This window comes from Cyprinus carpio, chromosome A5, assembly GCF_018340385.1.
Source record: "Cyprinus carpio isolate SPL01 chromosome A5, ASM1834038v1, whole genome shotgun sequence".
NCBI lineage: Eukaryota > Metazoa > Chordata > Actinopteri > Cypriniformes > Cyprinidae > Cyprinus > Cyprinus carpio.
In genome coordinates, this window is record NC_056576.1 from 33651361 (window position 1) to 33723449 (window position 72089).

At 35.3% G+C, this 72089-nt stretch overlaps 1 protein-coding gene across 1 annotated transcript; it reads left to right on the forward strand.

The window, feature by feature from the left end:
* The first annotated feature begins 5306 nt into the window (after nt 1-5306).
* On the forward strand, nt 5307-56728 carry LOC109101262 (D(2)-like dopamine receptor). Its single transcript, XM_042756988.1, has 8 exons — nt 5307-5607; nt 35121-35427; nt 46591-46700; nt 48136-48272; nt 49463-49662; nt 50479-50565; nt 55299-55641; nt 55768-56728. The coding sequence occupies exons 2-8, from the start codon at nt 35149-35151 to the stop codon at nt 55962-55964; spliced, it is 1353 nt and encodes a 450-aa protein (XP_042612922.1). The 5' UTR covers nt 5307-5607; nt 35121-35148; the 3' UTR covers nt 55965-56728.
* The last annotated feature ends 15361 nt before the right edge of the window (nt 56729-72089 follow it).

Sequence of the window (72089 nt, forward strand, 5' to 3'; positions counted from 1 at the left end):
CTAGTCTCAGACGTCATACTAATGGGCTGACCATGCTCCATTTGATGAGCATCTGATGCATATGGAAAACTAATATGGAAACAAATCTAATTTTTTACAGGTTTTCAGGGAGACTGTTGTGCAGCGATCTTTAACAGTCCACCAGGAAACAAAAGCAAGTTCCAGGACTGCATCAGTGAGTGCTTTAGAGGAGCAACTAAATGCTGGATAAAAAAAAAAAAAAAAAAAAAAAAAAAAGTTCACAACTTTTAAAAGACATTCAAGCGTTTTGTATGTAGTTGAATTTAAAAGAGATGTGTTAATATGTTTAGTGGCAAAAGAACCCAGACCTTTTTTGTTGTCAGGTAAAGGTCTGGCTATGCAAGACTAGGTAGTTCCTAGTCTTGTGGTCCCGGAGATCCCTAGCTTGGTGGTTACTGCTTTGGTGGTCCCGAGAGTTCTTAGGCCAGTGAAAGTCCTTACCTGTCTTTGGTGCTCCCTCTGATAGCTACACACATTTCTGCGATGGACTCCTCTGGCTCCGGACCTTCCCCTGAGGTGGCAGCATCTGCTCCAGCTTTCCCTGAGTTGGTGGAGTCCACATCCAAGACACGACTGAAGTGGTCGTAACCGAGTTCTGTGACATGACCAAGGTGTTCGTCCCTGAGTTCCCTGTCACAGCCAGAAAGATTGTCTCTGAGTTCCCTGTGCTTCCTATCATAGCTCTGATGTGGCCTCCACTTCATGACCCTGGTCTGTCTTTCCACTTTCTAATTCTCTCTACCACCTTCTCCTTCCTGAACATTACTATTTTTCTGTTGTTCTTTATGGGATCATGAGCATTATGAGCCACCTTTTAAACAGGGGAGGATTATGCCAGTTTGTGGGTCTTTTTGTTGCACTTGGACTTTTAGTTTGTAGCTTTGTCTTGTTTCTTTCTTGAGGAACAAACCGACTTGCAATTGGAAAATTTTGCAATTTACTTATTTTGAATAATTGAAAAGTGACTTGTATAATCAAGTATAACAAATTAATTTATCTCTATCATTCTCATTTGTTTTAACCTCCTTAGGATGGTGCTAAGCAAGGACATGTCCAGTTGTGAAGATGCAGAACATGGTGTCCCATGAGAAGCATTAATGGTCTCTAAATTAGAGTGACACATTAAATGACATTGACTCATCCAAAATTACCATGAACTTGTTTTCATCTCTCAATGCCGAACAACCTTGAACGGTTTTAGCATCTGACAGGAGTCTCATTCATCTTTTAATTTGTTACTATACAAGGTTAATTTTGAAGCTATTTTTCTACATACAAAATTGCTCTCTGGGGATTTTCAAGCACTAGACAAAGAGGAAATGGTGAAAGGATGTCCACTCAAGCCAATATTCCAGCTGCGGCAAACTGTTACTAGTAGAAAGGTTTGACCCTGAAGCCTGTTTTTTGTAACATGAATATCATGGATGTCATGCTGTGAATCTTATTATAGTGGTCTATTCTCAGCTGGCTTAATGAATAAATCAAAATTGCCTTTGTGCGTTTGTACTTTTAAATGCCATAGTCTCAGTATAATCTTCATTCAAATGAAGTAGCCTTATCTTAAAATGTAAGTGAGGATTAAAATGTAATGATTAATTCAGTTTGATCCAGTATTTGCACAGTGGTTTTCAAAATACATATTGTTCCAAAGCAGCTTTAAAAAGAATAGTGCTTGACTCCCGAGTCAGAAAATAAAAGTATAAAAACTTTCTGAGATGTTAAGTAGATGAGCAAGAAAAAATGTGAGGATCCAAGACAATTTATCAGCCTATTTACAGTAAAAAAAAGACACTGTAATTCAATATTAACTTCTGACAGTATTGCATTATGTGATACTGAATTATATTTTTTTCTGATAAAAGGTTATCAGATATAGCAAGAATGAAGAATAACAATTTCACTAATCTATACAGTGTTTCAGGGGAAGCTACATAGCTTGGATACACAATACCCGCATACTATGAATTTTGCATGATGGATGGGAGCACTGCATGAGCCCTGATTACATTCCGGACATGCTGTGGATGAATACAATCAAAATGAATTCAGCAATCATCTTACACAATAACGCAATTCATGAATGCAAAGTTTGCTCTCTAGAAGTGACGGAAACACCAGTACATATTTGTCAAAGGAGACACAGGGCTGTGTTTATGGTGTTGTCTTCGAAAATGTTGTATTATGCATTTCAGGCCAGTAGTTGGCAATGTCACTTTGTAAAAAAAAAAAAAAACACTACACTACTGTATACACTAGGGCTGTCACAATATTAGATTTTTCATATCACGGTTATTGTGGCCATAAGAATTCATGATATAAATATATCATGATATCTATAGAAATCTTGGGGGGAAAAAGTTATCAGTCAAATTATTTTTTACTTGGTTTATTGAGTTTTCTTTTTCACCCAATGAACATAAGGATACTGATAAACGCAGGGCACAAGACTCTGGCTTTTTTCATCTTCTTTGAAACTCCTATTTAATAACAAGAGAGAAAATACTGTCAAGTTCAACAGTATGATGAATAAATATAAATGGTAACACTTTACAATAAGATGTCATTTGTTAACATTAATGTATTAACTAACATGAATGAACAATGAACAATACATTTATTACACAATTTATTAATCTTGGTTAATGTTAATAAAAATTGAGTCATTCATTGTTCATGTTAATTCACAGTGCATTAATGTTTACAAACACAACTTGTGATTTTAATAATGCATTAGTAAATGCTGAAATTAACATGAACTAAGATTAATAAATGCTGTGGAAATATTGTTCATTATTATTTGTTATTTATATATGTTAAATAATGTAATTAACTAATGTTAACTAATGATCCTTATTGTAGAATAACCGCAGATGAGGCATTAAGTCCACTGTGACCAACTTAACATTTTACAGAGTTTAATGTAACAATGTGGTCGCTCAGTTTTTCAATATCAGTTTTAATCGTGTAATTGTTAATAGATTTGAACAAAGAAATAAAGTGTTACTACGCTAATACCGGTATATCATCACACACTAAATTAACACGACATCGATAATTGTTACTTTGAATATCTTCTGGTATATTATTTGTTTATAGTTTATACCAGTATATCGTGACACCCCTAGTACACACGTACACAAACACATTCCTATAGAGCAAACACATAATAGCCTACGCATGCACATTACATCCTAATTCTCACAAATTCTTGTTTTCGTAGTTTATACAGAGACAATAACGTTATTGTTTTCAAACACTTGCACTTTGAAACCCATTTTCAAAAGTTTGCATTTTCAGGCCCCCTGAATATTTTTCTGTTTTTAGTTGAAAATGTTGTTGTGTAAACATCCCCAAAATAAATGATGGCATTAATGGGAAGACTAATTAAACATTAAGTCAACAACATACTCATGCTCATATATCACCACTTTGTCACTTTAAAATAATTGTTTTTTTTGTTTGTTTTTTTTGTTTTTAAAGTGCACAGTCAGCTCACTCAAATAAAGGTAGCTACATCTCCATGTCTGTGATAGGCTAAGTATTTCATGAGTTTTCATGACTGATGATCTGACAATAAGTTGACTGTCAAAAATAACAGATGAATATCAGTTCATAAATAAATTGTTTAAATTAATGTTAAAATTTTAATAAACATGACATTAATTATATAAGTAAGTAAAATAAGTAAGTCTCTCTCTTAATTGATGTTTATATATTATATACTTGTTATTTACCTTATTTGCATATGCCTATTAATACCTAAATTGTACATTTAAGCCCCAGCGACAGCTTTTGTACCTTTATTTCTGAGGGTGTAGAAGTGTTTCTGTACTATTACAATAGCAGTCACTTGGTTTGATTTTACCAAATGGTAAATGTGAAGTATATTTTAGGTGTCAAACAATTTTGAGCGGTCAAGGGTATTTGTTTTTATGGATTTAAATGGATTTATATATATATATATATATATATATTATATATATATATTTCATATATACAGTACAGGTCAAAAGTTTGGAAACATTACTATTTTTAATGTTTTTGAAAGAAGTTTCTTCTGCTCATCAAGCCTGCATTTATTTGATCAAAAAAAAAAAAAAAAAAAACAGTAATATTGTGAAATGTTATTACAACTTAAAATAATAGTTTTCTATTTGAATATACAATTATAAAAAAATAATTTATTCCTGTGATGCAAAGCTGAATTTTCAGCATCATTACTCCAGCCTTCAGTGTCACATGTAACATCCAGTCTATCACATGATCATTTATAAATCATTCTAATATTCTGATTTATTATGAGTGTTGGAAACAGTTCTGCTGTCTAATATATTTGATGAATAAAAGGTTAAAAAGAACTGCATTTATTAAAAAGAAATTTGTCTGTTTTTAAAAAAAATCTAATAATATATATTCTAATAATATATTTTCTTTTACTATCACTTTTTTTTATCAATTTAACACATCCTTGCTGAATAAAAGTATTGATTTTATTTAAAACAAAAAGAAAAAAAATTACTGACCCCAAATTACTGACCAGTAGTGTATATTGTTATTACAAAATATTTATATTTTAAAAACATAGTTTTTTTTTTTTTTTTTTTTTTTTAATTTTTTTCATCAAAGTATCCTAAAAAATTATCACATGTTCTGAAAAAAATATTAAGCAGCAGAACTGTTTCCAACTTTGATAATGAATCATCATATTAGAATGATTTCTAAAGGATCATGTGATGATGATCCTAAAAATTCGGCTTTGCATCACAGAAATAAATGATGATTTAAAGTATAATAAATTTTAAAACAATTATTTTAAATTGTAATAATATATCACAATATTACTGTTTTTTTTTCTGTATTTTTGATCAAATAAATGCAGGCTTGATGAGCAGAAGAAACTTCTTTCAAAAACATTAAAAATAGTAATGTTTCCAACCTGTACTGTATATATATATATATATATATATATATATATATGTGTGTATGTATATATAAATATACATACACACACACACACACACACACACAAAACACATATATATATATATATATATATATATATATATATATATATGTATATATATATATATATATATATATATATATATATAATATATATAAATTGGTTTTTTTTTTTTTTTTTTTTTTCGGAACTGGGTTGGTATTGTACTTTGTGTTCGTCTGTCATTGGATCCTCTGGGCACTGAACACGCACTCGTGTTGAGATCAGTCAACTCCGCCTCCTACCTGCCACGCGCTCATATTGCTGGATGTGAGAGCGGCGCTGCGCCCGGCATTCACACTCTGCTGCTGACAGCACGCACATGATGTAACTATTTTAAACTGGCTTTTAAAGTTAGATGTAAGACTAGAATACATTTTGGCCGGTATAAAGAAACATTCACGTTTGATTCAGTGAAGTGAAATTATTTAGCATCGTGAATAATTCGAGAAAACTGAATGCTTTGGCACAAACGAGTATGGACCGTTTCAGACTGTGCGGGGAAAAGATGCTAAACATCAAGAAGTTGTGGATATAAACGGACAGAAGAACTGTGCTCATTCGTAATATCCTATGGCTTGAAGGTGAGGTGCATGTTACAAAGCTATTAAATTCAATCTTCTTTTCCCCGCCTCTAAAAACAAATACTAGCCTACTTGATTGAAATGATCAGTGAATGAAATGAATTAGATTTTTAGGCAGGTGTTTGCTATTGCTTCTGTACGTAATAAATAAATAAATAAATAAGTTAGTATAGCTTAACTTTTTGGTTGCAATACATAAAAATGCGTTTTCTGATTACTTAAGCAACTGAAGTAGACTGCGCGAATGCACTAATGTAAAATTTACAGGGAAAAACAGCTGTGGTTGCCAGAAATTCACAAATTATAATTTGGCATTTGCTGCCTGTATATTTTAAAGTTCACATATGTACATATAACATATGTTTATATTCCAACCTATACTAAAATATCTTTGTATCTTAAAATATATTGCTGTGGTTGCCAGTACACCTTTGTATCTTTAAATTTATTTAATAAATACCAATTATTAACTGATTTAAAATAACGTAATATATACAATTTATAGCATAATTATTATTATGTAAATAAATATAGTAATTATTATTTTTTGTGTTTTGCTATAGATTATAAGATTACTCATATTTTTACTAAAAATAAATAAATAAACAAATAAATACATTTTAGCAATGCTTTACAATAATAAATGCTTGTTTTTTTTTTTTTTTTGTTGTATTGTTTTTTTTGAGTGTATTTTATATTTTTTATTGTTGTGTAAAGATTGATTGTTATTGATTTATTTCATACAAAATAAAAGTTTGTTTGCATAATATGTGTGTGTTCTGTGTATATTTATTATGTATATATAAACACACACATATACAGTATATATTTTGAAAATATTTACATGTATTTACATGTTTATATTTGTATTCATATAATTTATATTACAAATAAATGTATTTAATATATGAACATAACCTTTTTTTTAAATAAATATATACATGCACGTATTATTATGTATATATACATACTAAATATACGCAGCACAAATACAGGTGCATCTCAATAAATTAGAATGTCGTGGAAAAGTTCATTTGTTTCAGTAATTCAACTCAAATTGTGAAACTTGTGTATTAAATAAATTCAGTGCACACAGACTGAAGTAGTTTAAGTCTTTGGTTCTTTTTATTGTGATGATTTTGGCTCACATTTAACAAAAATCCACCAATTCAATATCTCAACAAATTAGATTACTTCATAAGACCAATTAAAAAAAAAAACATTTTTAGTGAATTGTTGGCTTTCTGGAAAGTATGTTAATTTACTGTACATGCACTAAATACTTGGTAGGGGCTCCTTTTGCTTTAATTACTGCCTCAATTCGGCGTGGCATGGAGGTGATCAGTTTGTGGCACTGCTGAGGTGGTATGGAAGCCCAGGTTTCTTTAACAGTGACCTTCAGCTCATCTGCATTTTTAGGTCTCTTGTTTCTCATTTTCCTCTTGACAATACCCCATAGATTCTCTCTGGGGTTCAGGTCTGGTGAGTTTGCTGGCCAGTCAAGCACACCAACACCATGGTCATTTAACCAACTTTTGGTGCTTTTGGCAGTGTGGGCAGGTGCCAAATCCTGCTGGAAAATTAAATCAGCATCTTCAGAAAGCTGGTCAGCAGAAGGAAGCATGAAGTGCTCCAAAATTTCTTGGTAAATGGGTGCAGTGACTTTGGTTTTCAAAAAACACAATGGACCAACACCAACATCATCACAGACTGTGGTAACTTAACACTGGACTTCAAGCAACTTGGGCTATGAGCTTCTCCACCCTTCCTCCAGACTGTAGGATATTGGTTTCCAAATTAAATACAAAACTTGCTCTCATCTAAAAAGAGGACTTTGGACCACTGGGCAACAGTCCAGTTCTTCTTATCCTTAGCCCAGATAAGACGCCTCTGATGCTGTCTGTGGTTCAGGAGTGGCTTAACAAGAGGAATATGACAACTGTAGCCAAATTCCTTGACACGTCTGTGTGTGGTGGCTCTTGATGCCTTGACCCCAGCCTCAGTCCATTCCTTGTGAAGTTCACTTAAAATCTTGAATTGATTTTGCTAGACAATCCTCATAAGGCTGCGGTTCTCTCAGTTGGTTTTGCATCTTTCTCTTCCACACTTTTTTCTTCCACTCAACTTTCTGTTAACATGCTTGGATACAGCACTCTGTGAACAGCCAGCTTTTTTGGCAATGAATTTTTGTGGTTTACCCTCCTTGTGAAGGGTGTCAATGATTGTCTTCTGAACAATTGTCAGATCAGCAGTCTTCCCTATGATTGTGTAGCCTAGTGAACCAAACTGAGAGACCATTTTGAAGCCTCAGGAAACCTTTGCAGGTGTTTTGAGTTGATTAGCTGATTGGCATGTCACCATATTCTAATTTGTTAAGATATTGAATTGGTGGGTTTTTGTTAAATGTGAGCCAAAATCATCACAATTAAAAGAACCAAAGACTTAAACTACTTCAGTCTGTGTGCATTGAATTTAATACACGAGTTTCACAATTTGAGTTGAATTACTGAAATGAACTTTTCCACGACATTCTAATTGATTGAGATGCACCTGTACATATATTATGTAAACAAAAACTTTTATTTTGGATGTGATTAATCGTGATTAATCCTTTGACAGCACTAATAATTCATACTTTATACTTAAAAATTCACAATTCTTGATTGTATTTTACAGCAAAAAAAGAAAAGAAAAAAAACAACAACTGGTTTTCAGCCTGCTGTTTATTGATTTATTCAATTGCATAGCCACTTCTTAATTATCGTTCTAGATTAGCCACAAACATGTTCTGGCACCATTTTAGTTTGTGCTTTTTCACATTTTGGACCCTTTACTAGAATACATGAAAAACGCTTGTTATCCTCCTTTTACTAATCTGCCAAGTTGCCTAATCTTAGACAGTTGGCAAAGTAGGTCTGTTTACTGACAAGAATAATCTGTGCTAAATAATTTACATCCAGTCAAGTAGGAGAGATGGTGTTTATATGTTAATGGAGTGCTGGTCTGTGTACAGAACATACTAGTATTCTGTAGTACCTAATGATTTTCTGTAATATTCATTTCTGCAAAAGTGGAATGTGTGAGTCAGTTTGACATGAGGAAGAAAATATGATGAATGCCTCTGCTACAAAATTGATCTCTTGGTTAGAACAACCATGCATTGAAGAATTCAAAGAATGGCAGTAAGCATAAAGCACATGAGAAATACTTTTATGTGGAAAAATAAAAGTAACCGAAAATGTCTATGGGAGATTTTTCTCCCCCTGGGGCGTCTTGCGTGGAGAGGCGTGGCCCTGAGAGCAATTTCTTGACATTTCCATGGAGGAAGAGGCAGACACTACAGACTGCCCTTTTGTTATTAAACAGAGCCTGTTTTTAGGGGCTTGTAGAACAGGGGGCAGTGTTTCACAACAGCTTTCAACAAGAACATGTTAAACCATTGAGAACAAGTAGAATAGATAATAAGACGTATTAATGTGACAGATAGTTATATTGATCAAAAATGTTTCTGCCATTGATGCAAGGTTTAGCTAGAATTAAAAATATGGTAACAGATAGCAGAGTCTGTCAGCTGTGTTGTGTATCTCTATACCAGATGCTAGGCTCTGACAGCAAAATTTAATGTCTGTTTTTAATGCACAGACTGAAAATATACCCATGCATTTCTCAGATTTTATGAGAGACAAGAAAATAAAAGTCTATCATTTTATGTTTTTTCTTTGGAGGTAGTGAACTCAGCCTATCGTTAAAAAAAAGGCAGCAGATTTTAATATAGCACATTATGGTCTAAATATATTTGGTAGCAGATGGTGGAAAAGCCATTAGTAATGTTGAACACAAGTTGTCTCAGAAATGTCTCGTAAATGTCACCACAGTGATCTGGTTATAACTGTACAGTTCACAATAGATTACCATTTAAGCACTACAGTGAAAGCATAACAAGGGTCACAGTGTTATGTAAGACTTTATACATTTATACCTCTGTATATCGGACATGACATCTAACTCATAGGAAGACCAATTTTAACAGTCATTTTTGAATCTTTCAAGACATTTCTAGTTTTCTGTTTACCTTGCTGTCCACTATGTGATTCTGTTTAATTTAGAGGACAGGGCAGAGGCATAAGGGGCTTTAGACCATGACTAATGCTATGGATCATAACCATGGGCAAACTTAAATAAATGCTGTCTCAAAAATGTGCATGCTTCAGCAAGTGCAGGCCCAGCTGGAGAGTCGTTCAGACATTTTACAACCATGTTAAACCCAAAACTAAGATGCACATTTCTCAAGTTGCATTGGAGGAAATTTTGAATACAAAAAAAAAAGTATAATTATTATTTTAATTAAAACGTCTCGGTTACGTATGCTAACTCTCGTTCCCTGAAGGAGGGGAATGAAGACGTCACGTCGGTGACTGACAAATTGGGATATCACTTCGATAGACCAATCTACATCGAGCGTAAACTAAACGAACCAATGCACATTGGCATGCAATTATTGCATCCAGTGAGTATAATAAGGCAGCAGGTGCAATTCATACCAGGTTTTCGCTGAGGAGCCGAGCCGGTGACCCGGCCGCTCAGCGGTGATACAGCAAACGTGGCAATGGGACGTGCTGAGTGTGATGGAGTATCTCAACAGAGTCTACAGTATTGAAACTCTGGAGCAGTTTTACCAAGCCGACACTAACCGGGGGCCTCTCGTGCCACTACACATTGAGGTGAGAACACAGGAGGATACCAGCTCTACACGAAGGCTATAGGATCTAGAGAACATGTTTGGGGTCGCCCAGCCCGCAGCTCTACAAATATCTGTCAGCGAGGTGCCATGAGCCAGCGCCCAGGAGGATGCAACACTCCTAGTTGAGTGAGCTCGCAACCTGAATGGCAGGGCACACCCTATGTCTGATAAGCCAGGGTGATGGCATCCAGAATCCAGTGGGCCATCCTCTGCTTAGAGACGGCATTCCCCTTCTGCCGGCCTCCGTAACAGACAAAGAGCTGGTCTGAGGTCCTGAAGCTTTGTGTCCGGTCTACGTAGCATCTTAATGCTCGGACGGGACAGAGCAAAGCCAGGGCTGAGTCTGCCTCCTCCAGGGGGAGCACTTGCAGGTTCACCACTTGGTCTTTGAATGGTGTAGTGAGCGGCTCTGAAACGTCTCCAAATCAGCTGGACCATCTGGGGATGGAGTCACCATTCTCCCATGAGCATTGCTCGAGACAGCTCGTCATCTGTACGGTTGAGAAGGCCTGGAATGTGAACAGCTCGAAGTGACCTCAGAACCTTCTGCGATTCTGCGAGAACAGGGGCATTGGCCGATTTCACTGTAGTGAAGCAGATACCGCTGAACTTGGGGGGATGCCGGGTGAACTGAATCGCATAGCCGAGGCTGATGGTCCACAGAAGCCAGCGAGACGGGCTGGGTAGCGCTGTCCAGGCACCTAGAAACCGTACAAGCAGGACCAGCGGAACCACAGCCATACCTGCAGTGGGGCAGCGAGGTGGAACACAGGGACCCAACTCAGGCGGATTGTGAGCGGGCCAGAGAGGGGTGTGAGTGTGGGATGCAAAGCTCACCTGGTTCCACAGGTTGGCAGAGGGTGTGTGAGTAGGGCCTTTGTTAACGCTCTCGAAATACCCACTGCTGCCATTTGGCAAAGGAGGAGGGGGTGGACGCAGGGGGCCACCGTCAGGTTTGAGGAGGGTGTGGATTTGTGGTTTGGAGTTGGTTTGAGGCGGTAGATGTCGGCGATTGATAGGGTCTGATGAAGTCAGTCTGCTCCTGTGCAGCCGAGAACTGCTGGGCCAGACATATAGCGATTGCGCCAGGCAGCAATCATGACCATCATCCGGTGGAAGGTAACAGCAACACCCAGAAACACACGGGTGAAATGGCATCCTTATAAGGACGATCCGTCGTCTTTACAAAGATGCACCCGTGGAGCTCCTTTAGAGAAATTTGCTCTTTAGGAAATGGTCTTTTAGTGCTGAGGTGCACAGGGGAATTGGCCGCTTGCAACACGACAGGGGGTAGTGCACAACCCACTCGACTCGGGAACGACCACTGCTGAAGCGCCGTCTTGCCAACACACGAAACTTCAGAGAGCATGCTGAACTCGTAGTTCACGAATAGACACAGTTGAGCAAAAACGATACTGTCGCTCGGCTCCGAAGTGAAAAGCTGATCTGCATTGCACCTGCTGCCTTATTATACTCACGCTGTGATCAGTGGCAGCTGGATGCAATAATTGCCTGCCAATGTGCATTGGCTCATTTAGTTTACACTCAAAGCGATATCCCAATTCGTCGGTCACCGACGTGATGTCGAGAGTGACCGACTGAAAGGGAACTATATTTAAAAAAAAATATATATATATATATATATTTAATAGCATAATGATAACGACAAATATATGTCATTTAAGAAAAAATGCAATATGATGGTTTTAAATGTTATTTACTTAAGTGACATTTGACATCAGTGCAGATTTTCAGTAAACAACTACTGAAATTTCACATTGTTTCTCACAAAAATCCTCAGATGACCTCAGATGACTTGAAACGCAGTCTACTAATCATATTGACTACTTCAGTGGTGCTTTCGTGTCCTTTTTGGAGCTTGACAGGTATAGTCACTATAAGATAAAACTACATAAATGTCTTTTAAAAACCTTTCACACTGTTTAAAAAAGAGCTTGTTTTAATTTATTCTTATTTTACCGTAGTAACTTTTGGGTGGTTGGTAAACATAGCAATTTTTTTTTACATTTTATTAAATTCAAAATTTGCAAGTGTCTTGCAGTATTTAAACATGCATTTATATACTGGGATGTTCATATTTCTGACATTCTACATTGCATCTGCTTTGCTCTATTTGTGAATAGAGAAAAAAGATTTCTATCATGCAACTGTACTTAACTTTAGGCTGAATCTGACTTTGAACTAATTTTATGGAGTGTGCAGAGAGATTTGACAGATGTAGAAAAATCTAAAGAAAAATAAATTCCTTAATTAATCTTTGAGGGTTCATATTTAATGGGTATTTTGGATGACTATTCCTTATTGGGTTAGTTCATAAAAAAAAAATGAAAATTCTATTATAATTTATTCACTCTCATGTCATTCTAAACTCAAAAGACTTCATTCATCTTGCTAATATAAATTAAGATATTTTTAATATTCTCTCATCCCCTCTACTGTATGTAATCAACATTTTCAAACTTCCAAATGTACATAAAGGTATCGTAAAAGCAATCCATTGAGTGGTTTTATCTAGTTGTTCCTAGGAAACATGATAACTTTATATAATTTTAAACATTTTAATTAGGATTTTATTCACATAAATACTGATCAACATACTTACATAGAGCATATTAAATATGGTAAACTGAAGCAAAAACATACCTAACATGGAAGAACAAACCTCACTGGTTTTCACAAAACAAGTCTTTGGAACGACATGAGGGTGAGTAAATGAAATTTTAATTTGTTTGGTGAACTATACCTTTAAGGTTAAAAAAATCTGTTATCAGTATTACTCACTGGATTTATCCATCAGGAAGTGGATGCAAATAAATGACTTATTTGGTTTTCTGATAAGTTGTTAGGAAAAGCACTGATCAGATTTGAATATGTCCTTTATCCAACAAACTTGACACACAGAAAAATGCTTCATGCATATGTGTCCACTAAATACTTGATTAATGTGTCACATCTGTTATATGTTATGGCTTGTAACTAATTACCTTAGGACACATTCATCATCATGTCCTAATGTTTTTAATATGGATGAACTTTACACACTGCCTGCCCTGGATGAATAAATGCTGCCTTTGGCCTTGATAATTTAACATGCTGTACAAAAATTATTTTTATAAATAGATCAAGTTGCTTTACCATGAAAAATCTCCCTAAAACACTGGCCAGGAAGTTGTCAGGGGCATTTCAGCCCCACATCATCATTTGTTTCATGCCGTTTCCCATACTACTGTAACAGGAGAGGTCTTGCTTGACCCTTGAGGCTAGAAGACACCCTCCTATATGGGAAACAGGCAGGGGCTGCTCGAGACATGGTTGTTAGGATACAGCATGGGCACAGAGTCCTAATGAGCTCATCTGAGGCTTGTTATAGTGCTTCTCCGCTGCTGCTCTCCAAGAAGCATACGTATCTGCAGTTTCCCAAATGATTGCTTCAGAATGAGTGAGTGCTGGAACAGACAGAACTGGAACACTGGAATAATGTGGGTTTGACACACGGCGATACTTACATTGATGTTATCTAACAAACACAGTATTGCTCTGTGTGTTTATTTTATTCAGATTATCTAGAGAAGCACCTTCCTTTATTCCATTAAACCTTTGATTACCTGAGGGTGAAGCAGACACTGTGGCCTTTGGGTGGATTTTTTCATCATGAAATACCAAAGTATTAATTGTAGCCCAAAGCATAAAAATTAAATCACAAAACCTTGAAAGTTAACTTCCAATTATGTCCAAAAATAATGCATTTTTTATTGGCATTTTATTGCTTTTTACAAAAGCTCTGAATATTATTGTTGATGAGTTTTTGTGTCACTGTAAAGTAAACTGCAAATGTTTCTTTAAATATGATTCCTTAAAGATTAAAGTAATTTATATGATTTTTTTCCTGTGAAAATCTGTTTTTTGATTTTATAATTTGTTGCTGATTTCTTAATGTAAATTTCAACTTTATGTTTACAGTTTGTATATTTATCTGTAGTAACTATAATAGATTATTAAATTATGGTTATCGTAGTACATTTCTTTAAACAGTGTGGCCCAGCATTTTTAGGAACATTTATATGACCCTGTGTTTGAGATGTTTGTCTATAATTTCCATTCATAGGAGATATCCTGAAATATAAATGGGTTTAAAAATTCAATATTTCCCTGTGGCTCAACTTATGTATCTTACCCTGTTCTACAGTCTAACTGTACCTTACCTTAATTTTCTGTAAAGCTGTTTTGCAGATGTTTGTGTTGTGTAAAGCTTTATACAAATAAACTTAAATTGAATTGAAAAGACACTGAACTATCATTAAAGTATCATTTAAAAATCTTTTCAGGTCAATATATTAGATCAAAATCTGTGTTTTTAATTAATGGTGCCCTGCTATTGTATTTGAAAAAATTCATGATAATATTACTGCACAATGACCATTATCATAACTTATGCTTCCAATAGTTAGTTCATTGAAAAGCCATTTATTTTAACCTCCATATCAAGGTTGCTTGAAACCAGCAAAGCACTGTATTTTCTTTGCTAGTAACTTAATCCAGCTAGGACATACAGGGGAAATGGTGTGGTCAGTGTTGTTAACAGAGGGATTAAATGGAGACTGAATTATTATTTGCACTGAAAATAGCAACATCTAAATTAACTAGTTTTAGTCAAGTCAAAAGTGTTATTTATCATCTTTGAACCAATTTATATATATATCAATGTATACCTATATATATATATATATATATATATATATATATGTGTATATATATATATATGTGTGTGTATATGTGTGTGTGTGTGTGTGTGTGTATCATGTATGCAGAGTGTGTGTGTGTGTGCATATGTGTGTGTGTATACTGTAAATACATATATATATATATAAATGTTTAAAAAAAAATGCATTTACAAATTGTAGCATGACGATCATTATTATAATCTTATACTTCCAACAGCTTGTTAAATGAAAAATCCATTTACATTAACCTTCTGTGTCGAGGTTGTTGGGGCGTATCTGGAAATTTCTCAACCATTTCAGAAAACATTTCACTTTAAGATGAAAGCATGAAAGCAGAAAAATAGAGAACCATTATGTCTCAGTTTAACGTGGAGGGTCAGCAGAGGTGACGTCTCTTATATTGAATCAAACTGACTTGTTGTGTTTAAATGTTAAGAGATTTCCACCTTTTCACACAGGTCACTGTGCTTCTTTGTAGATTCAGCTACAGCTTCTGGTTCAAAAGTAGCAGTGAAAGGAGATATTCGGTGTCTATAGAATGAATTTGATAATTTAGACATCATTTAGTCATACCTCTTGTACAGATACCCATAGGTGTGATTTTATGTCAGAGGTGCAGGTGGTTTTTCAAATGTAATTTCAATATAAGTGGACCCATTTTCAATATCCATTTCTCTTGTAGTGTGTATCATCATATATTGTTAGTGATATGAGTGCAATTTTTTTGTATCTTTTTCTCATTTTCTAGGTTGATTTTTAAGTTTGTATGCTTTTTTTTGGAGCTTTACCACATTCATATGTATGTTTATTTTGTGTACACACAGTTTTGGAGCAAATTCATCCATCTGTGTACAGACATTTTCATGTTTCTCTGTGTGTTTGAGGTACAAAGTGTATCAGCTAAACGCAGGGTTTAGCACCTGCAGATTTGTCTGGGCATCTCGATACGGTGAATTTTGCCTTGTCATTTCAATGGGAAAGACTGTCAGTCAAGAGCCTTAAATATTGAATGGACTGGTAATTTAATCCACCTAGGACATACGGGGGAAATGGTGTGGTCAGTTTCAGAAACTCTTTGCTTACTGTACAGAATTTATAAGGACGTTTTTATACTCAAAGATTAAGAAAATTGCTTATTGATTTTTGAAAAAAAAAAAAAAAACCTGACCTACAGAACCTGACAATGTCCACACTGGTGTAACCTAAGGAACTATGAAATGTCTAGAGTCAAGGTTAATCTGTTCAGTGACCTTCTATATGAGGATATCTTCTTGTTGCGGTAAAAGGTTGTGTGTGGGACAAGGTGACACATTTCATACTACAGACTACTTTTATGTACGCATACTGTATGTAAACATACTGGGGGTAGATAAAATACATTGCTTCAGCTACAAATTGCTGCAGTTTCCATATAAAATGGCCACTAGTGGTGCTGAAAACTGCGGTATCTGACTGAGATGATCAAGATTAGAGGAAGATTTTTTGTTAATAGCAACTTTGTATAATAATAATAGAAAAATATGGAGTAAATAGGTACTCAACATAAAGTAACATGAATCCAGAAGTCCTGGAAATACCATGCAAGTTAAATGAAAAAGAGCTGCCTGAGGGTGAGCAGATGATCGTGTGAACTATCCCCGTATATATATGTTGTTGTGAACTTTTTTTAAGGGCATCCTGTAGCTGTGCTAATGGAGCATAGCACTACCAACAAGAAGGCCATGACTTTGACTCCCAGATCACAGAACGAACCTTAAATGCTCTGTAAGTGACTTAACCTAAATGCATCAGAAAATGCTGTGCTCTCCTCTGAGGTTGAATTTTAGATCTAAAATTAGATTTGAATCCGTGTAGGGATAGGATAAGGGTTAGGGGTCCAGACCTAGATAAAAATCCATTTCTGTTGGTTGATTTAAAAGTTGATAGAACATTATTAAAACGTCAAATATATTGCAGAAAATAAAACTGCAGTGATTTTTAATGGCAACATTTTCAGGTTTTGCAAAAATATGTGCATCGTCATATTTTACCATGAGATTAGGTTGGGAAAAGTGCAGTAATCTAAGATTAGTTTACAGGATTCACAGCTAGTTTCACTTTACAGCTACCTCTTTTTTTCTGACAGCTTCCTACCTTTTTCTGAGTAACAGTTTTTCTGGCTGTTAGAGAGAAAATTAAATACAGTCTGCAGAGATCGGTTGAATGGAGTTGTTATATTATTGGATGGTTATGATTTCCAGCATGTCAATCTAAACCCAATTTACAACTGAAGATTAGTTGTTTATGCATCCCTTGAGTATTTCTCATCTGGGTTTGAACATTTTGGTGCACCTCCTGTGAAACAGCCATTGTCAGTGAATTGCCTACCTGAATATATTTTTGCTAAATTACCTGGCTAGCTTTTAAAGGGAAAATTGCCCCTTGGTTGAACACATAAAGTGTGATGCTTGAAGGTGCTTCATTATTTAGGTTGATATAAGACAAGCCTGCTCTGGCCTTTTGAATCCAGGCTTTATAAAAGTAATTTATCAGGCCACCAGAGGATGTATCTTGTGAATCATCCACCAGGAAGGGCAGCAAACTCTCATTTTATACCATTTATTAACTGGCCTTAGTCGTGGAGAAAAAAAACACCTTAAAAGGGGATTTTGGAGTTGAGCAGCCAACCATTAGGCCTAGATAAGAAATCTGACAGGCTTCTCTTCTCTTCTTCTCTTCTCTTCTCTTCTCTTCTCTTCTCTTCTCTTCTCTTCTCTTCTCTTCTCTCGAATCCAATTTTAAACATACATAAATTTGAGACCATTTTTCTAAGCCTAGTTGTTACGGCCCACAAACAAAAATAACAGCTCATTAAATAAACACAGATAATGGGCACAGACCGAACACATAAATATGTCACAGACACTTGTTGCTATTTTCAAGATCCCAATCGCCTTTGTTTACTTCAATAATGAAAGATAACTCGAACAATCAATAAACAATGCATAACAATCCCCAACACAAAATATTTACAGACATATTTTAATGAATAATAGCAAAGGAAATATCAGTAAACAGGTAGGGCAGCTAGGGAAACAAAGAACGCCTGCCTACAGCTGTTCTCACAAATAGTTCTTACCTGACTCATGACAAAATTCAACAGGTGAGTCTTCCGGGCCTCTGCTTCCCTTGCTAAGCTTACAAAATAAACAAAGCATGAACTAACAATTAAATCCACTACCTGTTACCGATTAAAGAATAAAAAAGAAAAATTACAAATTAAACTATAACAACAACAAAAAAAAACAGCTCCAGAGAAGCAATGAGAGCGGTGGGCGGGCGTGAGAACAATGGGAAACAGAGAGAGAGTACCATTGTCGCTGCCAACGCCTATTTATCAGGAATCCCTGATGACTTCACACTGCTCACACATATTGAAGATTCTCTCAACACCACCTAGAGACTTCCAAAATAAATGTTACACAGATATACATAACGCTAGCAAAAATGCAACGCTGGACATTAGTGGTCAGACCTTCTCGTGTTGTTCTCACAAACAGTAGACTGATCATTGAATGGTACAGAAAGTTATTTTTAGGTGTTTTTGGAGCGGTTTCATTATTATTTTCTTATTACTGTAATAGAAAAAAAAAATGTTGTGATTCATCATGAATCACATCATGAATATTACTGCTAAGTCTTGAGGGTTAAGTGGAACTAGATAGAGAACTGAATTAACCAATTACAAACTGGTGAAAGATGTAAATTTGGTGAAAGATGGTGAAAGATTTGAAACTGGTGAAAGATTTAAATTTGTCCGTTTTTATTTGTTTTAAATTTCATTTGAATCAGTCTATGTGAAAGATATTTATGTATCCCATCTCTCCTTTCTTTTCCTATCCTCATCGCTCCTCTCTTCTCCTCTCATTCTCCCCTGTCCTCCTCTCCCTCTTTCCTTCCTTTCGTATGTACCCCAGCTAACTAATGAGATGAGACAGAGCAGGGGCGTTAGTGGGGCAAAGCCAGAGCTCCAGTGGCCTGGGGCACTAGAATATTCCAACATACTGCTCAGAGAGACAGAGAGAGACAGTGAGCGATTCCATGGCTAGACTCTGTGATGTGACCCCAGACACACAACATGCGCACAGAACTTAGAGGAGGTGCATTATCACGTTTGGATGCAGGATGCCTGCCATGAGGTCTCAGATGGGTTGTTTTTGAAGCCAACACACAGTAAGACATAAGTACTCAAATTTACTCTTTGCTGCTCAATATCATATATTTAGGTTTCTGTAACACAGATTTTGAAATAATCTAAATTGTACAGCACCTTTGAATGACCATGCATTACATAAGGTGAGAACACTGTTTAATTGCAGTAAACATTATGCAGAGGGATTGTATATGTCTAGGAAACTTTTTCTGGTTAGTAATAATTGTGTTTTATAATAAAGTGCTGTCTTTCATCATATGATCTTAAGAGTCACATAATGTTTCCTTATATAAAAAAAAAATTTTGGTCTGAGATGAGAAATGAATTGTCATTAGTGTTGTTTCCATGGCAACCAAGTTACTCACAAATAAGCTGCATCCTAGTAGCCAGTCATTGACAGAAACACTAGATGCACACCAAGTCATGTAAAGGCTGGAATACATTACTCAACTATTTAAATCTGTACCCTTGGTAGTTATCATACACTTGTTGGCTTTGTAAAGAGTACAGAGAAAAACTGGGCATCAAACACTGAACAACTGAGAATCAAACACCACCAGACTTTCATCCTCTTAGGAGAGGCATGACAAATGAAAACAATTTCTAAATTTGGCCCAAAATAAAAAAGTGTGCCCATCACACACAGTGTGATTTTCTGTGATATCTGTCCACTGCGCCTGCTTAAAATCTGAAGACTGGATCTGACTTCAGAAACTAGCGCCAGCTCCTTTAGGGCAAAAATCTAGGCCAAAGTAATGTAGTGTATTTCAGACTTAAGTTGTCAAGTAATATCTAAATAGGTTTATTTTAGTGTCCTTGTAATACATGCTACATGTATTTACTATATAATAATTGTGTAATTACAAGCAACTAAACCAAACCCTAAAACTAAACTTTTAGTAAGTACACGTTGTTAATTAATATTACTCATTACCTATTTGTGTAATTATGCTTTAACAAGGACACATTAACATAAAGTGTGACCCATATAGCTTTTTCAGCTTTATTGATTGGTATCTTTTTTGAGTACATTAAGACAGGCAGTCAGCACACAGTAACAACATCTGTCCGGAGGTGTGTTTGCCAAAAGCATCGTTAAACAACTATGGTAGAAAATTCCATTGTTACTGACATACTTTAACAATTCGGTGTTTCCCGAAACCAAATTTGTGTGACTGGAACTACCTGTATTTAAAAGCATAGTTTATTTTTTTATATGACAACAGATTATGCTCTTTGGCACAATTAACAAGCTAACATTCAGTACATATCTTTTATTCCATTTAATTATACATACATTTTAATCTTTATATTTTACTTGTATTTACAGTGTCTTGCGAAAGTATTCATACCCCTTCATTTTTTTCACATTTTGTTATGATGCTGCCTTATGTCAAACTGTTTTATATTACTATCTTTCCACACCAATCTACAATCTATACACCATAATGGTAAAGCAAAAAAAAAACAGGTTTGCGTTAAGCCACACATCTGGGAAAGAGTTAAGAAAAAAAATCTGCTTCACTGAAGGGCCACAGAAGCATGTAGTCTCTGTTTCCCTTAATGGAAGAAGTTTGAAACAACCTGGACTCTTCCTAGAGCTGGCCTCCTGGCCAGACTGATTAATTGATGGAGAAGGGCTTTTGTTAGAGTGGGGAAGAAGAAGCTGATGGTCACTCTAGTTACAACTCCATGATCATATGTGGAGGTAGGAGAAATCTAAAGAAGGACAAACATCACTGCAACACTCCACCGATCTGGGCTTTATGACGGTGTGGCCAGATTCAATCCTCTCCTCACTGAACACATGAAAGCAGACTTGGAATTTGCAAAAAAGCACCTAAAGGACCCTCAGACTGTGAGAAACAATATTATCTGGTCTGATGAACCTCAATTTTAAGCATGATGTTTGAAGGAAACCAGCTCTGCTCATCACCTGCAGAGCACCATCCCAAAAGTAAAGTGTGCTGGTAGCAGCCTCATGCTGTGGGGCTGTTTTTCAGATACTCGTCAGAGTAGAAGAAAAGCTCAATGCACCAAAATATTGAGATAGCCTTAATGAAAACCCAGTCCAGAGCATTCAGAACTGGGCAGAAGGTTTACCTTCCATCAGGACAATGAACCTAAACACGCAGCAAGAGTGGCTTATAGACAACTCTGTGAATGTCCTTGAGTGGCCCAGCCACAGCCTGAGCTTGAACCCCATCAAATATTTCTGGAGAAACTTGTAAATGTGCATCTGCCCCCATCCAACATGACAGTGCTTGAGAGGTGAGGAGAAGAATAGCAAATAATTGCCAAATGCTGATGAGAAAAGCTTGTAGCATCAAACAAAAAAGACTTGAGGCTACAAAGATGCTTCAGCTAAATATTTAGTTAAGGGTATGGATATTTATGCACTTATTTCAGTTTTTTTTTTTTTTTTAATAAATTCATGAAGTTGTGACAATTCTGTTTTTGCTTTGTCAATATGGTGTATGGAGTGTAGATTGATATGGAAAACAAGTAATTTAAAGCAGTTTAACATAAGGCAGGAACATTAAAAAAAAAAAAAACATGAAAAAAATAAAGGGGTATGAATACTTTCACAAAAATCCCAGAGTTTGATGTAAGAGGGAAGTCACAATTAATCAAACATCAAATAAATTAAAACAATGGGGTCAATTCAATTCAATTAAATAAATTAAAACGATGGGATCAAATCAGTTCAAAGAATTTTATTAATCCCAGGGGGAAATTGCTTAAAAATAGTTACAATATGTTGTCCTCAGATGCCATGTTTGTTACAGTTACAGCAGCATTTTAGAGAAACTACACTGTGGGGAAATCTGCTGACTGAATGAACCACATGTATTTGGGAATAAAGTGTATGCCAGTTACATAGTGCATGTTAGCATGATAAAAAAAAAAAAAAACGTTGTTTTTTTGTACAAATTAATAATAATAATCTGACATTAATTGCAATGTTGAATTGATTAATAATCGGAATTTATTACTCCATCACCTGTGTCACGTCATTAACAACAGTCCTAGATTGTTGAACCAACAGGGTTCAAAAGATGGTGATGTGATCATGTTACTATGGTTTTGGGAAACAGTTGCAACTAGCTAGTTCATTTCTCCAGTAACTCATTTGATAGAGGTGTGTTATTACTTTTCTGACTTTACCCAGCCTTAACAAGCTTAGCAATCCACAACATCCTTGCACATGTCACCATGACCCAACAAACTGGCATGTTTACGTGGTACATTGAGTGATACGCTGTGTGTCATTACTGCAAACAGACTGTCAGCTGTTTCACTCAAATATTAAGTGTGATTTTCCCCTCATAATATGGCAGACGAGATAAGATACAAATGCGGGACAACATTCTCCAGGTCTAAGTGCCATTTTGTAGTTATCTAATACAGTAACTACCTTCCTTCTTTTGACCTTAACTGTTCTGAGAGAAATATGAAAATTGCTCTCCACAGAGGATTGCACATCTTCATGTACTTCTGGCACACTATAGGACCAAAAATGAGCAAAGGTCACTGCATCATTATACAAATTTGCCCTTTAAACAGCAAGAACAGCACTTAAATTGTGCTGTGAGCTTGGTTTACCATTTAAAAGAAATTTGTGATATCATTTTTATACTATTTATAACGTGCTCCCAATACAAAATCAGAATTTTTGTATTCGCTGTACTGACTGCAGAAATGACTGTGGGTTTTGATTTTTTTTTTTTTTTTTGTGCATAACAGAAAATATGATGTATATATTAAGAAGACATCAAAGCAAACATTAAGATCTTTTGAAGTTGTCCTTATTTATAGTAAGTCCACTAAATTAAACATTGACTAACAAAATGTTTTTAGTTTTATCTTAAATCAAAATTCTACTTTCATATTATAGCTAACTGGCTATAATTGGCTTTAGCTTTTAGCTATGTCTATGGTATATAGTTATTATAATAAATAATAATTTTATTTTGTACTTTGTATGTTTTATTTGTGGGAAAATAAATATTTTGATTAATACCAAAATGTAAGGTTTGAACCAAATAATATTTTTTTTTTTTAAGTTGATGCAATGTATGTGTTTTTTTTTTTTTAACCTAATGAATTTAGGTACCTTTTGCTGTCTAGCTAATTGCATTCAATCCAATTTAAATTTACAGTAACAAAAACTACCCTAACTCCTTGGTCCTCCTCTGAATTCATACTTAAGCAGCATAATTTATTGTGAAGTTCCACATAGACTGTCAAGTAGTAGTCCACTGTAGAGTCTGTATCTGTGCAGGTTTGGAAAATGATGTATCGAGGATGCTAGCAGTCACAAAAGAGCTTTTGAGCACCCTTCTGAAACCAGAAAGCATGACAGTGGGACGCCCTATGGTCATGTGGGCTTCACAGGCACACTCAGACAATATCCATAACCAGTCTTCGAATAGTGTCAAAGGTCTTGGGAGGTCCTCCTAACCAGACCCCCCTCCCTTAATAAATATAAACAAATAAATAAATAAACTAACTATATATTTCTCCAATACGCAGAGTGTGAGCCAACTGCAGGGTAAGGCTAAAAGTAGCCTAATGTTAGTGTTATGTAAACTACACACATCATAAATCCGCCTCTTTAGACAAGTACCTGATATGATGTCAGGAAATATTGTAATATGACTGAATTTGTATTTAAATTGATCACAACTCACTAAAAACATTCTAAATTATAAATTATAATGCTTTAATTTACATAGTTATTCAAACAGCGAGTAAATTATGGCGAAAGTGAGCAAATAACATTCACATTAAAGAATATTATTACTGACAGAGATTAAGCACACACAATTCCTGTTATAATCAATTAAGCTGTCCATACACTGTATGATAAACGAATCTCTTACTTGCGTATGTAATTCATACATCTACACTTTGTTGCTGATGATGAGAAAATTTGCAAGATTAATTTAGTACGCACACACAAAAAATCAGAGGTTTCATCGATGATTAATGTGGATGCCTCTGATTGGCCATCGTGTTCATAAACTCAACAGAATCATGTGTGATTGGTTATAATGTGCAACGCTGTCAAATGTAAATGTAATGCTGTGATGTAACATGAGCAGGTCTAAATTTGTTACAGCAATCAACACTTTTCATTTAATTTTCATTAGTTTCATGTTTCAAGTATTATAGGTTTTTTTTTTTTTGTTTTTTGTTTTTTTTCATGACCACAATAAATATCTTTTTGGCTGCACGTTATGAGCAGGGCTCCCAAAATCAGTCCAAAATGTAATTTATATTCATTTTTAGCTTCAAAATCAAAATCAGTGTGTCTTTGTCTAGGTAATCTGTGTCTCAGGTGCAGTACGTTTCTTTGTAGGACCTCAGAGAACAGACACTGATTTGCAAAATGCTCTGTCAGGCTTGTGGTACCAGTGCTCGTGTTTTAAAATCATTTTTGCTATGAGCTACAAAATATGTGGAAGCCTGAATCAGTGCAGGAATTATATGCCTGATATTCCTTATATTGTAGAATAGTGACAGTAAATGTGTTAATAATGTATGTTTCTGGTTTCAATCATAATTTAAAATTATATAATTGGATCTGAAGACATTGCAGTAATTATTTAAGTGAAAACTTACATGAGGTTTTATTAAAAAAAATTATATTATTTAGAATAATCTTTATTATAGAGTTATATGCCATATACCAAACAAGCCAGCAAGGTAAATTATAATGTTGCAAATTTTGATTTGAAGCAAAGAAGTGAACACACACACACCGTGAACACACACCCGGAGCAGTGGGCAGCCATTTATGCTGCGGCGCCTGGGGAGCAGTGGGGGGTTCGGTGCCTTGCTCAAGGGCACCTCAGTCATGGTATTGCTGGTCCAAGAATCGAACCCACCACCTTAGGGTTAGGAGTCAAACTCTCTAACCACTAGGCCACGACTTCCCCCGCAAAGAGTCCCATTAAACTTTTAAGAGTTTAATGGGAAAGAACTACAGTGCAATTAATTTATTGATTTAAAGAAGTTGGTAATATATACAGGTGCATCTCAATAAATTAGAATGTCGTGGAAAAGTTTATTAACTTCAGTAATTCAACTCAAATTGTGAAACTTGTGGGGTGCATGAATCGGGTGACGGATTTAGAGCGGTACGGGTAGGAGCTGGAACCTGCGGCTCAATGGACTGGCAGAGGCGACCAATGAGAATGTGAGAGAAAAGGTTATCCATGTGTGCCAAGAGCTGCTTCCACATGAAGCGGCAAAATTACCAGATGCTATAGATGTCACTCACCGACTGGGTACCAAGCGCATTAACGAGATGAGGCCCCATGCAACAGTCATTCGCTTCACTGCCAGAAGGTTCAGAGATGCAGTTTGGAAAGCGGCTAAGAGCAGCGAGTTTCCTCGGAACCAAGGCATGCAGTTTAAGGAGGATCTGACGAAGGAGGATAGAGACAGTAGACTGAAGTTGTGGCCTCTGATCAAAAAAGCCTGCGATGATGGAAAATCTGCTTACTTTGTCGGAGGTTCCAAATTTATTTAAGGTACTGAAGTGACAGGGTGAGAGGAGCAGACAAAGGACTGATTTTTGATATATTCTCAAGGTTCTCAGAACGTTAATTTCTATGTTTTCTAATAGCCACAGTCATTATGCAGTTTGCAATCAAGTCCGGGTTGGTCTGGAAGGGTTTGACCTGCCCGTTGGAATGTTTCACTGTGTTCTAAATACTGTTCGTTCTGTTCTTTTATAATATTCTTGAGTTTAAAGAGAGATGTTATGTTTCGTCAGATACCATTGGTAATTTTGAGATTAAGATTATTTTCCTAATGTTTATTTAGCACTGCTAAAGTTGCTGATCTTGATACTAGCTACTTTGATTTCAGCATTTACAGATTGATCAGGCATTTCAATTGTTTAATATTCTTTAACTAGTCTGTCACATCTTTCATTTGTTTTGTTTAATGCTAGGGGGCTAAGAAATAATGTCAAAAGGAAAGCTCTTTTTCTATTTGCTAAACAGTTTAGGGCAGATTTTTGTTTTGTACAAGAAGCTCACTCTACTACAGAGTATAGCAAATTTTGGACATTACAATGGGGTAATTCTGTATGGTTTTCTCATGGGTCTGAACACTTGGCAGGAGTGATTACCTTAAAGAACAGATTTAATGGAGATGTTCTGCAAACACAATATGATCCTGCAGGGCATTTTATCTGCCAGGTAATTAGGTATGTTGATAATATATTAATCTTGGGGAATTTATATGGATATAATCACAATCAAGATAATAATATTCTTTTTGAATCCATAGAAAATATATTTATTGGTTGGTTAAATAAATATCCAAATGCCACTGTGTTAGTTGGAGGAGATTTTAATATTGTATTGGATGGAACAATTGATAAATGGCCACCAGGTCAACCTAACATAAATAATAATAGCCTTAGAAACTTGAAGGATAAATTCAATCTCATAGATATTTGGAGAGCCAATTTCTGCATAATAAGTCATTTACCTGGAGCAATAAACCTTGGTCCAGTCAGTCCAGAATTGACTTTTGGTTAGTGTCTGAGAACTTTAATATAGATAATGTGGTACCTGATATTCCTTCCACACCATTAACAGACCATAAAGCTATAAGTATTAATATGAACATTTCTAATACAAGTTGTTTCAATAATGGGTCATACTGGAAACTCAACAATTCATTGTTACTGTATGATGAGGTAAAAAGTGAGGTATCTAGATTGATATGGCAATTCTGGGGTAAATCTAACAAGCAGAATTATTTTTGTTCAAATTGGAAACTACTGAAATTTGAGGTCATTAAATATTTAAGGAAATTTAGCAGCCAATTATCCAAATATAAAAGAGATGAAGAAACCACCATTATTGTTGAAATTACAAAATTAACAAGTAAATGTCCAGACAGTTTATTAGATGAAGAAAAAATATTATTATCAGATCTGCAAATCAAACTAGATGAACTTTGGTTGAAGTGATAAAAGCAAATAATAATTTGAAAAATAATAAATCACCAGGTACAGAATTTTATAGGCCATTTGCTGATGATTTGGCCCTTTTTTTGCTAAAAATGTTTAATGAAAGTATTAATAATCAGTGTCTTCCTCCCACCTTAACTCAAGGGTTAATCACATTAATCCCCAAACCAAAAAAAGGATCTATTTTCTCTTGATAATTGGCGTCCAATTAGTTTACTCAACAATGATTATAAATTATTTGCCCTGATTTTTGCTAAAAGACTAAAATCTGTGCTAGATTCAGTTATAGAAGAAACAAAATATGGATTCATGAGAAATAGGCATATTACAAACAATATAAGATTAGTGTTAGATATTTTGGATATAGATAATGGTTTTATTCTTTTTCTTGATTTCTGTAAGGCTTTTGACTCCATAGAGCATCAATTTATTTTTGAGTCACTTATAAAATTCGGTTTTGGAAATTTCTTTACTAATGCAATTAAAAACCTTTATAAGAATTGCAACAGTTCAATTAAATTGTCTGGTGGCACTTCTAGCAGATTTAACTTGTCAAGAGGGATTAGACACTGTTTCTCCATATTTATTTTTGATAATTAGCCAACTCGTTGCAAATCATATTAAAGCCAGCACAATTAAAGGTATGTCTATTATTGATAGAGAACTAATTATAACACAATTAGCAGATGATACCACCCTTTTTCTCTAATCCCAGTCGCAATTAATGTAATAGAGGAGTTTTCTAAATGTAAAGAAGTGTGAGCTTATAGCGGCTAAAGAATGTTCAGTGGCATCTTATTGTAACATTCCAGTCAAAACAGAAGTCAAATACCTAGGAATTACAGAAAATAAGAATCAACAGAAGAGAAGTTTTTTAAATTTTTAGTCCTGTTATTCAAAATAGTCAAAGGAAATTAAATCAGTGGCTTTCAAGAGATTTATCATTAAAAGGAAGAGTTTTGATTTCCAAAGCAGAAGGTATATCCCGGCTAACTTATACAGCTATGGCTCTTCACGTCGATAATAATATATCAAAGGAGATTGATAAGATGCTCTTTAATTTTGTTTGGAAAAATAGGATACATTATATAAGGAAAACTGATGCTTTCTGCATTTCATCGACAAGCTTTTCTATCATGGAATTTGATTTTCAAACACAACTTTTCACCATACCATTACATTATTTGGATTAATAAGGACATATTATATAAACAAAAGTCTATTTTCTTAGAAAACTGTTATAATAATATAATATAATAATATAATATTGAAATAATATTGTTTTGGTAGATCAACTATTTAATTCAGATAGCCTTCTTTTTACATATGAGGAATGAATAAAAAAATGTAATATTCCCATAACACCAAAGGAATTTGCAACTGTTTTTGGTGCAATTTCTTCTGAAATATGTATGTTGTTTAAACAGCAAAAAAGAGTTAATTATCAACAACTTCCATGCCTTTCACCAAATCACTCCCTTATAGGTAAAATATGTTTCTCCTGTAATAATTATAATAGATCAATAAGAGCCCTTTTCCAGAAGGATGTTGTTTCAAATGTAATTGCATATTGGAGTAAATTTGTGAGTGATGTTGACTGGAAAAAAGTCTGGCTTCTGCCAAATCGATATCTCTTAACAAATAAGGTGAAAGAAGTATCCTTTAAACTTCTCCACAGAATATACCCTGCTAAACTTTATTTAATTAAAAAAAAAAAAAAAAGCAGAAGCCGGAGACAGCTGTTCATTTATTTTGGCACTGCCCTTATGTGTAATTTTTGTCTGTAGGAATGTACTTGACTTTGTTGTTGGATATGTTGATGGAGATTTTATTTTAGAGTGGAAAGATGTTCTTTTAGGCATTTCTGTAAACTCAGAATTTAAACAGACCTGTATTAATTTTATATTTTTTATTTTATTTTAATGGCTCAATTTTATATCCATAAATGCAAATTTTCAGGTAAAAAAAATGTTTTATAGCATTTAAAAATGAAGTGGAATACTATATTGAATCTATATTACCCCCAAAGAAAGAAAAAGCTATTTGAATTTTGCAAGCATGCACACTTTTTAATGTATTCCTATAATTTTGTTTACATATCCCCCTAGCATTCCTTTTTTTTTTTTTTTTTTTGTATTGTTATTGTTATTGTATGGATTGTGTAATTCTGTACAATTAATAAAAAATAAAATAAATAAATAAAAATAATGTCAATATGGTCCAAAATCTCTGAGCAATGTTTCCAACACCATGTTGAATCTATGCCACAAAGATATATATATATTTGCACTGTTAAGTGACTAAACTGTATCAACACTCAAAAAGATCTTCACTCTGGGGGCTTTGAAAAGAAACCTTCTCGATTAATTTCACAATACAATATATCTCCATTCGCTACATCACTCCTGCAATACGAGATCCTCCCTCCTCCTAGAGCCACAGACTGCACATATTGGTTGCTGTGAGATAGAGTTGAATGATGCTTTGTCTGCAGAAATTGCAATACAGTCTTTCCCCCCATCATATGTTCAAGTACGTATCACAAAAATACCACTTTTATTGTGGGTGGGGGTGGACATGAAGAAAATGACACTGAAATTGCTTTTTCTTTCTCTGTAGTTTCCACACTGTCCTGTTGCTGGAGTCCCACTGTGTTTTGTGATATCTTACCATCCATTGGTTTGTTTGGGGGGTCAGTTCTCATTTATGTGATCACAATCAAAACACTGTCAGAAACACAGCTCTTTGGCCATGAAAAACATGTCAAATACTATATCCAACTAGACAGCTAATCAGGGAGCAACGGAATATCAGAGATCCTCTGTTGCAAGAAACCTGCCTTGATTCAGTCAAATCAAAGTGTCACATGCTATTGATTGGTGAAATATGTCTGAGGCTAATTGTTACCTAACAGAAGCAGAAATCACCTTGTTCCTCCCCAGAATTCATTTTGATTAAAAAGCTTAATCCATCTCTGCCCTCGCCTAGATTTCCCAAGAGGCAAAGCGCAGATCAGCAGCAGTTGAACCCTTATAACAGATGTACTTTAGGCCTGGAGCACCGAAATAGTACATGGTCCTGCCAGTCATAATTTAGATCAAGGACATGCATGTATTACCATATACAGTATATGTGTGTATTATTGATGTAAACAGTTGTTACATCAATAATGTGTCCATTTTAACTGTGTATATTACATAGTTGCTTAAAAAAAATCTGTATTTCTATTTAAAATAAATACTGTTCTTTTGAACTTTCTATTCAAAAAATAAATACATAGATAATAATTCACATTTTGCATATGCATAACAAAGTAAATCATTTTTACATGCAGTTATCCAGAATAAAACCAAATAAGATTTGTAATGAAGAGAAAATATGTAAACAAATAAGAATAAATGCTGCGCGTCGCACTCAGTATCACACGCGTCGCGCAAATCTTGCACTGATATTTTACACACCTGCATTTAAATGCTGCTGCATTTTTTCTTTTTTACTTTACTTAAATTATATGAAAGCAAGTAAAGAAGGCTCCATTTAAAATCACTGAAGTTGTCAATTAATGAAGCTTTTTTTACATTCTGTGCATTTTGTTGATTATAATGAGAGAACCTGAGTTTAAACGTGAGGACGTTATATTAATCGGTCCATTCTTTAGAGTTTCAATGATTTAGCTAAATTGTGCAGGTTTAATTTATTCGTTTCTTGTTTTAATTAGGCCTAAATAAGGTGAGCGGAATTATACAGTGCCTCACGTTTTACTAAAATAAAGGAAATAATTTATAAAACACGCAACAATTTCTTAATCAGTGTTCAGACAAATATATTTTCCACAATAAGTTATCTGTCAAAATACAGGACAGGTAACGAATAACAAAGTAGTACGTGACAAAAATGCTTGTTTTATTAAAGGAATTTTTAAATATAAATTAAAATATAGGCCTAATATGTGAGAATATTAACATTTTGCATATAAATCCATGTAGCCTAGCACACTAAAATAGGCTACCACTTTTAATGCTCCAATGCAAAGTAAACCACAATTTATTTAGAATAATATAACACATAATTCATATTATATAAATAATACTGCACACCTATTAAATGTGTCAAATCTAAAATATGGTGTAATAATGTGTAGCTTAGAGAAAATATAAGCACAGGCGCTTGACATTTATCCTGCTTGAATTTGTTCTAAGAAACGCACATAACTTCATAATTACCAAACTTTCATCTGTGAATATTAAATATTTTAAATACAGTGTTTTTCTTTCATTTTCCCCGACTGCAGCCGTCAAATATAACACATCGGCGAGGCAAAGCTGACGGCTATTTGCGAAAATGTGCTTTGATGAGCTTGTTTGATAACTTGTGGTTAAAGCGCCACTCAGCGGTCAAAAGCTGCAAATGCACTTTGCAGACGCGGCAGCGGCACTCACGGCAGCAGAACGATCATTTTTGTTGGCCACCTACTGTATAATAATTCCTCAAAATGTATCATGTTTTCCATAAAAATATTATGCAGTACAGCTCTTTTCAGCACTTATAACAATATTAATAAAATGTATTTTGAACACCAAATCAGCATATTAGAATGATTTCTGAAGGATCATGTGACACTGAAGACTGGAGTAATGATGCTGAAAATTCAACTTTGCCATCACAGAAATAAATTACATATTAAAATATAAGCATTTTAAAATTTAATAATTTTTAACAATATTAATGTTTTACTTCATTTCTAATCAAATAAAGGCAGATTTGGAGAAAGACTTATTTCAAAAACATGACAAAAATCTTACAGGAGCCAAACTTTATATATTCTTAATTTGGATTTTTACTGAAGGATTTAACCTTTCAATTCAATCTCAAATCAAGAGTATATTTAAAAATTTTCATGTCAGTAACTTACTCTGAGGAATATTAATGTTAAAATAAACTGGCACAACAATGAAAGAACTACTCACTGACTGAATACACCTGAATAACTTTATTTTCTTCTAATAAAACAGAAAGTATTAAAATTAAAATACCATAAAAATGTGCAAATTACATCCTAGTCGTTTAGGATTTGAAATAAGTGAGACAAGCTATACAGATGAGCAATCCTCAGCAAAGGGAAGGTTCTCAGTGGTTCGAAGTTATTCATTGATTCTTGTTGGGTCATAGCTGGATGGAGGATGCTCTCTGCTGTGTTTGACACAGACATCATTTTGTCAGGCAGTTTGCATCAATCAGCGGCCCTCACTTGCTCCATTGAGTCTGTGGCGCCACCGTCACACACACATTCACAGAAGTGATTCTGGGTAAGGGTGGAGTGCAACGAATATAGATTGATGCTATAAAGGAGCAGGGAGATTGTTTCTGTAAAAGGCCATTTGTTTTACTCCCAGTTCTTTCTTTGTAGTTTTGTCTTAATTTTTCTTTCATTGGGAATGAAAAGGATGAAGGACTGTATATTGTTTTTTTTTGTTTGTTTGTTTTTGCCTTGATGCTTGAACATTTGTGTTTTTCTTGGTTTGTTAGACTTTGCTATTATCATTTGTGAGTGTCTTATAGTTCAACATATGGTCCATCTGTGTGCTGACTTGTCATCACAAGAAAGTGTTTAATTATTGATTGACTGAGTTTAACAAGAGATAAAATTATGACTCTCTGGAGGATTCAGTGCTTTAATCAGAAGCTGAATATTCTGAAGCTCAACATCAATTCAGATTTAAAGAGGGCAACCATTAGAAATCCTGTGTAACAGAGTGGATAAGGGCGAAGAGGCATTGACATGCCAGATTAGATAAACTGTCACTCACCAGTGCAAAGCATTTGATTGAGGATGAACATACATCAGATTGAATTTTCACACCAAAATGCATATCTAATTCAAGAGATTCAAGAGAGTGGTGTGTGTTGGTTTATACCTTAACCAGCAGTATAGTTTCACACTTTTATACTCCAATGAATATTTGTCAGCATGTGTATATTTTTGAAATTCGAGAAAGAAACAGTTCATTAAACATGCACTGACACATTCACAATAGTGTTGTCCCACTATATAGTGTGGGGTTGTGCATATTAATAGTTTGTTATAGGCTTACAGTTGTAAAACACTAAAATATGAAAGGCAATAGAAAAATAGCAAAGCTTTGTTTTGGTCAAAATAAACTATTATATTAATTTTTGCTTTTGGTCTGAGAACTTTATAGTTTATCCTTTATTATATAGTTGCTTCTTTTCTAATGTTTGCCAGTGTTTTATTGTGTTCACATTACTTAATTCTATAGCAAAAACAAAAAGCCCCGGGCATACAATGAAAATTGGTATTTAATGGAGGCATTCAAACATTATATATATATATATATATATATATATATATATATATATATATATATATATATATATATATATATATATATATATATATATATATGATAATTGTCCCTAAGCTTTGGTAGCTTGTATCCTCAGTGTCACTGCTATTTCCTGTCGGATTGAGATGTTGATTTTGGAGCAGGTATAGATCTGGCTGTGTAAATTCCAAATCAATACAAGAAAGCTATTATGCCACTATTCACTCAGAAAAATCAATCGTTTCAGCAGCTGTCCAATGTTATGGAGCTTAGAGGAGAAACTGGAGGAAGGTTATAAGATATTTTCTGTAATGTGTGTGTCTCAAAGATTTTACATAGGAAATGGAGATAGGTGTGATTGTGTGAGTGTCAGGTGAATGCTGTGATTGCGCTGATTGTTTACAATGCTCAGTGTTACCCATGGTGTGCAAGAGTGCTCAAGATTCCCTGTTCTTAGTAATTTTATTTTCATTAGCATCTTGCTGCTTTTATAACTGTGTCATATTGAATCTGTCTTCATACAGTCACAAAACATTGTGTGAATATAAATGACATCTCATTTAATGACTGTTTAATCCATTAATTATCTTAAGTTTAGTTCTGTTCCTGTTCCACGGTTGAAACCGGGCTTCCAATGGGAAGGAAAAAACATAGGCTAAATGAGATCTCTTTAATATCTTACTTATTTCTCCTAGATAGCAGTGAGATTAAATGCAAATGAAGGCTCTCAGTTTGGCCCTGAGAAAAAGACTTCTGCTTTTTTCTGAGGTTTTGACAACATCACAAATTTGAAATAGGATGCTATTAGGGATGCTAATACAAGTCTGAGTCTATATATAACCTCAAACCTTTCTTATTAAATTTAAGAATGAAATGAAAGAAATTTTGAAAGAAAATTTAATAAAAAATAAAGGTGATTGCAACTTTTTATCTCACAACTGTAATTCTTTATTGTGTCAAAAACCAAAAAAAAGTAAAAGTGCAAGATGTAAATTCAGAATTCTGAGGAAAAAAGTCTGAATTGTAAAATATAATTTCAGAAATGCAAATAAAAAGTCAGAATTGCGAGATACAAAGCTGCAATTACAGTTTTTATTCAATGGCAGAAACCTAAAAAGCAGAATTTCAAGATAAAAAGAGAGAAAACAGTGAGAATTGTGAGATGTAAATTCAGAATTCTGAGAAAAAGTAAGAATCGTAAGATACAAACTCAGAATTGCAAGAAAAAAAGGTCAGAATTTTCAGTTTCATATCTCACACTTATGACTTAGGAGTGTTTGGGTAAGCTGTTTGAAAACAATCCTAATTTTCTTTCCATTTGATGATGAACATGACCTGTAAATTACACATCTGCTATAAATGAAACATACCCGAAAACTCTACTGAGATATGATAGAGAAACCTCTGATCAGTAATATTTCCTTTGTGTTGGCGTACTACTGCTTGGTTTCATTCCATGTTTGTGGCTTCACTGACAGTGAATTATGTCTCTCAGTTTCAGACTTCTTCCCTGGCCACAGCTCATGGATTTCCTCACGGAGTATCCCTACAATGACACTTATTATGACAACGGGACCGGGGCACTCAACAGCACAAGTTGTGAGGCCAAGCATCAGTATAACTACTATGCCATGCTCCTGACTCTCCTCATCTTTGTCATTGTCTTCGGCAATGTGTTGGTGTGCATGGCAGTCTCCCGAGAGAAAGCGCTGCAGACCACCACTAATTACCTTATTGTCAGCCTGGCGGTGGCAGATCTTCTCGTGGCCACATTAGTTATGCCCTGGGTGGTGTACCTTGAGGTAAGAAACATTAATTGTATCAAATGGAGCCACATTTCTGGATTGCTGAAAGTTGAAAATAACCTAAGATAATATGTCAAAAAATGAGCCTCATCATTGACCTTTTAAACACTATAAGGATATGAGGCATGATTTAAAGTGCCTCACTATTGCTTAAATATGTTCTCTTGAATTAATTTAACATGATAATCAGCTAACAACACCTTCAGGACATGTCCCCAAAGGCTGTAGTAAGCTGGCGCCTTACAGCTTTTGGGTTTATAATGCACGTGGCACCACACAGCTTTTGTGTCGGCTGTGAGATTTCCAACTCCCAGATAGCCAATTGATCTGTCCTTTGTCCTTGAAACATATTGCACCTCAGACTATAATCTGTAGCCCCACAAAGGTTCCAAAGGAAATAGAGGACTAATTGAGCTGCAGCAATGCATCAGTAGGGATATTTCACTTTTTCTCCTTATGTCCTTAGGTGTTACACTCCGTATAAGACCACCAATAACAGCCTGCAAGTGCTATTGTGAAATTGTGATGCAAGATATTTTGACCCATATTTATTTGTATAAATTATATATAGATTAATCCTTCCTAAAGCTACTTCAGTCAAGAGCAGTGAGTGTTTTTTTCTCTTTCTTTTGTTGTTTAATTAACGTTATGGACACACACAGTAGCAGGTTATGTTGCTGTCACTTTAAGACTTGATGCACAGATCCAATATACTGATACACATCTAATATTCTCCCAGCTGTTTACATTCACATAGCCAACACTGTTTACGTGAATACTCGCCAAAACAAACATATTGACATAGTTTGGTCTGTATTTGGCCATTCTGGTACAATAAGATGTGAAAGACAACTCAATTGGTTACCCTTACACTGTCTGAGAAGAGGCTTTCTGTATCTGTGCTTCTGGAGTGCGGCACAGCCAAATTTCTTTTTCACGTCGTCACACTTTTTCAAATTAACCCATAGGTCTGCTTTTGTCTTTCTCCCACACGATTATTTTTTTTATATGTTTTATGAGACATAAAGCAAGTGTAAGCCAACTTATGTCCTGCTGGGTAGATCAGTACATTACAATTCAAATGTCCACATCTAACCCCCCTACTATGCAGGAGATTAGTTCTATTTCTTCATTTTCAGTTCACAGAATTCAATAGATTGTCATCATAGTTTTGTCATTCAAAACTGGTTTTTACTCATTGTCTCGTTTTCGTTGGTGAAAAAAAAAAAAACTATGACAAAAAATATTTGACAAAATTAAAACTGTATAAATCCTATAGTGACCAATATTAAAATTCTGGCCGATATCTTTCTTTTGCATATTATAATCTGAAAAGTTGCAGATATTATATACTAATTTGGTAAAAAAAAAAATGTATTTTAAAATGCTACATAACATTATTATGGTGAGTACTGTATGAAAATGGATATTCATTTTGGGATTTTCAAAAGATTTAAGTGAAATTTAAGTGATAGAAAATATCACCTAAATTTAAAAAGTAGGTGAAATTGCACATTTAATTATTAAATATATATTAAACATCCAATATTGGATTATACTGTATATCTAGTGTTGTTAACTGATATGGTACTAGTATACTCTGCATCCCTACTCAACACCTAACAAGTTAACCTAAAAATAATTTATTCATGCTTCAGTGCATTCTGGGAACTAAACCATTACAAGTCAGCAGCCTTGCTCAATATTTAAATGAGACAAGTTGGGCCAACATCAATTAATATAAAATTGTTAGTCTACCATGCATTTGTATAGATGCAATATCATTCAGTTTTCCTCTGTGACACAAAATGATGGTCTCTGCCGTGGTTTCAAGCATGAGTTCTTCATGATGTGTGTGGTAACTGATTGCTCTCAATTGCTCCTGACATATAAAGGGTTGCCTTGTGGACATTATAATGTTCGTAAGTCTTAATCTTGCTGGTTAAACAGCAGTTGAAGTCCCTCCCTTCTCTGACTGATCACTTTTACAGGTCATTTGATAATGGTTAGGGGTTATAATAATGATGATGATGATATAATTTGACAATGATATATTAACCTTCATTGATAGATTGGTAGACTTCCAGTGACATAGAATTACAACAAATTGACTAATCTTTTGTCATTATTTTGTTGTCGTTCTTGTTCGAGCACACCAGCATTATCATTTGCTTTATTCAGATTGGCAGCAGTTATTTTAGTATCAAAGAGATACTATTACAGTTTTTATTGATAATTTGAATTTGTTTTTATTTTCATATTTTCAATTTAAAATTCATTTGTTTGTTTGTTCATTCATTTAATAAATATGTCTATATATCCTTTATACATTTTTATATTTTAGTTTTAGTTTTAATACATCCAGTTAAACTAAATGAAGAGAGAAATGTTACCTTGGCAAATAGCTGAGATTATTTTTATTGTTATTGTTATTATTATTATTATTATTATTATTATTATTATTATTATTATTATTATTTTCTATTTCACTTCAGTTAAGTTTATTTTATTTCAAAGAACACCATTTTGATATAGTTTTAGTTAACTCTTGTTGCTTGTAGCTGAAGCCAATTCTTGGATTTATTCAAACTGAGTTTGTGCTCAGGGCAATATTATCTCAAAAGCCTACAATTCAACTGCTAAAGTGCGACAGGCATTCTCTGTTGAATTGCTTTTCAGTTGCACCATTAACCACAAATAATGATAATGGCACTGGGAATGTAAGGAATGTGTTCTTTTTGTAGCACAAATGGAGAATTTTAATGTACAGTCTTTGAGTCCATTCAGTACTATTGAGATATTAATTAAACAAACTCATCAGGCATCTGCAGAAAAGACCATTAAAACAGAGCTAAAGTGTTTACATTCATGAAAATAAAACACATTGGATAATGATAATGATATGCATGTGACATCATATTTCAAACCTTACAAACTCTCTGCAGAAATGTTCATGGGGTCTTGAAATATCATCCATATCAAGTTTCAGTCTAACCTCAAATGTGGAAAAACCTCATTGGTAGCGCAGTGTTTTTAAAGATACATGAGAAGCCTTTCATGGTTAAAATGAAAGCATGCTGACATTTTCATCTGGTAGTAACTTTGAAATTCTGTGGCCCTGCACAATTGGCTTTCATGTACAGCAGGTCAACAGAAAAGTGGGACCCACTTGGCATCATTGTCATGTCGCTTATCAATGTCCATCTCAATCCGCATCACTCTGTGAAACTAGCCTTTGGCTGAACTTCGCAGGGTCAGCTCATCTGCTCTTTCAACCTCCTTGAAAAAATGTGACCACCGTATTGATGATTAGAAGGGTTTATGCAATGTTTTTTGGAGATTTTACAATATACAGTAGGCCTAAAGTAGCTCACAACTCAGACCAGAAACATGAATGATGTTATCCACCATTCTTGAACAGTGAAAGAAAACTCTATTTATGTTGGCCAAGAGAACTCAACATGCTTCAAATGAAAAAAACACATGCAAATAGAATAAACACGTGCAAATTAAGAAGACATCATCAGTTTGACAACACGTGATGCAAATATACACAACGCCACCAAATATAGAAACACACTGAAAAAACTGGCAACACAACCCAAAAAATAAAAATAAAAAATAAAACGCACTGCAAATACAGAAACGTGCTGCAAATACACACAACACAAACAAATACAGACAGACGCTGCAAAAACAGGACCTGCAACAAGTGACGAATCTGGGACATGCTTATCAATGTCTAATCTGAAAGGTGAGATTTTTGTTTAATTTAACATTCTGATCATATGATTCCTTGGCTTTTTTTTGGATATTATTAGCCTAAATAAGCTGACGAAATAAAAAATGACTGTAACTGTGATCACAATTATGGTCCTGGAGAGCCGCAGGCCTGCAGAGTTCAGCTCCAACCCTAATTAAAACTCACCTGCCTGTAGCTTTCTAGTAACCCTTCAGACCTTGATTAGCATGTTCAGGTGTGTTTGATTAGGGTTGAAGCAAAACTATGCAGGGCTGTGGCTCTTCAGGACCGACGTTCGCCAGCCCTGATATAGTATAAGGAGGTGGGTAAAATTAATACATAATAATTGTTAAATAAATTAATCATTCCACCTCCACTCCATTCCAATCTACTCCAGCTTACATACAACCCAAGCCAAAAATTTGCAAAATATGGTAAAGAAATGAATCCATTAAATACCCAAAATGACATCAACTATACCAAAGCACCACTCAAAATATTGACAATTACTGTCAAATTCCCAAAGTAATAAGAATCCACACAAACATCACTGTGTAATCACATGTATAGTGACATAATAATGTCTTTTACTTGCTTTATGATCCTTACATTATTGATGTACACAGTCATTAAATTGTGCATTACATTTTAATTTTAATGAATACATTTAAATGAGGGAGGGCTAATGAAACTCAAACTTCAGCTTCTTAACTTTTAGCTTTGGTTCAAGATGGTTGAATAAAAAATAGTTTGAGATCAAAAAGTAATTGGCGGACCCCCTGTAGTACCACAGTTGACCCCCTGTCGAAGAGCCTGGATTAGACTCAACGTACAACAGTGTATGCGTTTTTTGCGGCAGCTACTTTAAGACTTAAAGGTAGATAGATGTCTTCAATCACTCTAGAGTTTCCTGGCAGTGTTGCAGACACACTGTATTGAGCTGTCGACCGAGACAGAGTTTGGCCATGTAAAAGAAGTGTCATCTTGTCATCGTTTACCTGTAAATAATGAATGGCTTCGTAAAGATGTGCTTGGGCAGACATGCTCTCACTGTGATTTCTGCATCTAATGATGGAGAGGATGGAGAAATGGAAAGCTGATGAATTATGCCAGCACTGATTTATAAAACTACGTCAAGTTAATAGGATCGGTGTTGGGAAGAACCGAAGATATAGTGACGAGCGAAAAAATATTGAGTGAATTTATGCTATGAGTTATGTTGACAGTTCTAGCTGACAGGACATGATTTAGTAGGATTTAAAAATAGTGATGATATTGCACAAAGTGTTCATTGTTTTGTGTTTTCATACTAGGGATTTCAGCTAGGCTGAAGCAGTGAGATAACACCAAATCAATTACTTCTCCCAAGTGAAAACCTTCATCATTTCCTTTGTGCAGAAAGGGACATCCATAACAGATATTTCTCTAGAGAGTTTGTGAAGGTCTTGACAAATGAGTAAATATATAGTGTTCATAATATAGGACAATATAGGAAAATTCATTTCAATGTCAAAGAAAAAAAGGCCCACGTTTCCTGCAGTTACACTTTTGGAAGGCAATACTTGGACTAATTTACAACAACAGTTGTGTCACTACTGCATATATGGTAGAGAAAAAAAAATATTCACTATAAGCTGTATGTATTTTTACAAGTCAGAATGGGTTCCTGTTAAATTATAAGTAATTCAACACATTCTGTGATTCTGTTCTTTCACCCTGGTCTACAAAATTTATTTTGTTAAATATGATGAAATATATAAAATAAATACACATTTCTTTCACATTTCTAGGGATATCTATCCATGCATCCATCCATGGCCAATAAAGCAAGGCTATCAAGTCAACGTTCAAATTGTGCATTGTCTTTGAATTTCAATTTATTTTAATTCTTTACATTAAAATTCCAATTCCAATTCAACATTCTGTTTACTACCTGAATGAATTCTCAGTTCAGTTCTGCATGATGCACAGATTGAGGTAGTCTGCTGAAATCACCCCAAAGAGCTCTGGGTTTGGGCTTTATAAACGTCAAGCCAAAAACAAATGAATTTAAAGGGAAACTGAAGCATACCTCTCCCGTTCGGCACAAATCCGAAATGTTTCCATATTTGTGACATATTTGGATACTAAAATTATATTTATTACGTATGGGTTTTAAATCATCATCCTTCACAAAGCACAGTGGGGCGGTGGTCACGCTGAACACAACAATGGACTATTTAAATTGATAATTGTAACTTTTATATGTTTCTTTATGTATTTTATTTTGATAATGAACAGGCTGCAATGTCAAGGTAGCAAAAATATTGTGTGCGCGTGAGGCGCCAGCGCGATCACTGCATTTTTTTCCCAACTGTTTAATCGTAATTTAGTTATATAACCTACCAACGCTGGTTGGTCATTCAAGCAAGACATCATTCATCAATGTAATGGTAATGGTAAAATGATGATAATAATAATAATAATAATAATAAAGAAAGAAAGAATTAAAAGAAAAGAAAACTGTAAAGCTTTTGCAAAAACAGAGAGAACGACTTTATGCATGGTTTTCCTTTATGAGAACTTTGGATTGCGTCACAATGAATAAACTCAGCACAATTTTTTCCCTTTTCATTTTGTTAATCTTTTTAATAATTTAAGTGAAATATATTTATATGTTTTTGTGCCCTGGTCCGCTGCTGCTCTTCTCTGACAATGACCTGTTCCAATGTCAAATGCTTTAGCGGTTCACTGATGACATGTCACAATTTCGTCATGCAATTAATCGTTCGTTCTCGAAATTGAAAGTGATCAAGACATTTCTCCGGAGCACAATGTTACAAGAAAGAAGAACGCCCAGTTTAGCTCCAAGTATTGAGAATGCCGTGCTCGCAACATCGACATTAAAGCTGCAGTCAAAAACTTTGCGTACCAAAACACTCGGAGAGCGCAAATGATTCTGAAGTTTTTTGCTTGTGGTTGTCAGTTAATAAAAATAATAATTAAGTTAATTGCAAAAGTTGGTATATGTATTGAAAGTTATTTTTTCTTAAAAAAGTAGCATAGTTATTCCTTTTTTTATTATTTTCTTTTTTCTTTTTTTACAGAAAGACATTAATTTTGCATGTATGTGTAACAAACAGTCCACTGAAGGCGAGTGTAGTGATGAACCCAAGTGCAGTTTATTTACAGTGATAATCCAAATATCCAAACAATGAACAAAAACTTGACTTGAACAAACTTGACGTGGCATGAACAAACTTGACGTGGCATGAACAGACTAGACTCACCGACAGCAGGTTACAACATTACGTTACGTTAATACACGACAAAAGCACAATGGCAAAACAAGACTACTTATATAAACAATGAGGGTCACATAACAAGAACAAACCAATGGGAACATGACACAAGGAACAAGAGGAACCAATGAGAACAAACAGAACTGATAATCACATGACCAGACAATAACCAATGAGAACATGACACATGCACAAAGCAGAGATACATGAGGGCAAGGGAAGGATGACACAAACAGCAAAATCAAACTACAAAATAAATGACATGAAAACATGAACATGAAACAAAACCCAAAACAGACATTACATTTCCCCCCCTCTAAGGGCGGCTCCTGACGCCCAAACAAACTAAACCCAAAAAGTCCAGGAGTGTGGTGGAGTGGAGGAGGAACAGACCATGGAGCAAAGGGGGACCTGGGCCGTGGAGCAGTGACAGACCATGGAGCAGAGGTGGACCTGGGCCGTGGAGCAGTGACAGAAAATGGAGCCATGGCGGAGCAGTCCTAGCAGGGAGCCATGGCGGTGCAGGCCCAGCGGGGTGGCCAGGCAGTGCAGGCAGAGCTGGAAGCCATGGTGAAGCAGAGACATGGACAGACCACTTGGCCGTGACAGGACAGACAGTGAGTTCTTGGGCGGCCTCCGTGGCCGAGACAGGACAGGCAGAGAGCTCGTGGACGGCCTCCTTGGTTGTGACAGGACAGGCAGAGAGCTCGTGGACGGCCTCCTTGGCTGTGACAGGGCAGGCAGAGAGCTCGTGGACGGCCTCCTTGGCCGTGACAGGACAGGCAGAGAGCTCATGGACAGGAAAATCTCTGGAACGCAGTGAGTGGCCCACACACTCAAAATGGCGACTGCGATTATTAGAAGTACTGAGGCCAAGGGAACAGTCTCAGTGACTGCCAAGACTTGACGAGACTCAGGTGTGGCAGCCGTCTTGGCCGGGGACTCTGGCGTGGCGGCTATCTTGGCCGGGGACTTTGGCGTGGCGGCCATCTTGTGTGAAGGCCCTGGCTCGACAGGCATGTCATGACGGGACTCTGGAATGGCGGCCATGTTGAGACGAGACCCTGGATGATCAGCTGAGGCGTGACGAGGCTCTGGAAGTTCAGCTGAGGCGTGAAGAGGCTCTGGAAGTTCAGCTGAGGCGTGAAGAGGCTCTGGAAGTTCAGCTGAGGCGTGACGAGGTTTGGAAGTTCAGCTGAGGCATGACAAGACTCTAGAAGAGCAGCCATTTTCCGAAGAGACTCTTGAGTGGCAGCCATTTTGTGACGGAGCTCTTGAATTGCGGCCATGTTGTGGGGAATCTCTTGAGAAATGGGCATGATGTGAGTAGGCTCTGGCATAGCAGGCATGACGTGAGCAGGCTGTGGCTTGGCAGACATGGTGTGAGTAGGGCTTGGCTTGGCTGGCGTGACGTGAACAACTCCTGACATGACGGTCGGGACGTGGAAAAGTTCTGATGTGGCGGGTACTTTGGGATAGCTGTGTTCCTCATCAGCAATCTCCACAGTAAATGATGAACCAGCGAGAAAAAGAGCATGGTCAATATATTCCTCCAGGGACCAGTGAATTTTTCCCCCAGGAAGCTGAGAGCAAATGGGCTCATTAAGACCCACCCGAAATATGTCCTTAAGGGCCACATCATTAAAATCCACCAGATGACACAAACCACAAAAGTCCTCCACACAGTCCTCAATGGCCCGGTTTCTTTGGCGAAGACGCAGGAGACGAACAACTGCTGGGTTCATTTTTAAGGTTGTGTATTCTGTAACAAACAGTCCACTGTAGGCGAGTGTAGTGATGAACCCAAGTGCAGTTTATTTACAGTGATAATCCAAATATCCAAACAAAAAAAAAACTTGACGTGGCATGAACAGACTAGACTCACCGACAGCAGGTTACAACATTACGTTACGTTAATACACGACAAAAGCACAATGGCAAAACATGAATACTTATACAAACAATGAGGGTCACATAACAAGAACAAACCAATGGGAACATGACACAAGGAACAAGAGGAACCAATGAGAACAAACAGAACTGATAATCACATGACCGGACAATAACCAATGAGAACATGACACATGCACAAAGCAGAGATACATGAGGGCAAGGGAAGCATGACACAAACAGCAAAATCAAACTACAAAATAAAAGACATGAAAACATGAACATGAAACAAAACCCAAAACAGACATTACAGTATGTTTTCTTTAAACAGTTAGCAAGTCTTATAGGATAGAGTTTCAACTGAAACTTTGCTGGCCTTTAGCCTACATGAAATGCATTAATGCAATGATAATTCACCACATTCATTACTGATAAATCAGTTATGTAAATGGAAGAAATTGAGTCAGTAATTGCAGCAGGTGCGCAATAAATTTTCGTACATGACATCACTACTGGTGGGAGGGGCCCCATCTCATTCTTTGTGGGGTGGCCTCTAAGATGTGCCACTGCGCTTATTGGTACTCTATTGAGTTGTTTTGGAAAATCTTGCTCTTTCTATCAGCTCACTCTGTCTTATTCCTCTGGTACCAGCTACTGCTGGCTAATGTGGTGCCACTTGAGTACTAATACGTTATCAGTTGTAAAGGACATATTAAAAAAAAAAAAAAAAAAAAAAACATTGTTTAATATAACAAAAATGCCATTTTCAGAGTAACCTATACAATTTGATTTGTATAGCCACGTTTCCACCACTAGAACTTGTTTCTTTGGAGGTGACCACTGCTAACAAGAACACAATGATTGGAAGCACTTCTTCCCTCCTTTTATAGTAATCAGTCTGCTCTTACAATCTAATTAGTATGATGTTGATTTTACCTGACTAGTACTCACTTAAACTTTCACATGTGCTGCTGATATGATTAGTCGATTAATGTTAGCTGGTCATTTTGTGTCAGAATTGAAAAGAATCAAAAATCTTTGACTAAGTTAAAAGAAAATGGAAAGTTGAAAGTGACTAAAGATGAGCCAGAAAAATAAACATACAGTAATTAGTGTATAATCTTTCTACTGCATACTTCAAATATAGTTAAGTACCTCTTTACTTATTCATACTAAGAGCTGAAGAGCTCCACTAAAAGCTTGTTGAATGTACTTAAATTGAAAGATGTTGGACTTTAAAGCATATATTAAGAGATAAAGTGTAAAACCAAAGATAAATAACCATAGAATGCTTTTTTTATTTATTTTTTTTTTTTCTCAAGTTGCTGAGTGTATTATTGAGAAAATAGCCTTTCATACAATAAGGCATGCATATATTCCACCTCTCAAGTGCTATTAGCCCATTTACATTTATGTGAGCTATTGTTTCATCTCTTGCTTTGTAAAACGCTAAATTGAATATTTCATAGAAATGCTGCTGTTTATCGTCACAATGATTTGTGTGTATTAATGGCTTCCCAGCAGTATTTCTAAGGCTCTGTGGGGTGTTAAATATCTCTCCATACAAAAGTACATGCAGGTTCTAAATGAAAGATTTTGTGGAAAACAACTGGAAATTCCTTACTTAATATAACAAGTTAATGGTATTTTTCAATGCGTAATCTTATTTGAAAATTGTTTAAAAATACTGTTGTTTTTATCTGATTTCATACAGAGAAATGTTTCCTCAATATGCCGCATTATTAAAGGGATAGTTCCCCCTCAGTTGCTGGTCCCCATTGACTTTCATAGTATGAAAAGAAAAGAAAAGAATCCTAAAAGAAGTGTAATGATTTAAGAAAAGAAAATATTATGAAAGAAAAGAAAAACACTATGCAAGTCAGTGGGGACCAGCCACTGAAGGTGAACTATCATTTAATGTAATATATACATATATAAAAAAAATATAAATGCACACACACATATAATGCACACACATATATATATACACATACATACATACATACATACATATAGAATATTTAGGTAGCACTTTGCAATAAGGTCTCATTCATTGACATTAATAATGCATTAACGAACATCAATTAACAATGAGCAATATATTTTTAAATCATTTATTAACCTTTGTCAATTTTCATTAATAAAAATGTTCAGGTTAGTTCACAATGCATTAATTATTGTTAATAGACAACTTTTGATCTTAAAAATATATATATCAGTAAATGTTGAAATTAAATTGTGTTGCAGGTGGTGGGGGAGTGGCGTTTCAGTAAAATCCATTGTGACGTGTTCGTCACCCTGGACGTCATGATGTGCACAGCCAGCATTCTTAATCTGTGCGCTATTAGTATTGACAGGTAGGTTCTGCTGTCAGTTCAGGAAAATTGTAATGATCCTCTTAAATGGCAAGAATACCATAGATCAATCACATGTGTTTGTGGGCAGTGGAATGGGGGGTTGTTGTATGTACCGTGTAAGATTGGCATCTTGTGTCTTGCTGATTTATACAGTTGTGCTAGCCTCCAAATGTCATTAAACTCATCAATATATTTTAGTTCAATAGCCTAATATTTATTTAATATTTTGAGGAGATGTTTTGGAACTAAATACTATTTGTGCAATAATTATGGTCCATTAATGATTTAAAATATTTTTTCTAATATTTCTATTATTTATATTACAATAAGTGTAGTATTTAAGGTTAAAATAGAGAAAAGGGTTTTAAATTCCAATGCAAGAGGCAAATTAGAGTCATTTTGTGGTCAGAAAAAAAAATATATATATATATTTATATATATTTGTAGTGCCATGATTTACCCACTAGGTACCTGTATGGCTCTTTACTAAATATATCTAGAATATTGCAGGTCATAACTGCTTAATTTTTTAAGCTCTTCATTTGAAAAAAATATTTAGACATGATTAAACAATAGATTTTTAAATGAGAAAATTAAAAAAGTTAATAACTTAGGCCTACATCCTTTTTTTTAATGATACTCGCATGATTACACACAATGAATGCAAGCAAATACTGAATTTAAAGTTTAAAATGGTGCTGAAAAAGTAATTCAACTGCATTCAACAAAAGATTTTATCCTCTTATTTTTACAGTATATACACATGAATTGATACTGACTTGAGATTAAAAGATTAACTTAAACGTTGACAACCCTGCACATTTAAGTCAGTTTAACCAGGTGCTAAATTGACTGTGCTATTCCCATCCACAGAAAGCAGGTGGTATACTGAATATTAATTAAAAAAAGGTGTTAGTCTACATTTTTACTGATCACGGTAGCAAGCATTCGTCAAATCATGATTATTTGTTGGAAAAGAACAATATAAACAGGTTCTGTTGGATTTTAACTGAAGAGTTACTGAAGAGTTTCTGAAGAGTCCCAGTAAAGTATGGCAGATGGCAGAAGTATGCAGTAGTTTGCTGCAAACAGAGAATTCTGCCATGCAGATTCCATTCAGTGCTGAATTCAGTGCTAAAACAATGCAGACATCACTAACAAACAATACTTTCAGATGATGTAGTTCATTCTTAGTGAACTCCCCATGATGTAAAAGCTTTTTGTGAGAGTAAGAAGATCCCTGAAAGCTTTGGAAATGATGGTGATGATCGTGATGATGTTTAGGTTTATTACAGTTACAAAAGCAAGAGACATGATAGCACAATAATGTCAGCTGGTATCAGAGGTGTGACCATCATTGTTTCCTTCTCTGTTTGGCTGCCTGAATGCAAATCCACCCCCTCTTCATCTCCTTCCCTTTGGGCTTCCTGTACAGGTACACGGCTGTTGCCATGCCGATGTTGTACAACACACGCTACAGCTCCAAGAGACGAGTCACGGTAATGATCTCGGTGGTTTGGGTGCTTTCATTCGCTATTTCCTGCCCCCTGCTATTTGGATTAAATAACACAGGTAAGTGTCTGAGTTTTTTATTTCCCTAATATTCATAAAGGAACAGTTCGCACAAAAATTTAAATGTAGTTATTTACTCATCATAATAGCATTCCAATGCTATGTCCAGTGGCCCAACGTCCGTAATTCCATTGTTAAACCATGTCTTACTCAAACACGATGCAGTATAATTCCAGTGACAAGCAATTTGTTTGTCCACACCAGACACGGCATGACTATGTTACGCAACAAAATCGATAAAAAATCACAGGCACACACCTCAAAGCATCGTTCAGGTGTTTAATTTTAAGACACTTGTCAGGGTTTTGTCCTTAAAATACTCTTGTCCATAGGTTACATTTCTAATAATCTCATCCTAAAACTCCTTTGCTAATTTCAAAATATTTTCTAATTTCTATAAATAGTAAGATTTAATTTTATGGCAAAAACAAAGAAATTATTTAACAAGAAATTATTTGTCATTTTTATCCTGTTGTTTGTTATATTTAGTTGCTTGATTAGTGTCTTTGCAGGTTTTGGATCTTTTGCTGTTGTAGATTGTAAGGACCTTTGAATTAACTGGACTCATTTGGCCAAGTGGAACTGTAAAATTGAACTGTAATGCTGTCAAGACCTGCCTGACACTACTTTAGCTGTGCCTTTTCTGAAAAATAATTCCACACCTTAGAACATTCATCAGCCAGCCAGAATCAGGCATTCAAATGTCCTGTAGTACAAGCATTTTTGCTTGCAATTATAACAAAACTTAACCCCAAAACCTAAATCTATAGTAAGTACGTTTTATTACCTACTTCTTTTTGTAATTACAATGGCATGACCATATATATATATATATATATATATATATATATATATATATATATATATATATATATATATATATATATATATATATATATATATATATATATCTGTTGTGTGTGTGTGTGTGTGTGTGTGTGTTTTTTTACGATATATACAAATATGTCTATGTGCTGACATATACTCTATTTTCCAGAACAATATTTGCATTCAGTTTTGAGTTCACTCAACATTGTTGTCTTACTGTTATAAATTTTCCATTATGCTTCTAATTTGAGCTAATTTGCAATTGTTAGGGGAAATTTGCCATACAGGCATTTGCCAGTGCCTCAATTAGTTTTGCTACCATAATTAACTGTGTTACCATATATTCTCTCTCTCTCTCTTAGCTACAAGGGATGATACCGTATGTGAAATCGCCAACCCCGCTTTTGTTGTCTACTCCTCCATAATGTCATTCTACGTGCCCTTCATCGTCACCCTTCTCGTGTACGTGCAGATCTATGTGGTTCTTCGCAAGCGCCGAAAACGGGTCAACACTAAACGGAGCTGCAAGAAGACAGGCGCTGATGCTCAGCCCTCTCTCAAGGTGATATGCACCATGTGAGACAGTAGCCTCAGGGAAAATACCCAGCACTCCCCACTGGACAAGACACTGGTGTCAGTGTTGTTTTACAAATGGAGTTGCCCTCTTTCTAGAAAATATGGGGAGCAGCTGTACGTGTTAATTATAGAATTCCTGATGTAATGGCAGGACCTGCAGTACACTGCCGGAGATACAGCGACCCCAAAATCTTTACTCGCCTCTGGAATCAGTATTGTATTACAATTTTCTGGTCAGTTGTTAGATTCATTTAATGCTTGATTGTGGCCAATGGCAGATATATACAGTATCTTAAGAGGGATACTGATGAAAATGTATGGTGATTTAATCTTTAGACAGTCTTATTTCAGCATCTCCAATGTGTATTTGGTAACTGGTTATTTGGGCATTGCCTTATCCTTTATTGAAATGCATTATGATTTGTTTTTTGTATATTGTTATTTGTGCATTTCCTTTTCGTATTTTGTAATGCATTTTTTGTTTTATATTGTTTGGTTAATAGTAAAGCTACTTTTTTTTCATTCTTCTGACCTCTTTCATCATCGATTTCTTGCTCCAGCTGGTTTCAATGGCCACTTTTGTTCAATGGGTTCAGCCATCAAGTTTTAAAGGGTCGCAAGGACTTTTTGTGGTACTTATAAATTACCGAAGCAATCTCTTTTGTGTTCAGTGGATTTATTTGCATTGTCTGTCATCAAGAGGCACCAAATATACCTGTGAATGATTTTCAAGGCTCCATGCTGTCTTTGGAATTTAATGTCGACCACATGCTGAATCAAATTCTTATTACCTTTGCCACAGGAAAAGTGCACTCATCCTGAAGATGTGAAACTGTGCACAGTAATCATTAAGACCAACGGGGGTTTACCTGCCAAAAACAAGAAAGCTGTAAGTGTGCTTTCTTATAAAACAAGTCATAAAAATTGTGTAAAAAATCATGTTATTCTGTAGATATATGTATGCGGCTAACTCTACATTTGCACCGTTACATCCAATATAGCTCAGTGCTCTTTGCATCATTATGGGGAGAAAAGTGGAGTTTATAAAACAAAATCTGTACAGAAAAAGGAGCTGGCCATTTGGAAGTCTAAATACATACCACATAATTTTTGTTTATGAATTCTTCAGTTTAAAAGGACAGTTTATATAAAATTAAAATATATATATATTTTGGAAGTCTAAATATATATATATATATAATATATATATATATATATATATATTTTAAAAGGACAGTTTATATAAAATTAAAATATATATATATTGTATATTATATTGTCTCAGCTTAATATACAAAGACAACTAAATAATCAACTCATGAAAAATCCATGAAAAATACGTTATGTTGCAAATATATATATATATATATATATAAATATATATATATATATTTCCATGAAAATAAATAAATAAACGGTAACACTTTATAACTTTCATTTATAAATCATTAACAAACATCATATAATGCTTAACAGATAATTAGCTAATATAAATATTCACAGCTAGAAATATGAGATAATGTTCTTGTTAATGTTTACTAATGAACTTACTAAACATTACCTAATGATTAACATATGATTATTTAATGTAAATTGAAATGCTTACACATGTCAGTAAACTCCCAGTTCATATGATCTTCATTTGTTTACTCATAAATGAACGTCTTAATTCTACATAACTAGATTTATATTTTAGATGCTGCTGATCTTGTATATATATATATATATATATATATATATATATATATATATATATATATATATATATATATATATATATATATATATATATATATATATATATATTAGTGCTGTCAAATCACGATTAATCACGATTAATCACATCATATATAAAAGTTTTGTTTACATAATATATGTATGTGTACAGGGTATATTTATTATGTATATATAAATACACACACATAAATTATATATTTAGAAAATATTTACATGTATATACATTTATATATTATATTCTTATATTTATATTATATATAAATATATATTAATATATAAACATAACATATTCTTCTTAAATATATACATGCATGTGTGTGTATTTATATATACATAATAAATATACACAGTATACACACATATATTATGTAAACAAAACTTTTATTTGGATGTGTGATAATCGTGATTATCATTTGACAGCCCTAATATATATATGATATTATATAGATATATATTATATATAGATATATATATGATATATATATATATATATATATGATTAATCGTGATTAATCATTTGACAGCCCTAATATATATATATATAGCCCCTAAGAGGACATTGTGATAGGAAACAGAGTGAACAGAGACTTTCATGGGGGAACATACAATTTTTTAAAACAAATGTTTTTAAAACAAAAATTTTATAATTATTAACCACTATTGTTAACCACTAGATATATCCACTATTAGTATTAATGAAAGTCCTTAAAATTGCAGTTTAACAAAATCATTCCTCATGAGATTAGGAATGTAATGCAGAATGTAAATAAGAATAGTAGGGACTTGAGTCAAGGTAGTATTTATTTCATGTGTATTTTGGTGGATTTCGTATGGTTTTTTGATGTTTTTGTTTTTTGGATTTTTTAACTTAGCTATCCTTAAATGAAATCAATCTGCAAAGTTGTTAATCAAAAAAGTGCATGATAAATAAAGATATTGTCTCTCAAAAGAGAGAGTCGGTTCTGAATCGCCGTAACGAGTTGTTATATTTTTCGAATCTTTTGCCTGTTACCGGTGTACGTCACTGGGTAAAACATTTGCATAATCCCCGCCTGCCCGCGAAATACGAACAGAGTCTGATCTGCCCACAAACACTTTTTCTATTAGTGCGTTTACATCATGTTGAGAAGACGTCTGATGTTCAAGGATACCACAGAAATACAATTCGAGCCTTTTGTTGGTGTGCTTGTCATTTTATCAAGAACTGCTTCTCTAATCTGGGCTTTTATCTTCGTTGGCTTCTAATCTTCTTAATTTGGACTAACAAGCTCTCTGAACCACGACCTGTAAGTAGTATGATTGATACGTTAGGTGTACATTTTCAATTGAGTGCTCAAAATATATATTTTTTGTTCCAATATGTGATGTATACCTAGTGCAGCTTTAGGTTTCCAGGTAAAGCATGATATTACTGTCTTACTGAAGTAGTTCTAAAAATTCGCAGTGTACCTAAGAATATGTCGATTATTGTAGACTGACGTTGTTCTAATTACTTTGTTTAATAATAAAGAATGAAGTGTAGCACACAGACTTTATAATAATTGTGAAACTGCTGTTTATTTTGCTGCACTGGCAGTTACAGGGTTAATGCAGGAGAGATGAGTGATTTCGGCTGGTGCTCCTGTGATACAACTGTTCTTCGTTCTGATTAAAAGTTAAGACCAAGCGTCTTTTGTCTGTCGTTCTTCAAACATTACAGTAGACATATTTGGTTTACAAACTTTATTGTTTCATCAGTTAGTCACATTAGCACTCGGCTAAAGTATCCACCTAGTGTTCACAGTTTAGCAGCTAAACTTTAGCTGTGGGCACGATTTGCTTGCATAAGTGTTTTTTGTATTGTATGTCATTATAAGAACGGATTCACTATATTATTGTTTTATGTAAAGGTGCTTTGTCAATGGTAGCGCTGGCTAACTGGCTCAAGGATTCATCTCTGTGCCAATCACAACAGGCTTGGCCAGCTGACCAATCAGAGCAGAGTAGGCTTGAGGAAGGGAGGGGCTTGCTCCGAACTTGCTTGAAACGAATCATTTCCTAATCATTGGCAAATGACTCTAATATTAAATGTATATTCTGAGAAAATTACAATGTTTTCTGACCTTAGATGCATTTAAACCTGATGTAGGGGACTCCAATACAATATTGGGACACTTTAAAATACCATATGACGTGCTCTTTCAGTGAATGTGTCATTGATGTTTTCTTTTTCTTTTCATAACTATTTATAATGGATAAAAAGTGAATAAATGTAAGTGAATAAATATAACAGGAAACCTCTTCTCTTTGGGTTCTTCTCTTTCACGAACTGCATGTTTATTACAGTTTGGTTACTGTGAGTCATATATCACATCAGATGGATTATAGTTGGATTACTGTGAGTCATACATCTGTGCTGACAGTCTGCCTGTGTTAAACAAGCGTTGATTTAGCATCTACTTTAAATGGGAATAGTTAATGAGAGGCCATAAGGTCACCAATTACTGCTGTCAGGAACTGTCAGGTTAGTGCAAATAAGCATGAATGCCCTATTATTTTTACACGTAACATCTTTTTCAATATTGTTTGGTGTGTACTGTACTGTGTACTTTATTCCCATGTTGGTCTACTACAAGTATTCCAAGGCTTTTGAGTTTTTCTTGACGAGAGATGGAGTAAACAAACGGTTTGGGTTAGCAGTAAAATACATCTACCTGTTTAATGAGAAGAGTTAGACATCTTGTTATCACAGATTGTTTTACTTTTTCTAATAGTTTATTTATATATTTCTTTCATTTTTAAATATAGTTTGGGCAAGCATTTTTCCTGCTACTCAAAATAATTGTCCTTCAGAAACGTTCTGTTAGTATTGCAACCCGATCAAATTGATATGTTCCATCTGTTCCTTTATTTCCGAAACTTCAAATGTTTATTCTTATTAACATGATATTAATTTCTGTCAAATTATTTTAATTTCTGTCAAATATGTTTTGTTTTATTATATTTATGTTTTGTATTTGATTGTTTTTATTATTTATGATATTTTTTTTTATTAATTATTTTCTTATTTTTTTATTATTATTATTGTTGCTATTTTGTATTGCGATATTATGAAGGGAATATTTCAGAGCAATTTAAGACATTTTAAAGCAAATTCACAGGTTCATTGTTATATAACTTTAAAATGTAGGCGAATCAAACTATGGAATGGTTTATGAAATCTGGTAAAAAAAAAGAAAAAAGAAATTAAAAAAAGAAGGTCAAGCTCCTAATTTGCTGCTTATTAATAGTTAGTAAGGCAGTTGATAAGTGTGGGTATAGGTTAGGGTTAAGGGATCTAAAATATGGTCATGCAGAATAAGGCATTAATATGTGCTTTATAAAAACTAATAAACAGCCAACGTGCCAGTAATATGCATGCTAATAAGCAACTAGTTTTTAGTAAGAATTGGTCCCTAAACTAAACCTAAAACTAAAATGTGTTACCATGTGTTCTTCTTTAATATGATTTAAAAAAAAAAAAAAAAAAAGATACTTGAAAAACCATTTTATCGCTGCCTTATAATCTTGTTTCCTTATTTCTTGTTGTTTATATATTTCATATAACTTATAATGTTTGTTTCTGGTTTATGCAATCTTTGGTTTTTTATGCTGTTATTGATTATTCAGCGATATACATTTATATATTTTTGTATGTTATTTATTTTTAGGTAGAGGTTTTTCTGCTTCTCTCTGCATTGTACATGAATTGTATTTCTTTGCCTTTTATTGTATATATATTGTGCAAATATAAACTAAAAACATATACAAAAAATATAAACCAAATCTAGAATTAAAAATAAACTAGTACTGTACATGCCATTCATAGAGTCATCATACAACTAATGGTAAACATGTCTTCAACAGCAACTGATAAAGGAGGTCCTGCACCAAGGTGCTGATGTGGGAGTGGACATCGTGGCAGGCACCAGCCCTCCCGAGAAAAAGAAACTGGCATCCACTCTGGTCGTCGACCTGCCCAACCCAAGTCCAATCCATGCCTCTCCCTCCCATGATGAATGTCAGTCAAATGGAGATGAGAAAAATGGGCATGCCAAGGAGGTCCAGACCCCTAAAGAAGCCAAACCTGTTGAAACTCAGGCACTGCCCAATGGCAAAACCCGAACTACAGTGACCAAAACCATGAGCAAGAGAAAGATGTCTCAGCATAAAGAAAAGAAGGCTACTCAGATGCTGGCTATTGTTCTAGGTGAGGTCACAATGCTGTAATTTTATACAAGTATTCCTCAGTTATATGCCGAGCACGAGTTACATAAAAGTCCTAGATTGAGGTCTTGTCCTCAGAATACCTCAGCTTTATTTTCTTCTATTGCAGGTGTTTTCATTATTTGCTGGCTGCCCTTTTTTATTACTCACATTTTGAAAACTCACTGCACAAGCTGCGTGGTGCCACTGGAAATGTACAATGCCTTCACTTGGCTGGGATATGTGAACAGTGCCGTCAACCCCATCATATATACCACTTTCAATGTGGAGTTCAGAAAGGCTTTCATAAAGATATTGCACTGCTGAGGACATTATTCACTGCACGTGTAGAAGAGGAGAGATGGAGGATTTCACAAGAGGTTAGTACCATCTTTCAACGCAATGTGAAATGAGGGATTTACAAAGCCATTCTTTTAGGGCAAAGCGGAAGAACTCATTACAGAAAATGGAGGTTCAAATGAATGTCAAAGTAGAGTTTTATTTGCGTGTCTCCATTATATCTGGCAGCGGAGTGCACATGTGAACGTGTTTATTCTCTTTGGAACTGGAGTGTGAATGTGATTAATTGTAGAACTGAAGTAAATTTGAGATGATCAGTAATTAGATCTTGCCACAGATATTTATGCAAGCAGAGATCTGAATGTCGTAATTACATCATTATATCCATTTAGTGGCAAGCAACTGGTTACAAAATGCTTACAGCTCTGTTTATTCAAGTATTTATTTAATCACCAATCTATTTATTTGTTTGAGAACTTGTTAATTAAGAGGTAGCTATTGTAAAGACAAATACATAAGGTGAAAATGCCATCTAAAGTTTTATAAAGCCAGAACACAAAGATATTAAAGGTGCACTCAGTAATGTTTTGTTTATGTTGTGCTGCTCATTTTAAACATATGCTGACACCCAGGGGTCTGGAGTCCAGAATTATGCAATTTAAAGGAACCGTTTACCCAGAAATTAACATTTGCTGAAAATGTACTCACCCTCGAGCCATCCAAGATGTATTTGAGTTTGTTTATTCAATTTATTAGCATTACATCACTTGTTCACCAATGGATCATCTGCAGTGAATAGTTGCCATCAGAATGAGAGTCCAAACAGCTGATAAAAACATGATAACATGATAATCCAGAACATGACTCCAGTCCATCATTTTACGTCTTGTAAAGTGAAGCTGTTGCTTCTATACTATTGCTTCGTTCAGTTAAAAAGTCCATCCCCTGATGTCTTCTCACATCAAATTCCACTACCTGTTTTTGCATGATTTGTGCATATTTCTCGCCTGATACAGGACTCGTATTTTAGCTGGAAGCAAAGGTATAAAGTTATAACTTCTTAATTATGGATTTGTTTCTAACAAAGACACAGCTTTTCACCTTACAAGATGTTAACTGATGGACTAGAGTCGTGTGGCTTACTTGTGGTTTATTGTATTTTTCTCAGCTGTTTGGACTCTCATTCTGACGGCACCCATTCACTGCAGAGGATCCATTGGTGGGCAAGTGATATAATGCTAAACTTCTTCAAATCTGTTCTGATGAATTAACAAACTTATCTATATTTTGGATGGCCTGAGTGTCAGTAAATTTTAAGTTTTTTTTTTTTTTTTTTTTTTTCTACTTTTGGGTTAACTATTCCTTTAAGCAAAAGGTTTTACTTAACAATGCTTCTTGTGAAAATGTGTTGTTTGTGGTCAGTTGTGATTAAATTATTTCATGAGCTAATGATGTGATAACCAAAATAAACTAGTATTTGTCTGGTCATGTGATCTCAGCATGTCTGCCCCATTAGGCAACCCACTCCGCTCCACAACTTTTATCAGAGCATACAGTACATCATTTTTGAGTTATTACTTTGAGTAAAATGTTTTTAAGAACAATACATTTATTTAAAAAAAAAATGGAGTGCGCCTTTAAGCAAACAGAGAATGCCTTTGACTTACCGACTATGAAGGACAATGTAAATAGGAATTAAATAGTTTTATTGAAGCCCATGACAAAAATGATCATGCATGTTGCATTGGTACTTCACGACACTGCAGCCAATGTGTCTATATTATTTGTATTTTGCAATTGTATTTTTTATTTATTTATTTATTTATTTATTTATTTATTTATTTATTTATTTTTGGGGGGTACATTACGAGTACACAAATTTATGTGAGCTATACTGTATAAAGTTGTGTCTTTGTTTTTCTCTCTAGTATGTTCACTGAAGTAGGTGTTTAAATTGACGTGAAAGTTACTTTTTCTGGTTGAAAAAAAAAGCACAATTAATTTGTGGTGGTGGTGGGGTGGGGGGGCATTCCAATGATAAAAGCTGTGTTCCATTTAAACATGGTCATAGATAACCACTGCTGGATCAAAATTCTGAATAATCTAATTTTAAAGAAATGTTTAAATCTTAAATTTTAAAAAACTTATTTTTCACACATAGTTCACAAGTTTCAGGATAGAGTGCTTTATTATACAGTATATGATAATGACCATTAGCTTTGTTGCTTGTTAAGGTAATAATTGCAATATAAGTGAGATTCTTTTTTTTCTTTGTTGAGAAAGAAGTCATTACTGGTGTGATTTATAAAATATTCTTTCTCAGTGATCATCTGAAAAGCAGTCAGCATAAAGAAAATGATACGTTTCAAAAAATAGCCATGGATGTAAATCATCTTAATGCTAATGAGTGTAATTTTTTCAGTGTCAAAATACTTTATCCCATCACAGCTTATGCAGACACACCTTACGCAAACTATAAGTAAGCTAATTAATATTTATAAATGCTGTGGAGCTATCAAACATAGTCAGACACAGCAACAATGGGTCAACAATTAGTGTGAGTTTGGGGCATAACTACAGTATATGTTTGTTTGTTTTGTTTTTTGTTGTTTGAAACGGTCATTACACTAGTAGCACAAAGATTAGACACTCCCTTATTTGCTTATTATTGCAATTTGATCATCACTAAATATGTAGATCCTGTAGAAGTAATTTCAATGAGAATAAACGCGTGCCTACAGTGAGGTGTTTTATGTAACTAATATCAGACTCTCAAGCTGAAATAGTTGGCACTGTTAGTGCAAAACCTATTCAATTATTTATTTACTTCAGGGTGAACTTTTTGTCATGAAGTGCTATTGTCATGAAGTTAATCAATGTCCCATACATACACAGTTCATTTAACTTAATGAAAAAAAAAGAAAAAATATTTCATAGCATATTGATCACACTCAAACTTATTTGATGTGTACAATACAAATAGTAGATAATCTTAAATATTTCTAAAGCTCTTTTTTTCTCCATAAAATGGGTTTAAAACTTGGGTGTGGAATGTGATTCTGTATACTCTGTTGAAAATCTCCAAAAATGATAGCGATAATGTATTTTGTTCCAAAAACTACTGCTCTAAAGTTTCTTTATTCGATTAACAATAGGTGAATAAAAGCACTGAAGACTTTTAGCAATGAAAGAAGGCTTTTAGGCCTTGAAACTAAACATCTGTGAATTGAACAAAGAACCTTAGTGCAGACCATTTTTATTTGGTTATACTTATCTTGAGCTTTACACCAAAAAGCTGGGAGGCAGTAAGTTGTTTGTCAGAACTGTGTGCTTCTTTTGACTAAAAAATTCTACACTTTAATAACATTTATAGCACCTAACTTGGTTGCCAACCCCTGATTTACTTGCTTAGTTTATATTTATAACTGCATTTCTTTCATGATGTGCATTTCCACCCCAAGAATCACAGTATGTTGTTTTACTGTTTTTTTAATTTTTTAATTTTTTTTAATGACCCCTATTTCAGGATTTAATCAATACTTTTATCAGTATGTGCTCATGCAAATATAATGTAATGTAAATGCTGTACAGTTTTTAATCAAAATAACTCCTGCTGTATGTGTTTTTCAACATGGTCTTGTCCTTGTACATCAAGTCCTATCAACTTGTTCGGCTTTGAAAAAAAAGAAAAACATGCAATGGACACCTTTTACATAGTAAGTCAATTTATGGTCCAAGTAAATTTATGGTCTGTCAGATATTTTGTAATAGCAATGTAAATATTGAATGAATAAAAATCCTTGTCAGGCATTGTGAACAGTGATCTTTTGTACAAAAATCCTGCTACACATCTGCTACAATGATATTTAAGTCAAAGGAAATAAGTGTTATTTGTAGGGTTGGGTATCAATAGGCTTCTAATCATGTTTGAAGGGGCAAATCTGTTATACATTAATCATATGCTTGCTCTTAAATGGTGTGACATTACTTTAAAATAAGGCTAATGCAAGAAAAGGTCAACGTTTGACAGAGAGTTGAGATGAAAAGCAACTGGCATTCTGGGAAATCTGAAAACGCAGTAGCAGAAAGCCTTTCATTAACCCAGAAAATTCAGGGCATCCTTGGTAAATGTACATTAGATCATATGCTTCAAGTTGTTTTTTTGGCTGTTTTGAATTTTTTAATCACCATAATTACAATCAGAACCTTGTTGGTTTAAAAAAATGGATAAGGGGTTATAATTATAAATGAATGTGCCATATAAATGTGAGTGTGGTCACAGAGTCTTGTATGAGGGCAGGTGGGGGTTTTGGAAGCTCAGCTATGATTAGATTGTGAGATGCGGCAAGCCACCGAGACAGCTCATAATTACGGCCCACCATCTAAAAGTACACCATCGCTTCAGTGATGGATTGAAGCTAATTACAGTGGAGGCCTTGAAACTAAAATTCCTTTCAGTTGCTGATTATTCTCACTGATTATTGACAACTTTAGGACATTGGGATCAACAATGTGTATTTGAAAATCTTTGATAAATTCAATCATTGAATCAAAAGAATCATAGCTAAGACAGAAGGGTTTAATTAGCATATGAATTGTCAATTTTCTAATCAAGTATTTTTCAGAGTTCTTTTGAAGGAGGAGGGAGAGTCTCTTTGGTTTACAGTTTACTAGTGGTGTTTGCCAAGGCAAATATCACATTATCATTATTAAGGACAAACCTCCCTTGCTCTGCATATTAAAGAAGTAGGTTTTTTTAAAATGAAAAAAAAAAAAACTACCTTTTAAGGGTCAAAACAATAAAGGTGCAAAAGTATGGGTACAACAGCTTGCAAACAGATACCTTTGTATCATCTTTACCCCTAAAGGTTCATAATAGTACCATAAGAGTACATATTACTATTCTAAGGTCCTAATACGCACCACTTAGGGGTAAAGAAGGTACAAAGGTGTCCCTTTCAGGGTCCCAGTGACAAGCTGTTGTGCCCCTAAAGGTAAATTTTTTTCAGAGAATGTGAAGCCATACACTCTCCAAGCACTCCCCAGAAAAAAAAAAATGTTAAAAGAAACCATTTTTGTTTAAATAGTATTTTCACTTGACATTTGAGTGTTGATGTGCAGAACATATACTGGCTGCAGAAATACGGTGTTTTTTTTTTTTTTTTTTTTTTTTTTTTTTTACGTAACAGAAAATTTAATAATTACAAGTAAACTAAACCTAACAATATGAAAAAAAAATTATCCAAAGTGTAATTTTTATTCATTGCAGTAAGTGGTAATTCACTTTCAGATCAAACCAAATTACTGATCACCTCCTGTATACGGAGCCAAATCAAATATAGCTACACGTCACCCTGAGACCCAAGGCCTGTCTAGAGACAAGAATATAATTCATTCACACTTCTGAATAGGCTTTAAATAAATAAATGTTGACCAGGAAGTAACCAGCTAGAAAAACTTTATCAACTGCATAAAAATATCTTAAAAACCACCCAAAATAACTAGCATCATGGTGCCAAATTGTTCAAGGAAAATGTAAAAATCTTGAATATCACAATATTAAGTATGTACAATAATATGCCAAAACCAGATCATCAACTTGAGCATCCAAACTGTAACCCTATCCTCACAGACTCAAGTTGAAAATACAGCCAGAAATAAAAGTGATTATAGTGTGCAAGTTCACATATCAAATTCACAGTCACTGCACAGACAATTAAACTCCCCCACACATGTCTACGGCCACCTTGCACATGATGGTCTGATGAAAGTCTGAGACACTACCTTGCTTCCTGCACTACCACTTGGATTGCCAAGCTGTCCATCCCTGAAGTTGTCATATCATCCAGATTAAAGCTTAGATGAATGCATTAGATATTGACAGATCGGGAGCTGGAGTCTTGACTGGAATATGGTATGCTTCTGAACCATTAAAAGGAGGTCAGGTTCAACTAATATCCCCCAGTCAATAATTCAGGGGACTAACCCTTGGAGGCCACATGTTCTGATTGAATCCTTTAGTAATTTAGCCAAACATTCTCAAACAGCCCAAAAGTTAATAAGACACTGCCCCCAGATAATTTTTTTGAATGACGTTTCAACAGCAGACATTCATCTTTATAAGCATCATAGCAAAGAGAGACCTGAGACCCTCCTAGTTCTGCTTTGCCACTCACAGTGGTGTCCCTTAGGAAAGAAAAAAAATAAATCCCAAATGCAATGTTTTAATATCTCTGTTGGGTCTCTAAGACAGCATTGAGATGGAGCAGAACTGGAGACTTAATAAAGGCCAAATTACATGGTGCCCATGTTTTGTCCTATCCATTAATTTATTCAAAAATACCTTAATTTGCCATTTATACATAAAATGACTTGATTACACTTTCTATGAGCATGATATCTGAATTAAAATTCCTGTTCCCAAATATGTCAGGGTGATATAACTGCCCTGATATAGACCTCATATAAAGAAAACACCTCTGGTTACTCATGTAATCCAGTTCTCTGAATAGGGAACGAGATGCTGCATAGCTTTGACCCAGTGGGAACGCCCCTTGGGTGTGCCAGTTGTCTGAAGCCCAATTCATTGGCTGATGGCACAGGTGCCACTACATCACCCACTCTAATAGTAGTGACTGCAGCTGTTGGAAAGGAGCTTGGCTGTGAACACAGCATCTTGTTCCCTTTTCAGATAACATTAGTTATGCGAGTAATCCGAGATGATCTCTTTAATAGGTTAACTCAATGCTGTGTAGCTATGATGTAATGAGAATGATATACCAAACCCGCCAAGCTAAGCGCAGCCATATCTGGCCCGATGCAAAATAGACCAGGCTAAACTCAAATGGCTGGTTCAAGCAGAAAGAATCTGTGAACCAGGAGTCGCATCTAAATGATGTTTTATTAACAAGTTTCGAGAGGAGCGTGTCAGATACTTAGCCTAATCCACACCGGTGGAGCACAATCAAGTTAATCAACACCATAGTATAAATACAGCTGACTTACCTCTATCCATTGACGGTTTAGCAGCATCCCTCCTCCACACCATCTCCTCACTTTGAGTTCATTTTACAATTATACGGGGAGGGGGGTACTCTAGGTTCGGGCTATTCCCGAGCTCGGAGCCCTTCCGTGGACAGCACATCAAATACGAATTATCATACTTCAGCTAAATATATGTAAGCGTGAACTCGTGAAATCAAAGCTATAAAGCTGATAAACACAGATATCCTCCAGGGGAATTCCTCTGAAAAGGACTTGAAAGGAAGTAACACTCCTGGTAGAATGAGCTTGAATACCTAGTAGTGAAGAGAGACTTTGCACCTCATACGCAAGCAAGGTAGCATCTCTTATTCAATGAGAAATACTATGTTTTGATGCAGCCAGCACCAAAACACCAACCGCTGGGAGGATTTGCGCCACTGAATACCTTAACAAGGCCCGAAGCAAACTCCATGCACGACTCAACTAACAGAGAGAGCCTGCAAATCCCCTACGCGTTTGATAGAAGTCAGCATCAACAGGACCTTAAGGGTCAGAATCCTTTCAGGAGCTGACTTCAAAGTAGTGTTAATTTTGTCAGCTATTTTTAATTTAGTCTTAGCCATGTGTCAAAAATTTAACTTTTAGTTTTTAATCATATTTAGTCAACTTGTCCATTTTTAGTCAAGTTTCAGTTGATTAAACGTCCGAAAATTTTAGTTTAGTTTTAGTCAGTGGAAACACATTTTCATCATATTTTCATCTTACTGTATAATAGTTAAAACGATGAAAAAATAAATAAATAAAAAATAAAATGTATATATATATATATATATATATATATATATATATATATATATATATCCCGATTCCAAAAAAGTTGTGACACTGTACAAATTGTGGATAAAAACAGAATGCAATGATGTGGAAGTATCAAATTTCAATATTTTATTCAGAATACAACATAGATGACATATCAAATGTTTAAACTGAGAAAATGTATAATTTTAAGGGAAAAATAAGTTGATTTTAAATTTCATGGCATCAACACATCTCAAAAAGTGGCATCCCACAGTCTGCAAACGTCTGGGGACTGTGGAGATAAGTTGCTCAAGTTTAGGAATAGGAATGTTGTCGCATCTTCCTCTTTATGATGCGCCAAATGTTTTCTATGGGTGAAAGATCTGGACTGCAGGCTGGCCATTTCAGTACCTTCTTCTAGGCAACCATGATGTTGTAATTTATGAAGTGTGTGGTCTGGTATTGTCATGTTGGAAAATGCAAGGTCTTCCCTGAAAGAGACGACGTCTAGATGGGAGCATATGTTGTTCTAGAACTTGGATATATCTTTCAGCATTGATGGTGCAACCCCATACCATCAGAGATGCAGGCTTCTGAACTGAGCGCTGATAACAACTTGGCTTGTCCTTGTCCTCTTTAGTCCGTATGACATGGCGTCCCAGTTTTCCAAAAAGAACTTCAAATTTTGTTTCGTCTGACCACAGAACAGTTTTCCACTTTGCCACAGTCCATTTTAAATGAGCCTTGGCCCAGAGAAAATGCCTGTGCTTCTGGATCATGTTTAGAAATGGCTTCTTATTTGACCTATAGAGTTTTAGCCGGCAACAGCGAATGTCACGGTGGATTGTGTTCACCGACAATGTTTTTTGGAAGTATTCCTGAGCCCATGTTGTGATTTCCATTACAGTAGCATTCCTGTATGTGATGCAGTGCCGTCTAAGGGCCCAAAGATCACGGGCATCCAGTATGGTTTTCCGGCCTTGACCCTTACGCACAGAGATTGCTCCAGATTCTCTGAATCTTTGGATGATATTATTCACTGTAGATAATGATAACTCCTTTCTGATATTGCTCCACTATTTTTCGCCGCAGCATTGGGGGAATTGGTGATCCTCTGCCCATCTTGACTTCTGAGAGACACTGCTGCTCTGAGAGGCTCTTTTTATACCCAATCATGTTGCCAGTTGACCTAATAAGTTTTAAATTGGTCCTCCAGCTATTCCTTATATGTACATTTAACTTTTCCGGCCTCTTATTGCTATCTGTCCCAATTTTTTTTGGAATGTGTGGCTCTCATGAAATCCAAAATGAGCCAATATTTGGCATGACATTTCAAAATGTCTCACTTTCAACATTTGATATGCTATATTCTATTGTGAATAAAATAAAAGTTTATGAGATTTGTAAATTATTCCATTCCTTTTTTACTCACAATTTGTACAGTGTCCCAACTTTTTTTGGAGTCAGGTTTGTATATTGATCAGTTTTATTTGCAATGATTGTTGTCATTTGGGAAATTTACTTTTACATTTCACCAATAAGCACAAATCAATAGAATATCGATTTGTATGCATGATTTATTTTACCTCATCTAACGTTAGTGTACAGATTTATAACAGGATATCAATTAGAGGCTAAATAAACACCCAAGACTTTAGATATACACTTGCCCTGTCTATGTTCTGAAAAGTGGTGTAACAAAAACCTGCTCTCAAGTATTATAACAGAAATTTCTTATAGTAATTCCAATAATTCCAAATTGCATTAATGCATCTCTTTTAAAACAATGGCAAAAAAAAAATTGCCGCACAGAGGTTGCGTAAGCAACGTTACAGTCCGCAACCACTATCCCAAACAATACAGTCGAGATCCATGACAGAACACAAACTGTCTGAATGACACTTTCATTTAAGCAGAATACCTTAAATGGAGATCGCTGAAATCCAGCTTACTTTTACAGTACTGTATGTCTGTGTTTTCATATGATGGTGACACCACAGTGAGAGCATGTGTGAATGGTTGCCAGACTGCATGAAGCAAAAAGCCGGGCAGAGTAACATATGTATCTGTTTAACAGAAAAGCTTTGATTGGGGGATTTGATGTTAAAGGATATCTGGCAACCGCAAACATAAACACTTGCATTTCAGTCTCGTCTTTGCATTTGTGCAAATTGCATGTTCAGTTAGTCTAAGTTATCATTTAATGACTTTATTATCGTCTCACCATATTCTCGTTTTCGTCAGGGGAAAACCTTGTTGACAAACATTTTTCATCAGTTTTCGTTAACACAATTAACTCTACTACAAAGGCTCAAATGGCGAATCCAATAAGCCCTCCAGGATGATAGACAAGACCCAGGAAGGAGCACTGACAGGTCGTGCTGGCCTCAAATGCCTAACCCATCACATAAACAAAGAGACCAAACAAGGTCTACCTAGGGGGACTCCGTCCACATACCTGTGAGCAGTGATAGATGCAACAAATTCCCATGGTGAAAACATATCCTACAGAAACTTCAACACTAAACCAATCGGGCAGCTGACTGGGTTCACTGCATGAGCCGAACACCACGATTTAAAAACCTTCCACTTGGAAGAATAAAGCCTTCCAATATAAGGAGCCCTAGCATTTTCAATGGTTTCCTAAACATCCACAGGAAGACCAGAGGTCACAGCCGATTGCCCTTGATTGGCCACACCCATAGCCTCCAAATCTAGGGCCGAGGGTGCCAGATCCTGCCCTGGAGTTGAGACAGCAGGTATTTCCTGATTGGAATCTCCCATGAGGTGTGCTCTAGAAGGGAGACTAGCTCTGAGAACCACGTCTGGGATGGGAAGGATGGTTTTTACTGATTGGGGTGTACTATGAGGTGTGTTATTGTTGGGAAGACCATCAGAATCAACTTGATTGATGCAAATGTGGACAGCCTCAGATCCGGCCACGGGTGAGCAAAAGCATCTATCCCCAGAGGTGCCGGTTGACATAGGGAGAACCAAAGGGGACATTGGGTGATTATTCTGATGCAAAAATCCACCCTGCTGGAAAGATCTCAGATTCTGAGCCACCGTCTGGTGGTTCAGCATCCAGTCCCCCGATCTGAGTTTCTGCCTTGATAGGAAGTCTGCTGTGAGGTTCAGAGCCCCTGGGACGTGAACCACTCTCAGTGAAAGAAATCTGTCCTGAGCCCAAAGGAGGAGGCAGGGCACATGTCTGTCCAGGGTTTATGTGAGACACTACCGCTGTGTTGTCCGTTCTGATGATCACATGACAACCCATCAGAATTGGGAGGAAATGCACCAGGGCCAAGAAGATACCTCACCGCTCTAGGCTGTTTATGTGCCACAAGAGAAATTCTCCCGTCCAGACAAGCTGGTTTGCCCTTGAAGACCGCTCCCCAACCAGTTAGGGAGGGGTCCTTCATAATCATTTAGTGATGGCAAACAGTGCTCAACCTGAGGCCAAGAGACGGAAGATGGTGAAGAATGTCTTTGTGACGACTCACCAACTCCCTGGAATGGGCCAAGATGAGTCAATTGTCCAGGTAGTGGAGCACACATATACCCTGGAGCCTCAACGGGGCCAGAGCAGCATCTATGCACTTTGTGGACTTCCGTGGAGCCAAAGCCAGACCAAAGGGAAGAACCTTGTACTGGTACACCTTTCCCCTCAAAGGTGAACCTGAGGAACTTAGTAAGCCGCTGAACAACTTAAATATGAAAGCAAACACCCTTCAGGTCTACAGTAATGAACCAATACCCTGCACAAACCTGAGCCAGAATAGCCAGCATTAGCATTTTGAATTTCTTTTAGTAAAGAGAAAAAATTTAGCCAGTGCAGATCTAGAATAGGCCGCAGACCTCAGTCCTTTTTCGGAAAGAGGAAATAGCGACTGAAGAAGCAGTGATTCACATTCTAAGGAGGGACCTCCTCTATCGCACCTGTTTTCCTGCTGAAGAACAGTAGCCTCTAAGGCACTGTTGACTTCAATAAGATGAACCCCGTAAAAACAGGGCGAGTTCCAACAAAACTGAAGTCATGTAGCCAAATTGGATTGTGTGGAGAATCCAAGGTGACACTTCTGGCAGACGCCTCCATGCATGTAGGTAGCTTAATAGAGACTGCATACAGGTGCAGTCCAGAGGATATGCTAGCACCAGGTCCCCGAGACAGTCGTGCACTGGTGTAGACGCGCATGGCATTAACAGCGGCAGAGGAAGGCTTGTGGTGTCTTGTCACAAGATGGGTTGGCCTACAAAGAACTGGAGTAGGGGCACAGTCTAGTGCATAGGTAGGGTTGGCTGACACATGGAGAAAGCTGCAAGTGTCTCCCATCATGTAAGCAGCAGCTTTAATGTAAACAAGTTTTGAGGGGAGAAAGCCTGATGAGTCTCCTTCCTCCAACACTGAGACAGTGAGGCTTTGACCACTTCTAGAGTGAGGCTCCCTCCCTCGTCCATCTCCTTTAGGACGTTAGATTGATAACCCTGGATATGGTGGCTATGGTGTGACACACCATGCCCGCCTGACCAGCCGCCATATAGAAGTTTGATCCTTGGGCAATTTTAAATGTTCAGTTGATTCAATTTTTCTTTCGTTCTTTTCTTTCTTTTTTTTTTTAAATTGTAGTTTTCATTGCTTTAGAAAAATGTATTTATACTCAGCATTCAAAGAATGGAGTGAGAAAAGAAAATTGACATCAATTTATCCAACCAAGATGGGGTCCATATATGTTATTCTCAGCAGTAGCACTGTTTAATATCATGTCTGCTGCTGCAAGAAAGAGCAATTTATTAACCATTTAATTGAAATATTTACTCTGTTGGCTGATGGAATGTGAGTGTGAGTGTTTGTTTATGTCAGTATGTGAAAAAACATGGTTAGAGTTGTCACAGAAATTCACCAGGCCTGGGGGAAATATGGATGGGCCCCCTAGCATATGCCATAGAAAACCGTAGCATGCCACACCTCCTCATGAGGCCTGTGACAACGTCCCCGGTTCACCCACCCCAGTGACGGCCCTGAGAAGAACACAAACTCTTTAAAGGCAATCCACTGATTTAAATTTGTAATCGACGTAATTACATGATATGCTATTTAAATGATCTAATAAATCACATTTCAATATTTTCTTGTAGTTTCTTGTGCTTGCAGGATATTAAAATTTATGCATTTTACAGACACTTATCACATTCTTAATGCATTCCCTGGGATTTACAACCATGATATTGTTCATTTTTGAACTACAGGAAATACAATATAAAATCAAAATTACAAGTACTATAAATAGTTGAAATTGCAAGCCTATTTTCCAGTAGATGTTACTACATATTGTGCAATTGCGGCTTCAAAAAAAAAAAAAGTTGAAATTTAGATCTTGCACTTTTTCAAACATACAAACATATGCATTTTAGCTGTTCACTTACCTGACAACTTTGGAGGCCTGAAAACACACATTTTTGGAAATGCTACTATCGTCTTAAAGTAAACTCTGAAAACCCGAATTTGTGAAAACCATGACATAACCAACTATTTGCTTGGGTTGCATAATTGTTCCATTTTTAGTACATTTTTGTTTAAACATACCCTCAGTCTCACAAATGTGACTATTTCTGTTAACTACAACATTAGATCTCACAATAATAACTTTATTTTTTCATAATATCAACTTATCAAATTGTGGTTTTACAATTATCACTTATTTTTCACTCTGAGGTGGAAACAGGACTTCCATTAAAAATAAATGCTAAATTACTGACAGCCTGTCACAAGTACAGAAGGAGAAGATTCAGAGGTAACGTCAAAGTCTTTATTACCAGGTATTTAAGAGAAGCAGAGTGGTAAACAGGTGAGTATATAATTCAATAAAGATAGAGAGCACTTAGCTTGAGCATAACTAGTTATTTGTTTGTTGCAGGTGCAGGCAGGTGTGTAGTGAAGGCTTACTGAAGGCTGGTAAGTATCCAAGAAATTAGCCATGTATGTCCTCATATGTGGAGAAACAAGACCAGACAAGGAAGAAGTGAGAATAACTGTTCTTATACAGGGCTTGATGAGATCATCTATGGCAAGTGTGGTGATGGCTGACTGAGTGTAGGTGTTGACCAGAAGGGATGCTGGGAAATTTAGTGCCCAGTGGAGGATAGGGAATGGACTAGTGATTGGGGATTGTGACACAACCCAAGTCTTTTTCCTGTTGTCTTCATGGGGCTTGGCATTTTGTAGAAGGTGCTGGTGCCCCTCTCAGCACGCGTTCATACATAAGCGGGATCTCCTTTGGTTCGCTGCATGCTTCATTATGGGGATGCCAAGACACTCAGTAAAACAAAGCATCCTTACAGCACTTCCTTCAGAAATAATTAAACACTGGTCTCCTGGCTAAAAATACCATTGTGCATTCTCCTGCTTGCCTCAGAAGCCATTCTTTCAGTGCTGTTATAATTATCAGCCTTCAAGTAATGTGGAGCATACTGTGCTTGTTACAGAGAGACTAGCAAGTCATGTCATGCACTGTTTTATGAAGAACATTAATCATTTATTACTTGTGCTTAATTATTTATAGTTCTTTGTAAACTTTTGCATGAACTCTCCTTTGTCTTCGGTGCTTTATTATTGAGTATTCACTGACAATGACATAAAGGGGTTTTCCTGTGGACATACTGTAATCCCACTGGAGCTTATTAACATCAGCATCATGTTAAAAGGGCAATGTTACCTACTGAAACAAATGTATACCATGTTTTGATCCTTTAGAAAAGACTTCTGGTAACACTTTATTTTAAGGACCAATTCTCACTGTTAACTAGTTGCTTGTTAGCATGTATATTAGTAGCATATTGGCTGTTTATTAGTAATTTTTAGGCATATATTAAGATCCCTTAACCCGATCCAATACCTAAACTTATAAACTACCTACTAAGTATTAATAAGCAGCAAATTAGAAGTTTATTGAGGGAAGATCTTAGTTAATAGTGAATATGTGTTCACTAATCTAAAGTGTTACCAGATTTCTTTGTATTAAAAAAAATAACACTTTAGCATACTTTTAAAAAAACAGAAAGAATATATTTGAAAATAATATACTTAATTGTTAACTGAAGAAATGTTTAAATTAAATGATTTAATGTGCAGTCTAATTGATTATATCAGAATCAATTAGTTGGAGTTTTTTTTTTTTTGTTTTTTGTTTTTCAACCCAAATAGGACTTAAGTACATCTCTATAGTGTGGCGGAAGGAGAAAACGACAGACACAGCGGGTGTGGCGTCAGGCCTCGGAGAGGCTTTTATTAACAGAAATTCAACATAAAATTTCCAATACCGGGAATAAAAGTGTCCAAAGGGAAAGAGTGCTCAAAATAAACAGGGGATCAGGGCACGTATTCACAAAACATCTTAATGATAAAAGTAGCTCATAACTCGCTGATTTAGAAGAAAATCGTAAAAATAATGGCCGTGTCAGTCCTAAATTTAGGACTTTAAAATTTTTGTTCTAAGAATATTTCATAAAGCGTTTTAGCACTAAAATTAGCTCCTAAATCTGTGAAATGTTAGGAGTAGTGAAGAGGACTCCCAAGTCACTAAGACCAAATCTGAACTATCCTAAAATAGCTGTTGCCAGCAATCTACCTTGGAATATAAACACTTAAGAAACATTTTTTAAGATAATGAGCTTTTAAAAAGGTATTGGCTTTGGTTTGGAGGTTATCCCAACTCCAATTTTTTTATTATATCCTTAATATATAGCTGTTCTCACGTCCAGTTTGGTTTTCTTTTATGTATGTCTTACTGTCAGCCGTGATTATTATATATACGTGCGATCATTTGCTCTTAAAATACTTTGTCATTTTTGGTCATACAAATAAGAGTAATGCATCTTTTGTATCTGTAAAGACTATGTTTATTCGTGTGCACTCAGAATAACAACGAAACATTGTGCTCTTGTAAAATAATGAAAGCAAACAAGGTGCGCTTTCTGCCATCTCGGACTCTGTGAACTTGAGTGCGTCACTTCGAAATTCCGTGTATGCTTGTCTTATTACAGACATGAAAAATACTGTATATCTATAGAAAGTGAAACTTTTAAATTAACCAATTCAAAACAAATATTCTCAGATTATGGAATCCATTTGAAACATGCATACAGGCAAATACTGCAGAGATGAAGAGTCAGTGTCGCTGACTTCATCTCTTAAACCGAAAACAGAAAGCACTAGTGTAACAATAAATTATTAAACGTTAATGTAGTGTACTTGCTGATTTTCCCCAACACATTCATAATTATTATATTTGCCGGTGTGCTGTGGCAAGCTTTTTTTGTGTGCGCTTGAGTGCTCATTGTAGGCAATTAAAGGCTCATTATCATGATTAATTA

What these genes read in the sequence shown, in the direction of transcription:
- LOC109101262 (XM_042756988.1), top strand. Translation starts at nt 35,149, where the DNA reads ATGGATTTCCTCACGGAGTATCCCTACAATGACACTTATTATGACAAC. An exon ending in TGCGCTATTAGTATTGACAG is followed by an intron (nt 46,701 to 48,135) that starts GTAGGTTCTGCT and finishes CTTCCTGTACAG; the next exon opens with GTACACGGCTGTTGCCATGC. An exon ending in ATTTGGATTAAATAACACAG is followed by an intron (nt 48,273 to 49,462) that starts GTAAGTGTCTGA and finishes TCTCTCTCTTAG; the next exon opens with CTACAAGGGATGATACCGTA.